Below are 72089 nucleotides of genomic sequence, written 5' to 3' on the forward strand. Positions count from 1 at the left end.
TCTTTTCTAATCCTAATCTCTTCTATCTTTTCTTCTTTTTCTTTCTTCCTTACTTTATTTCTTTCACTTTTCATTATTTTTCACCTTCATTTTATTTTACTTAATTTATTTGCATATTTCATTTATTGCATTTTAATTTTGTGCATATTTTTCTTTTCTTTTCTAAATCAATTATTTTTCCTTTGGTGTTAAAATTTTCCTATTCAATTGTTGCATCTTCTCTTGAATTATCCTAGTGCTTCATGACTTGTTTTATTCTGATTGGGTAATATTATTTAAATCAATGCTACTTTTTATAATACTAATATTCCTTTTGCATTGACATGAACTTACATTGTCTTTCATTACCCACTCTCTTCCCCATTGTTGCAAATTTTATACCACTGGTATGCCATGGCTTCTATTGTTTTCTCACATACATGTTGAAGCTTCCATGTAAATGAGACCCTTATCATTTGGCATTAACATCCATATTTTATTTATCTTCTATCTTTTGGGTTACTTTTCTTTTTTTCTCTTCTTTCAGGCTGGCCACCGAAGACGGAAAAAGAGAGAAACCTCTAAAAGGGGAGACAAACAAGTCCATCTGCATAATCCTTGAAGAAAAGCATCAGTTGGAACAACCCGTCCACCTGCACATCTCAGCATGCACCGAGGACGGTGCAATCTTTAAGTGTGGGGAGGTCGATATCGATCTCCATGGGTTAGTATTTTCTTATCAACACCAATATTTTAATTTCTTTGTTAATTGTTGCATTTGCATATTTAATTGCATATTTGTTTGATTTTATGCATTTAGTCACTACTTGGTTAAAGTAATAATTTTCTTTTTAAGATCCTATTTTTGAAAAAATTTTACTAATTTAAAATCAAAATTTTTTTGTGTAAAATTTGTTTGAAGTTGTATTTGGAACATGGTTTTTGAGCTAAAGAACACACAACTTGTGAGATTTGAGCTTATTTATATGGTTACATTATTTAACCATAAATATTTTATTCTTGTGTGTTTACTTCTCTATAATTGTGATCTTTACTTTGTTTTAGTCTATATGTCCAATATTTTGTGTATTTACATGTTTGCATATGATTGAGGCCATTATTTGATTTTAGCTCACTTATCCCAAATAAGCCTACCCTTTACATCACCTTTGTTTGCCACCTTGAGCCTTTTTAATCCTATTTATTCTATATTTTACCACATCACTAAGCCTTAAGCAGAAAAACAAATTAAATACCCTAATTGAATCTTTGGTTAGCTTAAGATAGAGATTGTGCATCAACTAAGTGTGGAAAAATTGTGGGAACATGGGTTAATAAGGGAATGTATTATGTTTCTAATATTAGGGAATTTGGGAACCTACTCATGAATAACCAAAATAGAAAAATAATGAAAAATCCATGTGCAATGATAAGTTATGTTTATTTCTCTACAAAGAAAAAAAGAAGAGAAAAATCCAAAAAAGAAATATTCAATAAATAAGTAAATAAATAAGGGGACAAAATCACCCCAATACTAAGTTAATGAAAAGATCAATGCACATGTGATAAAAGTAAAGAAATATAAAAAATGTGGTACATAAGTATGGAAATCATACAAAAGTGGGAATTATGGGTAGCTAGGCATGAATTTAACAGTATGTAGAGTATATGTATATTAGGTGAGAGCTTAGGTTAATTAAAGATTCATATTATAGCTCACTTGGCCATACATATATCCTCACCCTTACCTTAGCCCCATTACAACCCTGAAAAGACCTCATGATGTTTGCATTGGTATACTAAATATTTGTTGATTGGTTAGATGAAGAACAAAGTTTAGAAAGCATGACTAGGGACGAGTAGAGTGATTGACCCTAGACACTTGAGAGTTAGAGTGATATACACCACCAGTAAAGGGTTCAATGCTTGACTCTATGTTCCCTGCTTTCATGAGCTAACTTCTTACAAGTTTACTTGTCTTTTATTATATAATTTGAATTAGTGGAATCTGATTCATATTTGTCTTGAAGAACTTATTTACTTTTAACCAAGTAGGTAGAAACATCTTAGCATATAGTTGCATTAGATAGGTTGCATTTCATACATTCTATCATTCCTCTTCAGCTTTATAGCTTCTCTTGAGCTTAGCATGAGGACATGCTAATGTTTAAGTGTGGGGAGGTTGATAAACCACTATTTTATGGTTTATCTTATGCTTAATTGAGTGGTTTTTATCAACTCTTTACCCATTTATTCATACTAATTGCATGCTTTATGTTTTCCTTCCTGATTTTGTGCTATGATTGAAAACATGCTTCTTTGGCCTTTATATTGCTAATATTAATCCTCTCTTATCACCATTAGTTGCCTTGATATGTGTGTTAAGTGTTTTCAGAGATTACAGGGCAGGAATGGCCTAGAGGATGGAAAGGAAGCATGCAAAAATGGAAGGAATACAAGAAGTTGAAGGAACTGCAAAGCTGTTAGCCTGACCCTCTCGCACTAAAACGGTCATAACTTGAGCTACAAAGGTCCAAACGACGCAGTTCCAGTTGCGTTAGAGAGCTAACGTCTGGGGCTTTGATTTGATATATAATATGCCATAGTTCCTCTGATGCTAGACAACGCGGTCGCGTGATCCACGCAGACGCGTTGCAGTGGCAAAAAACCAGCGTGGCAGATTTCTTCTCCAGCGATTTCTGGGCTGTTTTCGACCTAGTTTGTGGCCCAGAAAACACATATTAGAGGCTATAAAGTAGGAGAATGCATCCATACATGATCAAGCTCATAATTCATATTTTTTAGTTTTAGATGTAGTTTTTAGAGAGAGAGAGGTTGTCTCCTCTCTCTTAGGATTAGGATTTAGGATTTCTTTGCTTTCAAGATTGTTTCTTTTTATCAGATTCAATTTTCTTTTTATTTATTTTTCCAATTTAATTTATGAATATCCATGTTAGATTTGATTTTCTTTATTAATGCAATTTGAGGTATTTTCAGATTTAATTTTGCTTTGCTTTATTTATATTTATGCTGTTAATTTAATTTAGATATTTTCTTTCGTTTCACTTTGTTTAAGTAATTGGTGACGCTTGAGTTATCAAACTCATTGTTGATTGAAAATTGAAATTCTTCAAGAATTAATTTGAATTCCAATAACTCTAGCCTTTCCCAAGGAAAGACTTGGACCCGAGGAATCAAAATTAATTCATCCACTTAACTTACCTTTATAGTTAGAGGTTAACAAAGTGGGAGAAAAATTCAATTCTCATCACAATTGATAAGGATAACTAGGATAGGACTTCCAGTTCTTATACCTTGCCAAGAGTTTTATTTTATAATTATTTATTTATTTTACTTGTCATACTTCTTTCTTACTTTCAAAACCCCCAGTTTACAAGACTCATAACCAATAATAAGAACACCTCCCTGCAATTCCTTGAGAAGACGACCCGAGGTTTAAATACTCGGTTATCAATTTTAAAGGGGTTTGTTACTTGTGACAACCAAAACTTTTGTAAGAAAGGTTGATTGTTTGGTTCAGTAACTATACTTGCAACGAGAGTTTACTATAACCTCTAAACCATCAATCTTCAGTTCTTTCAAAATTATTTTGAAGAACTGAAGATTGATCGTTTAGAAGTTATAGTAAACTCTCGTTGCAAGTATAGTTACTAAACCAAGCAATCAACCTTTCTTACAAACGTTTTGGTTGTCACAAGTAACAAACCCCTAAATAAATTGATAACCGAAGTATTTAAACCTCGGGTCGTCTTCTCAAGGAATTGCAGGGAGGTGTTCTTATTATTGGTTATGAGTTTGTAAATTGGGGATTTTTAATGTATAAGATAAAAAGCGAGAATAGTAAATGACAAGAAAGTAAATTGTATTAAATTAAATAGATAATAAAATTCTTGGCAAGGTATGAAAACTGGAAGTCCTATCCTGGTTATCCTTATCAATTGTAATGAGTATTAGATTTTTCTCCCACTTTGTTAACCTCTAACTATGAAGGTAAGTTAAGTGGATGAATTAATTTTTATTCCTCAAGTCCCAGTCTTTCCTTGGGAAAAGTTAGAGTTATTGGAACTCGAATTAATTCTTGAAGAATTCCAATTTTTAATCAACAATGAGTTTGATAACTCAAGAGTCACCAATTATTTAACCAAAGTCAAAAGGAAAAATATCTAAATTAAATTAAAAGAATTCATATAAATAAAGCAAAGCAAAATTAAATCTGAAAATACCTCGAATTGCATTCACAAAAGAAATCAAATCTAACATGGATATTCATAAATTAAATTGGAAAAATAAATAAAAGAAACATTGAACTTGTGATCGCAAAAGATGAAATAATCATAAAGTGAAAAGAATCCTAAGTCTAAATCCTAAGAGAGAGGAGAGAACCTCTCTCTCTAAAAACTACATCTACTCCTAAAATTGTGAATGTGAAAGCTTGATTATGAATGTATGCATTCCCCCACTTTATAGCCTCTAATCTATGTGTTCTGGGCTGAAAACTGGGTCAAATGCAGCCCAGAAATCGCCCCCTACGATTTCTGTTACGTTCAGGTCGCGGGAAAGTGACGCGGAGGCGTCGTCCACGCGTCCCCGCGGATTGAAGTTCGCAGATGCGACGCGGGCGCGTCATTCACGCGTTTGCATCACCTAACTTTGAGGCATCTATAAAAAATTATATATCAAATCGAAGCTCCGAACGTCAGCTTTCTAATGCAACTGGAACCGCATCATTTGGACCTCTGTAGCTCAAGTTATGACCGTTTGAGTGCAGAGAGGTTAGGCTGGACAGCTTTAGCAGTTCCTTCAGTTTCTTGTATTCCTTCCACTTTTGCATGGTTCCTTTCCATCCTCTAAGCCATTCCTGCCTTGTAATCTCTGAAAACACTTAACACACATATCAAGGCATCTAATGGTGATAAGAGAGGATTAATATTAGCAATATAAAGGCCAAAGAAGCATGTTTTCAATCATAGCACAAAATCAGGAAAGGAAAACATAAAGCATGTGACTAGTATGAATAAATGGGTAAAGAGTTGATAAAAACCACTCAATTAAGCATAAGATAAACCATAAAATAGTGGTTTATCATTCATCCCATAAGTAGTACTTTGCATCAGAAATCAGCTTTATAATTTGCAATGTCTGCAAACCATGGTGCTTCCTGAATGGCAAAGAGTTGCTCATCCGGAAAGGTTTCAGGGATCTCAGTTGAAGAGAGGGACTCCCCAGCTACTGGTTCTATCCGGGACAGGTGATCAGCTACCTGGTTTTCTGTCCCTTTTCTGTCTCTTATTTCTATATCAAACTCTTACAGAAGCAACACCCATCTTATGAGCCTGGGTTTTGAATCCTGCTTTGTGAGTAGATATTTAAGAGTAGCATGGTCAGTGTACACAATCACTTTTGATCCTACTAAATAGGATCTAAATTTGTCAATGGCATACACCACTGCAAGCAGTTCTTTTTCTGTGGTTGTGTAATTCTTCTGTGCGTCATTTAGAACACGACTGGCATAGTAAATGACGTGCAGAAGCTTGTTATGCCTTTGTCCCAACACTGCACCAATGTCATGGTCACTGGCATCACACATTAGTTCGAATGGTAATCTCCAGTCTGGTACAGAGATGACTGGTGCTGTGACCAGCTTAGCTTTCAGGGTGTCAAACGCCTACAGACACTCTGTGTCAAACACAAATGGCGTGTCAGCAGCTAGCAGGTTGCTCAGAGGTTTTGCAATTTTTGAAAAATCCTTTATGAACCTCCTATAGAATCCTGCATGCCCTAGAAAGCTTCTGATTGCCTTAACATTGGCAGGTGGTGGTAATTTTTCAATTACTTCTACCTTGGCTTGATCCACCTCTATTCCCTTGCTTGAAATTTTGTGCCCAAGGACAATTCCTTCAGTCACCATAAAGTTACATTTTTCCTAGTTTAAGACCAGGTTAGTCTCTTGGCACCTTTTCAGGACAAGTGCTAGATGATCAAGACAGGAGCTGAATGAGTCTCCAAATACTGAGAAGTCATCCATGAAGACTTCCAGGAACTTCTCTACCATATCAGAGAAAATAGAGAGCATGCACCTCTAAAAGGTTGCAGGTGCATTGCACAGACCAAAAGGCATTCTTCTGTAGGCAAATACTCCAGATGGACATGTGAATGCTGTTTTCTCTTGGTCCAGAGGATCTACTGCAATTTGGTTGTAACCTGAATAGCCATCCAAAAGCCAGTAATAGTCATGACCTGCTAGTCTCTCTAGCATTTGGTCTATAAATGGTAAAGGAAAATGATCCTTTCTGGTGGCTGTATTGAGCCTTCTGTAATCAATACACATGCGCCACCCTGTAACTGTCCTTGTGGGAACCAGTTCATTTTTTTTATTATGAACCACTGTCATGCCTCCCTTCTTGGGGACAACTTGGACAGGGCTCACCCAGGGGCTATCAGAAATAGGATAAATAATCCCCGCCTCTAGTAACTTAGTGACCTCTTTCTGCACCACCTCCTTCATGGCTGGATTTAGCTGCCTCTGTGGTTGAACCACTGGCTTAGCATCATCCTCCAATAGGATTTTGTGCATGCATCTTGCTGGGCTAATGCCCTTAAGATCACTTATGGACCTCCCAAGAGCTGTCTTATGTGTCCTTAGCACTTGAATTAGTGCTTTCTCTTCCTTGGATCTAAAGCAAAGCTTATGATCACTGGAAAAGTGTCACCCTCTCCCAGAAATGCATATTTCAGGGATGGTGGTAGTGATTTGAGCTCGGGTGTAGGAGGTTTCTCCTCTTCCTGAGGAATTTTTAGAGGTTCTTTTATTTCCTCTGGTTCCTCCAGATCAGGCTGAACATCTTTAAAGATGTCCTCTAGCTCTGATTCAAGACTCTCAGTCACATTGATCTCTCCCACCAAGGAGTCGATAATATCAGTGCTCATGCAGTCATTTGATGTGTCTGGATGCTGCATAGCTTTGACAGCATTTAACTTGAACTCATCCTCATTGACTCTCAGGGTCACTTCCCCTTTTTGTACATCAATAAGAGTTCGTCCAGTTGCTAGCTAGGAAAGGTCTTCCTAGAATAAGAGAGGCACTCTTGTGCTCCTCCATTTCCAGCACTACAAAGTCAGTGGGAAAGGCAAATGGCCCAACCTTGATAATCATATCCTCAATTATGCCTGATGGATATTTAATGGAGCATCAGCAAGTTGAAGATATATCCAGGTTGGTTTGACTACTTCAGTCAACCCAAGCTTTCTGATAGTGGATGCAGGTATTAGGTTGATACTTACTCCAAGGTCACATAGAGCTGTCTTGGTACAAGCACCCTCTAATATGCATGGTATCATAAAGCTTCCTAGATCTTGAAGCTTTTCTGGTAAGCTTTTCAGAATGACTACACTGCATTCTTCAGTGAGAAACATGATAAACCACTATTTTATGGTTTATCTTGTGCTCAATTGAGTGGTTTTTATTAACTCTTTACCCACTTATTCATACTATTTGCATGGTTTTACATTTGCCTTCCTAATTATGTGCTTTGATTGAAAACATGCTTCTTTGGCCTTAAGTTCCCTATGTTTAAATCCTCTCTTATTACCATTAGATGCCTTGACATGTGTGTTAAGTGATTTCAGAGATTACAGGACAGGAATGGCTTAGAGGATGGAAAGGAAGCATGCAAAAGTGGAAGGAATACAAGAAGTTGGAGAAATTGCTAAGCTGTCCAGCCTGACTTCTTCGCACTCAAACGGCTATAACTTTAGCTACAGAGGTCCAAACAATGCAGTTCTAGTTGTGTTGGAAAGCTAACATCCAGGGCTTCAATTTGATATATAATATGCCATAGTTGCTCTAACGCTAGGTGACGCGAACGCGTGCTCCACGCGGACGCATCGCAGTGGCAAAAATCAACGTGGCAGATTTCTTCTCCAGCGATTTCTGGGCTGTTTTTGACCCAGTTTGTGACCCAGAAAACACAGATTAGAGGCAATAAAGTGGGAGGATTCATTCATTCATAAAAATAAGCTCACAATTCACAATTTTAGTTTTAGATGTAGTTTTTAGAGAGAGAGGTTCTCTCCTCTCTCTTAGGATTAGGATTAGGATTTCATTTTCTGCAATCACAGGTTCAATGTTCTTTTTATTGATTTTTTCAATTTAATTTATGAATATCCATGTTAGATTTGATTTCTTTTATTAATACAATTCGAGGTATTTTTAGATTTAATTTTGCTTTGCTTTATTTACATGAATGCTTTTAATTTAATTTAGATTTTCCCCTTTTGGCTTTGGTTGAGTCATTGGAGACACTTGAGTTATCAAACTCATTGTTGATTGAAAATTGGAATTCTTCAAGAATTAATTCGGGTTCCAATAACTCTAACTTTTCCCAAGGAAAGACTAGGACTTGAGGAATCAGAATTAATTCATCCACTTAACTTACCTTCATAGTTAGAGGTTAACAAAGTGGGAGAAAAATCCAATTCTCATTACAATTGATAAGGATAACCAAGATAGGACTTCCAGTTTTCATACCTTGCCAAGAGTCTATTTTATAGTTATTTATTTTATTCTTATTATCATTCAACATACTGCTCCCTTACTTTCAAAACCCCCAATTTACAAGACTCATAACCAATAATAAGAACATACTTCCCTGCAATTCCTTGAGAAGACGACCCGAGGTTTAAATACTCGGTTATCAATTTTAAAGGGGTTTGTTACTTGTGATAACCAAAATGTTTGTAAGAAAGGTTGATTGCTTGGTTTAGTAACTATACTTGCAACGAGAGTTTACTATAACTTCTAAACCATTAATCTTCAGTTCTTTCAAAATGGCGCTGTTGCCAGGGAATTGCAAACGTGTGCCTTATTATTGGTTATTGTAAATATTTATTTTTTACTTGTTTATTTGTTTTTATTTTTGTTTTTATTTTTGCTTTTTCATAAATTAAGAGGTTATTAGTTTTTATTTAGTTATTAAAAAATTTTTCAAAAATTTGTTCTTCGTGTTCATCTTGACCTTCAAGTTGTTCTTAGTTGTTTTCTTCGTTTTGATCTAAAAATTTTAAGTTTGGTGTCATTTTATTATTTTTCTCTTTCCTCATTTAATTCAAAAATATCTTTTCTCTTTATTTTTATTGAATTTTCGAATTTTCCATAAAAAAAATTTCAGATTTTTATTTTAAAATTTTTATCTTATCTTATCTTATTTCAAAATTTCAAATTTCAAATTTCAAAATCTAATTTTCAAATTTTAAAATTTAATTTTCAAATTCAAAAATTTAAATTTCAATAACCTTTTAATTTAAAATTTGTTTTTATTTTCGTTTTAAATTTTTATTTGCTATTATGAATTCTCACCCCATCGCTTTGAGTTTGGTTCCAATGCTGTTGTAAGGAATGGAAATTATGACAGGAACATGCATTAAGGTCAAAACAATCAGAGATGGAAGGAGTCAAGAGGATCTGATCAACCCTTTAGGCAACAACACCTTCCAGGATACCATAGACAAAGACCATTCTACAATGCATACCAAGCTGATAGATATGGTGGACCTCCTTGTAACTACCAGCAAGCCCCACCCTATGCTAATAGACCATCCTCTCAACATAGCTTCGAACCACCATACTCACAAGCCCCTTACCACCAAACACCCTCATAAGACCCTAACCCTTATCCACCAGACCAACCACCTTATGAGCCATATGAACCATATCTAGAACCACCCCAATTCCAACCCAATTACTCCTAAGAACCACCACCTCCCTATGCATCATGTCCATATCCATCACCCCAAGAATCAACAAAGAAACTCAAGGAAACATTTGAAAAATTTAATGCCACACTTCATCAATTGAATCAAGCAATAAATCAATTAGCTTCCCGACGTTCGGATACTCAAGGAACCCCCATGGCTTCATGTGGACAATCTAATGAAGGACGTAGCATGAAGGAGACATTAGAAACTCCGGTGGACAGTAAGGAGCATGAATTTGTACTGGAACAAGTGGAGGAAGCCAGAATTATTGAAGAAGAAGAAGTAGTTGCAGACTTAGGAGGTGCAGAACCTCCTTGGGAAAGTCCAGCCATAGAACTTTCTTCAAAGAGGTTTGAAATTGATGTTGAGGAGCGTGTACAACCTCCAAGGCATATCATGGCTAAAGACTTTGAAGAGGTTGATCAAGAGATGGAAATTAAAGAAGAAAAATCACTACCTCCCTTGCCCTTGGTAAGTAATGAAGAAGAGATGGAATTGGAAGAAAGCTACCAAGAGGAAGAGGTTGAAATTAAAGAAGTTTGCAAAGAGGTGGAAGTGGTCAAAGAAGAGCACAAGGGAGTGGAGCTTGCAATTTCATTAGAAATACCTCCCCCTAAGTTGCCATCATCCTTCACAACATTCAAGTGGGTAAAATTCATATCCCCTCGCTTTCTAATTCCACTTGAATATGGGCTACTGGAGACGGATGGTCAACTTAGAGCTCTTTGTGGCATTAAGAGTAAGAGGAAGATGGTTAGTGGTTGGAGTTGTCAAACAAGGTTCAACATGGTTGCATACTCAAAGTTTAAATACAAAGGTTGGTGTAAAGCTCAACTGAATGGGTCTAGGAAGTTGGTTGGCCGCTTTAGTGAGAATTCAGATTGCTTGCCACCCGGATGGAATCATGATGATCAACAAGAAGACGGGTGCAATAGCAAGGTTTGGGATCCTAGAATCTGTTCTGACATCCAGCACCCCGGGAGCCTAAGAATCTGTTTGAAGCTGCTCAAAGGCTTTACGTGCCTAGTTTGGGATCCCGGAGGCCATTGGAATTATAAACATTGGTAGAGATTTCTGGATGAATTCAAGCACAAGCCACCATAACAGGAAGCTCACCAAATGTCCAACTTAAGGACTTTAACTAAAAGTGCTAGGTGGGAGACAACCCACCATGGTATGATCATTCCTTTTTCATTTTTTTATTTAGTTTTATTTTATTTTATTGTATTGAACCTGGAGTTTTGCATAACATTCATATTAGCATTGCATTCTGCATACTGCATTATTAAAAAAAAAATAAACACGCACGGGACGCGGTAGCGTCGCTGACGCGTCCGCGTCACCAGTGCGTTTGGAAGAAAAGGAAAGTGAATAGAGAGTCACGCGAAAGCGTGGTTGGAGGTGTGCCTTTGGCACAAATTAATCCACGTGACCGCGTGGATGATGCGTTCGCGTCATTAGCGAAATAGCCTCCCTACGCGTCCGCGTCACCCACGCGAATGCGTGGCTCTGTAAAATCGACGTAAAGGGGTGCATGGCAGAGAGTTACGATGGAGCGGGGCTGGAATGGTGCTAGCAGCACAAGCCCCACGACTCGAACGCGTCACCCACGCGTCCGCGTCATATTGGAAATAAGGCCACCCGCGCGATCGCGTCAACCACGCGACCGCGTCATCCAAAAATTTGGCGAAAAGAGTTTCTAACAGAGAGTTGTGCGAACGCGAGGCTGCACTCGCGCTAATCGCACAAATCAGGCCACGCGATCGCGTGACCCACGCGTCCGCGTCACCTGACCTTATCGCGCACCACGCGACCGCGTCATCCACGCGTCCGCGTCGCCTGCGCCGCACAACTTATCCTGATCAGCGCCAAATATCATATCTTTTCTTCCCCCAAATCCTAATTTTTCTTTTCCATTCTTATTTCTTTCTTCTTTTCTTCTTCCTTCTTTACTTTCATTCTCTTTTACTTAATTGCATACTTTCATTCGTTGCATTTTAATTTTGTGCATATTTTTATTTTCTTTTCTAAATTTATTATTTTTTTTCCATTGGTGTTACAATTTTCTTATTCAACTATTGCATCTTTTCTTGAATTTATTTTTGATGCTCAGTGACTTGTTTTACACTGTTGGGCAATATTATTTAAGTCAATACTAATCTTTTATGATATTTGTATTAATTTTGCATTGACATTAATTTATATAGTCTTGCACTCTCTTCCCCATTGTTACAAATTTTGTACCACTGGTATGACATGGCTTCTATTGTTTTCTCACGTACATGTTGAAACTTCCATGTAAATGAGACCCTTTTCATTTGTCATTAACCCACCCATACTTCATTTATTTTCTTATCTTTATTTCTGGGTTATTTTTTTTCCCTTTTTCTTTCAGGATGGCCACCCAGAAGGGAATCGGATGACGTTTACATGAGGAGACAAACAAGTCCATCTGCACAATCCTTGAAGAAAAACATCAGTTAGAACAACCCGTCCACCTGCACATCTCAGCATGCACCGAGGACGGTGCAATCTTTAAGTGTGGGGAGGTCGATACCGATCTCCATGGATTAGTATTTTCTTCTCAACACCAATATTTTATTTTCTTTGTTAATTGCTGCATTTGCATATTTAATTGCATGTTTGTTTGATTTTATACATTTAGTTACCACTTGGTTGAAGTAATATTTTCTTTTTCAAGAAATTTTTATAGTATTTCACTAATTTAAATTAAAAACTTTTTTTATTAAAACTTGTTTGAAGTTGTATTTGGACCATAGTTTAAAAAGCTAAGAACACACAACCTGTGAGATTTTGAGCTTATTTATATGGTTACATTATTTAACCATAAATTTTTATTCTTGTGTGTTTTCTTCTCTATAATTGCAATCTTTGCTTTTTTCCATTCTATATGTGCATTATTTAGTGTAATTACATGCTTGCATATGATTGATGCCATTATTTGATTCTAGCTCACTTATCCCAAATTAGCCTACCTTTTAGATCACCCTTGTTAGCCCCCTTGAGCCTTTAAAATCCCTCCTGTTCTATAAACGATATTACTAGCCTTAAGCAGAAAAATAAAATAAAAAATCTCAAGTTGAATCATTGGTTAGCTTAAGATAAAAATTGTGTAATTGTTTAAGTGTGGGGAACCATATGGTAACATGGATGATAGAAACAAAGGTAGAAACTTAAAAAGAATAAAAATATTTCAAAATAAAAATTTTGGGAAGCATGCTCATGTGAAGTCAAAGCAATTAAATTACCATGTGCATTAAAAAAATTTATATTTTATTTCAGTACCCAAATAAGGGGATACAAAAGAATTTCCCAAATACAAAAAAAAATTAAAAAATTAAAAAAATTAAAAAAAAAATTAAAAAAAAAAAGCAATGCACATGGGATAAAAATTAAAATTAAGGCATGAGCATGTAACATAAAAAGTGGAAAAAATTGGGTAAATAGGTAAAGAAACCTTTGAATTATAAAGTATGTATATGTTAGGTGAGATCTTAGGCTAATCAAGGATTCACTTTATAAAGCTCCCTTGGCCACACATATATCCTTACCTTTAACTCAGCCCCATTACAACCTTGAAAAGACCTCATGATGTTTGCATTGGTACATTAAATTTTTGTTGATTAGTTAGATGAAGAACAAAGTTTAGAAAGTATGATTAGAGAAGAGTAGAGTGAATTACCCTATACACTTGAGAGACTAGAGTGATATACACTACCAGTAAGGGTTCAATGCTTGATTCTATGTTCCCTGCTTTCATGAGCTATCTTCTTACAAGTTTACTTGCTTTTTATTGTATGATTTGAATTAGTGAAATCTGATTTATGTTTGTCTTGAAGAGCTTATTTACTTTTAACCAAGTAGGTAGGAACATTTTGCATGTAGTTGCATTTCATACATTCTATTATTTCTCTTCACTCCTTTATAGCTTCTCTTGAGCTTAGCATGAGGACATGCTAATGTTTAAGTGTGGGGAGGTTGATAAACCACTATTTTATGGTTTATCATGTGCTCAATTGAGTGATTTTTATTAACTCTTTACCCACTTATTCATACTATTTGCACGGTTTTACATTTGCCTTCCTAATTATGTGCTTTGATTGAAAACATGCTTCTTTGGCCTTAAGTTCCCTATGTTTAAATCCTCTCTTATTACCATTAGATGCCTTGATATGTGTGTTAAGTGATTTCAGAGATTACAGGGCAGGAATGGCTTAGAGGATGGAAAGGAAGCATGCAAAAGTGGAAGGAATACAAGAAGTTGGAGAAATTGCTAAGCTGTCCAGCCTGATCTCTTCGCACCCAAACGGCTATAACTTTAGCTACAGAGGTCCAAACGATGCGGTTCCAGTTGCATTGAAAGCTAACGTCCGGGGCTTCAATTTGATATATAATATGCCATAGTTGCTCTGACGCTAGGCGACGCGAACACGTGCTCCACACGGATGCGTCGCAATGGCAAAAATCAGCGTGGTAGATTTCTTCTTCAGCGATTTCTGGGCTGTTTTCGACCCAGTTTGCGGCCCAGAAAACACAGATTAGAGGCTATAAAGTGGGGGAATCCATTCATTCATAACGATAAGCTCACAATTCAAAATTTTAGTTTTAGATGTAGTTTTTAGAGAGAGAGGTTTTCTCCTCTCTCTTAGGATTAGGATTAGGATTTCATTTTCTGCAATCACAGATTCAATGTTCTTTTTATTGATTTTCTCAATTTAATTTATGAATATCCATGTTAGATTTGATTTCTTTTATTAATGCAATTCGAGGTATTTTTAGATTTAATTTTTCTTTGCTTTATTTACATGAATGCTTTTAATTTAATTTAGATTTTCCCCTTTTGGCTTTGGTTGAGTCATTGGAGACACTTGAGTTATCAAACTCATTGTTGATTGAAAATTGGAATTCTTCAAGAATTAATTCGGGTTCCAATAACTCTAACTTTTCCCAAAAAAAGACTTAGACTTGAGGAATCAGAATTAATTCATCCACTTAACTTACCTTCATAGTTAGAGGTTAACAAAGTGGGAGAAAAATCCAATTCTCATTACAATTGATAAGGATAACCAGGATAGGACTTCCAGTTTTTATACCTTGCCAAGAGTCTATTTTATAGTTATTTATTTTATTCTTATTATCATTCAACATACTGCTCCCTTACTTTCAAAACCCCCAATTTACAAGACTCATAACCAATAATAAGAACATACCTCCCTGCAATTCCTTGAGAAGACGACCCGAGGTTTAAATACTCGGTTATCAATTTTAAAGGGGTTTGTTACTTGTGACAACCAAAATATTTGTAAGAAAGGTTGATTGCTTTGTTTAGTAACTATACTTGCAATGAGAGTTTACTATAACTTCTAAACCATCAATCTTCAATTCTTTCAAAACACTTTTTCAGTTTCTCTCCAATCCTTCTTATGACTTAAGATCTCTTTCATGAACTTAGCATAAGAGGGTATTTGCTCAAGTGCCTCTACAAACGGGATCTTTATTTCAAAAGTTCTGAAATAGTCTGCAAAACGGGCAAATTGTTTATCATGTTCCCCTTGGCAGAGTTTATGAGGATAGGGCATCTCGGCTTTGTATTCCTCAACCTTGGTTGCTGCAGGTTTATTTCCTACAGAGGTGGTTGGAGAAGCCTTTTTAGAGGGATTGCCATCAGCACTTGCAGGTGTCTGATCCCTCATTGACGTTTGAATGCCAGGATTGGGTGCATGATGGGTGTTTAACGCCAGCTTCCCACCCTTTTCTGGCGTTTGAACGCCAGAACTGGGCAAGGAATGGGCGTTTAACACCAACTTTTCTCCCTTTTCTGGCGTTTGAATGCCAGAATTATTCCTCTCTGGGCTCTTGCTGTTCTCAGAGGGATTTTGGACAGTGGTTTGATCATCCTCTGTCATTTGTTCCTTGCTTGACTTTTTGCTACCTTGAACTGAATTATTCAATGTCTTCCCGCTCCTTAGTTGGACAGCTTGGCATTCTTCTGTTATCTGTTTAGATAGCTGTTGTCTTGTCTAATTCAATTGTGCTTCTATATTTTTGTTAGCATTTTTAGTGTCTTGGAGTATCTCTTTAAATTCTGCTAATTGTTTTGTCATAAGGAGTAATTGCTGATTAAGTTCAACAATCTGTTCTTGAGGATTATGATCAGTAGTTGCTGTCATAACTTCTTCTTTTATGGAGGGCTCACTGCTTGAGTACAGATGTTGATTTCTAGCAACTTTATCTATGAGTTCTTGAGCTTCTTCAATTGTCTTTCTCTTGTGTATAGATCCACCAGCAGAGTGGTCTAGGGACATTTGAGCTCTTTCTGTAAGCCCATAGTAGAAGATGTCTAACTGTACCCACTCTGAAAATATTTCAGAGGGGCATTTCCTTAGCATCCTCTGTACCTTTCCCAGGCATTATAAAGGGATTCATGATCCTCTTCTTTAAAGCCTTGGATGTCCAGCCTTAGCTGTGTAATCCTTTTTGGAGGGTAAAATTGATTCAGGAACTTGTCTGTCAACTGTCTCCATGTCTTTATGCTTGCTGTGGGTTGGTTATTTAACCACCTCTTAGCTTGATCTTTTATAGCAAATGGAAACAATAATAATCTGTAAACATCCTGATCCACTTCTTTATCACAAACTGTGTCAGCAATTTGTAAGAATTGTGCCAGAAACTTAGTAGGTTCTTCCTGTGGAAGACCGGAATACTGGCAATTTTGCTGCACCATGATAATGAGCTGAGTATTTAGCTCAAAGCTGCTTGCTTTGATGGGAGGTATACAAATGCTACTCCCATATGCAGCTGTAATGGGGTTAGCATATGACCCCAGAGTCCTTCTGGACTGTTCATTTCCACTTATGTCCATGAGGGAGAAAAGGGAATTGATATGAATTGCAAATAAATTATATTTTTATTTTTATTTATTTAATTAAAGTGACCGAAATTAAAATAGAATAAAATAAATGGAAAATAAAATAAAATTTCGAAAAAAAGAAAAGAAAATAAAAGCAAATTGAAAACTAAATTAATTAATTTAATTAAAAAAATTTTGAAATTAGCAATCAAAAAGATATGATTGAAAATTATGTTGAAAAAGATATGATTGAGAAGATATGATTGCAATTTAAAAAAAATAAAGATGTGATTGAAAAGATATGATTGAAGAAATTAAAAAGATTTGATTTTTGAAAAAGATTTGAAAAGATCAATTTTTGAAATTGGAATTTTGACTTGACTAAAAAAGAAAATATATGATTTTGAAAATCTTTGACTACTTTAATGCCAAATTTCGAAAATTATGAGTAAAATAAAGAAAAGATATTTTTTTTATTTTTGAATTTTAATGAGGAAAGAGAAAAACAACAAAATGACACTAAACTTAGAAATTTTAGATCAAAACAAAGGGAACAAACAAGAAAACTTTGAATGTCAAGATGAACACCAAGAACACTTTGAAGATCAAGATGAACACCAAGAACAAATTTTTGAAAAAATTTTTTTAGTAAATAAAAGCACAAAACACACCAAACTTAAAATTTTTAGAAAATCAAACACAACTTTTCGAAAATTTAAAGGAAAACAAAAAGAAGACACCAAACTTAGAATTTTTAAAGATCAAGAAAGAACTAAGGACATGCAATTTTGAAAAATTAAAAGAAAATAAAATTATGCAATTGACACCAAACTTAAAATATAAAACTAAACTCAAATGAAAGACTCTAAACCAACAAAAATAAAATATTCCTAATCTAAGCAACAAGAATAACCGTGAGTTGTCCAAACTCGAACAATCCCCAGCAACGGCGCCAAAAACTTGGTGCACGAAATTACAATCACACTTTTGCAACTCCGCACAACTAACCAGCAAGTGCACTGGGTCGTCCAAGTAATACCTTACGTGAGTCAGGGTCGATCCCACGGAGATTGTCGGCTTGAAGCAAGCTATGGTTATCTTGTAACTCTTAGTTAGGGTATTAACAATTCTCAGATTTAATTGTAAAAAGTAAAAGAACATGAAATAAATACTTGTTATGCAGTAATGAAGAACAGGTTGAGGCTTTAGAGATGCTTTGTCTTCTGAATCTCTGCTTTCCTACTATTGGTGCACGAAATTGTGATCCCTGGTAATGGCTCCAAAAACTTGGTGTTCTGATCTTAATTCATAATTTGTCACAACTTTGATACAACTAACCAGCAAGTGCACTGGGTCGTCCAAGTAATAAAACCTTACGTGAGTAAGGGTCGATCTCACGGAGATTGTTGGTATGAAGCAAGCTATGGTTATCTTGTAAATCTCAGTCAGGCGGATATCGAATGGTTATGGAGTTTTCAAATAATAATAATAAATAAACAGAAAATAAAGATAGAAATACTTATGTAATTCATTGGTGAGAATTTCAGATAAGTGTATAGAGATGCTTTCGTTCCTCTGAACCTCTGCTTTCCTGCTGTCTTCATCCAATCCTTCCTACTCCTTTCCATGGCAAGCTTTATATAGGGCATCACCATTGTCAATGGCTACATCCCCTCCTCTCTGGGAAAAAGGTCCAAATGCTCTGTCACAGCACGGCTAATCATCTGGAGGTTCTCGATCATACTGGAATAGGATTCACCCTCCTTTTGCGTCTGTCACTACGCCCAGCACTCGTGAGTTTGAAGTTCGTCACAGCCATCCCTTCCCAGATCCTACTCGGAATACCACAGGCAAGGTTTAGACTTTCCGGATCTCAGGAATGGCCATCCATGGGTTCTAACTTATACCACGAAAATTCTAATATCTCGGACTCGGTCCCCTATATTAGATATCTAAGAGATACTCATTCTAGCTTGTTTGCATGTAGAACGGAAGTGTTTGTCAGGCACGCGTTCATAAGTGAGAATGATGATGAGCGTCACATAATCATCACATTCATCATGTTCTTGGGTGCGAATGGATATCTTAGAAGCGGAATAAGTTGAATTGAATAGAAAAACAGTGGTACTTTGCATTAAATCATGAGGAACAGCAAAGCTCCACACCTTAATCTATGGAGTGCAGAAACTCTACCGTTGAAAAATACATAAGTGAAAGGTTCAGGCATGGCCAAATGGCCAGCCCCCAAACGTGATCAATAGATCAAAAGATAATCCAAAGATGTCACTCAAAGATGTAAATAAAAAGTTCTATTTATACTAAACTAGCTACTAGGGTTTACAGAAGTAAGTAATTGATACATAAATCCACTTCTGGGGCCCACTTGGTGTGTGCTTAGGCTGAGCTTGAAGTTTACACGTGCAGAGGCTTCTTCTAGAGTTGAACGCCAAGTTGTAACGTGTTTTTGGCGTTCAACTCTGGTTCGTGACGTGTTTCTGGCGTTTAACTCCAGACTGCAGCGTAGAACTGGCGTTCAACACCCTTTTGCGTCCTCTAAACTCGGCCAAAGTATGGATTATTAGATATTTCTGGAAAGCCCTGGATGTCTAATTTCCAACGCAATTAGAAGCGCGCCATTTTGAGTTCTGTAGCTCCAGAAAATCCACTTTGATTGCAGGGAGGTCAGAATCCAACAGCATCAGCAGTCCTTCTTCAACCTCTGAATCTGATTTTTGCTCAAGTCCCTCAATTTCAGCCAGAAAATACCTGAAATCACAGAAAAACACACAAACTCATTTTAAAGTCCAAAAATGTGAATTTAACATAAAAACTAATAAAAACATCCCTAAAAGTAACTAGATCCTACTAAAAACAAACTAAAAACAATGCCAAAAAGCGTATAAATTATCCGCTCATCACAACACCAAACTTAAATTGTTGCTTGTCCCCAAGCAACTGAAAATCAAATAGGATAAAAAGAAGAGAATATACTATAAATTCCAAACTATCAATGAAACATAGCTCCAATCAGATGAGCGGGACTTGCAGCATTTTGCCTCTTGAATAGTTTTGGCATCTCACTTTATCCATTGAAGTTCTGAATGAATGGCATCTATAGGAACTTAGAGTTCAGATAGTGTTATTGATTCTCCTAGTTCAGTATGTTGATTCTTGAACACAGCTACTTTATGAGTCTTGGCCGTGGCCCTAAGCACTTTGTTTTCCAGTATTACCACCGGATACATAAATGCCACAGACACATAACTGGGTGAACCTTTTCAGATTGTGACTCAGCTTTGCTAAAGTCTCCAATTAGAGGTGTCCAGGGTTCTTAAGCACACTCTTTTTTTTTGCTTTGGACCTTGACTTTAACCACTCAGTCTCAAGTTTTCACTTGACACCTTCACGCCACAAGCACATGGTTAGGGACAGCTTGGTTTAGCCGCTTAGGCCAGGATTTTATTCCTTTAGGCCCTCCTATCCACTGATGCTCAAAGCCTTGGATCCTTTTTATTTACCCTTGCCTTTTGGTTTTAAGGGTTATTGGCTTTTTGCTCTTGCCTTTTGGTTTTAAGAGCTTTTGGATTTTTCTGCTTGCTTTTTCTTTTTCTATTTTTTTTCCGCTTTTTTTTTCTGCAAGCTTCGTATTCACTGCTTTTTCTTGCTTCAAGAATCATTTTTATGATTTTTCAGATTATCAAATAACATGTCTCCTTGTCATCATTCTTTCAAGAGCCAACATATTTAACATTCATAAACAACAACTTCAAAAAACATATGCACTGTTCAAGCATTCATTCAGAAAACAAAAAGTATTGTCACCACATCAATATAATTAAACTAAGTTCAAGGATAAATTTGAAGCTCATGTACTTCTTGTTCTTTTGAATTAAAAACATTTTTCATTTAAGAGAGGTGATGGATTCATAGGACATTCATAACTTTAAGACAAAGTTACTAAATACTAATGATCATGTAATAAGACACTAACATAGATAAGCACTTAACATAAAGAAAACGAAAAATAGAAAATTTGAGAACAAGGAATGAGTCCACCTTAGTGATGGTGGCATTTTCTTCTTGAGGAACCAATGATGTCCTTGAGCTCTTCTATGTCTCTTCCTTGTCTTTGTTGCTCCTCCCTCATAGCTCTTTGATCTTCTCTAATTTCATGGAGGATGATTGAGTGCCCTTGATGTTCCACCCTTAGTTGTCCCATGTTGGAACTCAGTTCTCCTAGGGAGGTGTTGATTTGCTCCCAAAAGTTCTGTGGAGGAAAGTGCATCCCTTGAGGCATCTCAGGGATTTCTTGGTAATGAGCTTCTTCATGCATCTCTTGAGATCCATGAATAGGCTCTCTTGTTTGATCCATCCTTTTCTTAGTGATGGGCTTGTCCTCATCAATGAGGATATCTCCCTCTATGTCAATCCCAGCCGAATTGCATAGATGGCAAATGAGGTGAGGGAAGGCTAACCTTGCCATAGTGGAGGACTTGTCAGCCACCTTGTAGAGTTCTTGAGGTATAATCTCATGAACCTCCACCTCTTCTCCAATCATGATGCTATGGATCATGATGGCCCGGTCTATAGTAACTTCAGACCGGTTGCTAGTGGGAATGATTGAGCGTTGAATGAACTCCAACCATCCTCTAGCTACAGGCTTAAGGTCCAGTCTTCTCAGTTGAACCGGTTTGCCTTTTGAGTCAATCTTCCATTGAGCTCCTTCCACATATATGTCCATGAGGACTTGGTCCAACCTTTGATCAAAGTTGACTCTCCTTGTGTAGGGGCGTGCGTTCTCTTCCATCATTGGCAAGTTGAACGCCAACCTCACATTTTCCAGACTAAAATCTAAGTATTTCCCCCGAACGATGGTGAGATAATTCTTTGGGTTTGGGTTCTTACTTTGATCATGGTTCCTAGTGATCCATGCATTAGCATAGAACTCTTGAACCATTAGAATTCTGACTTGTTGGATGGGGTTTGTTAGAACTTCCCAACCTCTTCTATGGATCTCATGTCGGATCTCCGGATACTCATTTTTCTTGAGTTTGAAAGGGACCTCGGGGATCACCTTCTTCTTGGCCACAACATCATAGAAGTGGTCTTGATGGGCTTTGGAGATGAATCTTTCCATCTCCCATGACTCGGAGGTGGAAGCTTTTGTCTTCCCTTTCCCTTTTCTAGAGGATTCTCCAGTCTTAGATGCCATCAGTGGTAATGGAAAAACAAAAAGCTTTATGCTTTTACCACACCAAACTTAAAATATTGCTCACCCTCGAGCAAGAGAAGAAAGAAGAGATGAAGATGAAGAAGAAATGGAGGAGAGGGAGAGAGGTTAAGTTCGGCCATTTAGGGTGGGTTTGGATGGGAAAGTGATTTTGAATTTTGAAGGTAGGTGGGGTTTATGAGGTAGGTTTATGGGGAAGAGTGGATGGATGTGAGTGGTGAATGGGTAATAGGGAAGAGAGAGATTGAGGTGATTGGTGAAGGGTTTTGGGGAAAGGTGTTTATTGGGAAGAGAGGATGAATGAAAAGAGGGAAGAGTATGAGTGGAGGTAGGTGGGGATCCTGTGGGGTCCACAGATGCTGAGATGATCCTGTGGAGTCAACAGATTCTGAGGTGTCAAGGAATTGCATCCCTGTACCAATTAGGCATGTAAAATGCCTTTGCATGTAATTCTGGCGTTTAAACGCCGAATTGGTTCTTGTTCTGGGCGTTCAGCGCCCAGATGCAGCATGTTTCTGGCGTTCAGCACCAGCTTTCCTCAGTGTGCATTCCTGGCGTCTAAACACCAGGATGCTGCTTGTTTTGGGCGTTCAACGCCAGATCCATGCTCTATTCTGGCGTTGAACGCTAGCCAGATGCTCCTTACTGGCGTTTAAACGCCAGTAAGTCCTTCCTCCAGGGTGTGATTTTTCTTCTGCTATTTTTGATTCTGTTTTTGATTTTTCTATTTATTTTGTGACTCCACATGATCATGAACCTAATAAAACATGAAAGAACAATAAAATAAAAATAAAATTAGATAAATAAAAATTGGGTTGCCTCCCAACAAGCGCTTCTTTAATGTCAATAGCTTGACAGTGGGCTCTCATGGCTCCACACAGGTGATCAGGTCAATTTTATAGACTCCCAACACCAAACTTAGAGTTTGGCTGAGGCCTCTCAACACCAAACTTAGAGTTTGACTGTGGGGGCTTTAGTTGACTCTGTACTTAGAGAAGCTTACTGTGCTTCTTTTCCATGTTTACAGAAGGATGACCTTGAGTTTTAAACACAAAGGAGTCCTCATTCAATTGAAGGACTAGTTCACCTCTGTCTACATCAATCACAGCTCTTGCTGTGGCTAGGAAGGGTCTTCCGAGAATGATAGATTCATCCTCATCCTTCCCAGTATCCAGGATTATGAAATCAGCAGGGATGTAAAGGCCTTCAACCTTTACTAACACGTCCTCTACTTGTTCATAAGCCTCTTTTCTTGAGTTGTCTGCCATCTCTAATGAGATTTTAGCAACTTGCACCTCAAAGATTCACAATTTCTCCATTACAGAGAGTGGCATGAAGTTTATTCCTGACCCAAGGTCACATAGAGCCTTCTCAAAGGTTATGGTGCCTATGGTACAAGGTATTAAGAACTTTCCAGGATCCTGTTCCTTCTTAGGCAATCTCAGTTGATCCAATGCATTTAGTTCATTGGTGAATAGGGGAGGTTCATCTCCCCAAGTTTCATTACCAAATAAATTGGCATTCAGCTTCATGATTGCACCAAGGAACTTGGCAACTTGCTCTTCAGTAACATCCTCATTCTCTTCAGAAGAAGAATACTCATCAGAGCTCATGAAGGGCGTAAGGAGGTTTAATGGAATCTCTATGGTCTCTAGATGAGCCTCAGAGTCCTTTGGTTCCTCAAAGGGAAACTCATTGTTGACCACTGGACGTCCCAGGAGGTCTTCCTCCTTGGGATTCACGGCCTCCCCTTCCTTCTTGGATTCGGCCATGATGGTTATATCAATGGCCTTGCACTCTCCTTTTGGATTTTCTTCTGTATTGCTTGGGAGAGCACTAGGAGGAGTTTCAGTGATCTTCTTACTCAGCTGGCCCACTTGTGCCTCCAAATTTCTAATGGAGGACCTTGTTTCATTCATGAAACTCAGAGTGGCCTTAGATAGATCAGAGACTAGGTTTGCTAAATTAGAGGTATTTTGTTCAGAGTTCTCTGTCTGTTGCTGAGTGGATGATGGAAAAGGCTTGCTATTGCTAAACCTGTTTCTTCCACCATTATTAAAGCCTTGTTGAGGCTTTTGTTGATCCTTCCATGAGAGATTTGGGTGATTTCTCCATGAGGGATTATAGGTGTTTCCATAGGGTTCACCCATGTAATTCACCTCTGCAATTGCAGGGTTCTCAGGATCATAAGCTTCTTCTTCAGAAGATGCCTCTTGAGTACTGTTGGATGCAGCTTGCATTCTGTAAGACCCGGTTAATTAATGGCTAATTAACCCATAAATGAGAATTTATTCTAGAAAGCCAAAAATGTTATTTTTATGGCTAAATGTGATAGAGGAAATTGAGACGAGAATTTCGGTACCAATTTTATAGAAATCGGACCAAGATTGGACCGAACGGGCCAAACCGGACCAACCGGACCCAAAGTGGGCCCTTGGCCCAACATAACTAAACCAAAACCCTAGTTTTCAGCACTCTCTCTCCTCACACAACACCAAAACACGCTGAAAATTGAGATGGAAGGGGGAAGAACACTCTCTCAACTTCCTTCTCTCACTTGATCTTCAAACCACCATAACTTTTGATCTAGAGCTCCGATTGCCGCTCCGTTTGCGGCCACGCGTTCACCGCGGAGAGCTCTACAAAACCCATACAATCAATCTTGAGGACCCAACTCTCTTGAAGGAGAAGGTTAATCTTGTCTCCTTGGACCTTGGGTGTGGTTGTGTATATGTGAATATTGGAGCTTGATTGGTGATTTTGGAAAGCTTGGAAGAGGGTTTTGTGTGATAAAATCTGTTCTTGGAGGTGTTGATACCTTGAGAGCTTGTGGACAAGTGGTTTGGAAGTGCTCCGGTTGAGCTTGGGGAATCGGCTAAGGTATGGTTTTGGTTTCCCGTATCTAATATGTAATGTGGTAGGAAATACTTAGGCTAGAGGCCCTAAGATAGGCATTGAATTGTTGGTGTTGTTGAATGGTTGAAATATATGATGTGTTCATATATGTGATTATGAATATTGATGCCTTGATTGTGTGAAATATGATAAATGCATGTTGTGATATATGCTTGATGGATGATTGATGTTGAATTGATGGGTGGTATCATGTTGATGGTGAGTATGATGTTGATTATGTATAATGATGGTTAATTGAGAATGGTATTATTGGAAATTGGGATGAGGAAGGATGTATGACATGATGTTGTGTTTGTCCTTTAGCCATTTGATTGAGAAGTGTTAAAATGGTTGGATGTGGTTTTGGAAACCTTGGTAAAGTGTCAATGTGTGAGTTGAGGATGGCTTGTTGTTGATTTTGGTACATTTTGAATGATTTCAAAGAGAAGGGTTGAAATTGGCATGTTTGATTGATTTTGAAAAGAGTTGAAAGTGGCTTGTTTTGAAAATGGCACCTTGTGGTTTTGTATGAAAACATGGTTTTTGGGCATACTTTGACGAGACATAACTTGGACTACGGATCTCTGATTTGTGCCAAATCTGTTTAGAAATGAAATTGGATCCGGGATGTCCATGCCGTTCGAAGAACGGGTGAAAAACGATTTAAAATGAGGAAGTTATGTCCGTCGGAAGATTGGGGTTTGAATCTGTAAATTCTGCAGCTTTTAACTTAGAAAATTTTTAGCAGAATGACCCCTCGCGCGTAGGCGCACTTGGTGCGTACGCGCCGTTCTTCGAGAAAGCGCCATCCACGCGTGCGCGTGGAGTGCGCGTACGCGTGGACCTATTTTCATCCCAAAGTTGATTTTTGAGTTTTAAAAGCCAAATTTCATACTTCTAAGCCTCCGATCTCACCACTTATGTCTTAAATCATTATGATATGCCTAGCATGAGAAAAAGGGCTAGTGAATGTGGTAACTTGCGAGTGAAGCAAGGGAAAAATGAATGATCATTGAGGATCAAAGATGATTATGTGAGATGCGGAGAATGGCGGTGGAAGTGCTTGTTGTGCCATGGGCCGAAGGGCCGTAATTGTTAATGAATTGGCTGGTTATGGATTTAACCGTGAGCCGGATGGCTAGATTATTGCCGTGTTACGGCGGAGCCATGTTTATGGCCAAGTATAAATGCATATATGATGTTGATTGAATTGTGAAGGTTTGCACTTCCACCATTGGAGATGAGGGTTTCCCTGGGTAGTAGCAATGGCTAGCCACCATGTGCTCCAGGTTGAGACTCGAAGCTCTTTTGACCCTATGTCGTAAGTGTGGCCGGGCACTGTGAAAGGCCCGGATGAGCTCGCCCCCATAAATATTCACCAGTGATGGTGATGGATAAATATTCACCAGTGAGGGTGATGGATATGGATCATGATTATGATCAAGTTTATGATGAGTATAACTCGAGTTGGCGATGCACGACAGAGGGACAGTCCAATGGCTAGCTACCAGGACTTGTCGGGTTGGCTCTATAACCGACAGATGATATCATCAGCCACTAGGGACAGGCATGCATCATAAGCATACTACATGAATTGTTTGAGATTGCCTATTTGACTGCATATTACTTGCTAATTGCCTAAATGCCTTATTTGTTCCTATTTGTAAATCTCTTGTCTGATATAACTGTGTTTGCTATATTATACTCCTGCTGGTTGTTGGGAGGTCTGAAGGAAGTAGAAAGGGAAGTATTAGTTAGACTGAAGGATCTTTAGTTAGTTGCCACTTACGGTTTAGCTTGTTTATAAGCTTTGATATTTTCTGGAGGAAGTTCTAGGATTGCCTTCGGCTTTCCTCTATTATTATGTATTATATATGTGGAAGCTGTTACCGTACTGGGGACCTCTGGTTCTCACCCATGCGGATTTTGTGGTTTTCAGATGCAGGACGCGAGGCTTCTCGTTGAGACATGTTGGGGACTTCTGGATTAGCGAAGATTCTTGTTCTCGGAACTCTATCTTGATTTATATATCTTGTTTAGATACTTTTATCTCCATTAAATAATACAAACTGTGATGACTCCTTCTAGAGGGGATTTTGGAGATTAGGTTTTCGGTATTTATGTCCCTTTGGGTTTTCCTTGGGGTTTTCCTTATTTTATTATATGTATATATTGCTATGCTCGAACCGGTTACCTTCGCAGCCGAATTTTGAGTCTTGATATTCCTGTTTTTGATACTCTTTATATATGATCTTGCGTTAGCTTATCCTTTGCTCGTTGTGTTAGTGATCGGAGTGTTGCGCTTTCGAGTTGCGGTTTTTGTTTATCCTTTTTTTCTACAAGGCTTCTAGTTATAATCAATCATTCATACTACTATACGTACTAAATTTTTGTTTTAGAGGTCGTAATACCTTGCCATCTCTGAATTATGACTTAAGCATAAGTCTCTGTATGGTAGGGTGTTACATTATGGTATCAGAGCAGTTCGTTCCTGTAGAGCCTGAGGAATGGACTGACTATGCTTCTGTGCATTCTCTGTATGTGTGTTATGTGCTGTTAGTATATCTACTTGATATAGTTGGCATAAACGTTCATGAGCATGCATTTGGGACTTTAAAGTACTAAACTTCCGATATTGAGACTGATCAACTTAATATCGATTGTTTGGTGCGTATAGGAACCAGATGGCGCCTCGTGGACGCGGTAGAGGCCGTGGGAGAGGTCTTACTAATGCTCGTGCGCCGGAGACTAACCCTAATGACCCGTTGAACTTTATGACTGCGTTGGAGAATATGGCTGCTGCTATGCAAGCCACTGCTGAGGCTCTTGGTCAACAGATGAACAACCATGGTAATGACGGAGGTGGAGTTCAGGGCCCGATGACCCTGGCGAACTTTTTGAAGGTTAATCCACCTAAGTTCAAGGGAACTACTAGCCCGACTGAGGCCGATACATGGTTTCAGGCTATAGAGCGAGCACTGCAAGCACAAGTGGTACCTGAAGGACAGCGTGTCGAGTTCGCTACCTATATGCTCACAGGTGAAGCGTCGCATTGGTGGCAAGGTATCCGTCGTCTTCTGCAGCAGGGTGATGATTATATCACCTGGGATGTCTTCCAAGAAGATTTCTATAAGAAGTACTTTCCGACTTCTGCTAGGACGGCCAAGGAGCTTGAATTGTTGCAGCTGAAGCAGGGTACTATGTCCGTATCTGAGTATACTGATAAGTTTGAGGAGCTGTTCAGATTCTCTCGTATGTGTCAAGGGACTCCGGTGGAATATGAGGAATGGAAGTGTGTTAAGTACGAGGGAGGACTCCAGAGTGATATTTTCGGTTCGGTGGGGCCAATGGAGATTAGGACTTTCTCCGAATTGGTGAACAAGTGTAGGGTTGCTGAAGAGTGTGTGAAGAGGGCAGCCGCTGAGAAAGAAAGTCACAAAGGATCATTTCCACAGAACCGAGGGAAGAGCTTTGCACCTAGAGGTCTGTCTTTTAAGAGGGGAGGTTCTTTTAGGAGGCCCAACAACAACTACTCCCAAGGGAAAAGGTTTGGGAAGCAGCCTCAGAATGATCAAGCTTGTACTAGGTGTGGGAGTCACCATCCGGGAGTACCATGCAAGGCCGGATGGGGTTTGTGCTACAATTGTGGAAAGGCGGGGCATAAAGCCGCAAGTTGTCCAGAGAAGCAAAAGCAAGGTGCTGGGAAAGCACAACAGACTGGTCGGGTGTTCACCACCTCAGCTGTGGGTGCAGAAGGATCTGAGACACTCATTCGAGGTAACTGTGAAATGGCTGGTCAAACTTTAAATGCTTTATTTGATTCGGGAGCATCACATTCATTTATTGCATTTGAGAAAGCCCATGAGTTAGGATTGAAGATCGTAACCTTAGGTTATGACCTAAAGGTACATAATGCTACCCATGAAGCCATGGTAACTAGGCTAGGATGCCCGAAAGTTTCGTTCAGGTTCAAGCAGCGTGATTTTGTCCATAATTTAATCTGCTTACCGATGATCAGTCTTGATCTTATCTTGGGATTGGACTGGTTATCTGAGAACCATATCCTGCTTGATTGTTCTACAAAGTCGGTGTACTTTATGCCGAAAGATACAGAAGGGCCGGTCGTGGTGAATAATTATTACTTGAATTCGATGATGGTGAACTGTTCTGGAATCGAATGTCAGGGTATCCTGTTGTTAACCGCTGGTGTTTCGGGTGATGATCAAAAGTTGGATCAGATTCCGGTAGTGTGTGAGTTTCCGGAAGTGTTTCCCGATGATATTGAGGAATTTCCACCTAACCGAGAGGTCGAGTTTGCTATTGAGTTGGTGCCTGGGGCGGGACCAATCTCAAGTGCTCCTTATAGGATGTCACCGTTAGAGATGGCCGAGCTAAAGTCTCAGTTAGAGGAATTGTTGGGTAAGAACTTTATCCGACCAAGTGTTTCCCCGTGGGGTGCTCCAGTATTACTGGTAAAGAAGAAAGATGGAAGTATGCGGCTCTGTGTGGATTACAGGCAGCTGAACAAGGTCACCATAAAGAATAAATACCCATTGCCGAGGATTGATGATCTCATGGATCAATTACAAGGAGCTGGGGTTTTCTCCAAGATCGATTTGCGATCCGGTTATCACCAGATAAGGGTGAGGGGTGAGGATATCCCTAAGACTACTTTCAGGACTCGTTATGGTCATTACGAGGATACTGTAATGTCTTTTGGGTTGACGAACGCTCCTGCAGTGTTTATGGATTACATGAATAGAGTGTTCCGTCCGTTTCTGGATAAATTCGTTGTTGTCTTCATTGACGACATACTAATTTACTCCAAGACCGAAGAAGAGCATGCGGAACACTTGCGGACCGTGTTGCAAATTTTAAAGGAGAAGAAACTCTATGCGAAATTGTCTAAGTGTGAGTTTTGGAAGGATGAGGTAAAGTTTTTGGGTCACGTGGTGAGTAAGAGGGGAATAGCCGTAGATCCAGCTAAGGTGGAGGCTGTGATGGAATGGAAGCAACCAACCACAGTAACTGAGATAAGGAGTTTTCTGGGTTTAGCTGGCTATTACCGAAGGTTCATCAAAGGCTTTTCGCAATTAGCTTTGCCATTGACAAAGTTAACTCGCAAAGACACTATGTTTGTTTGGACTCCTGAGTGCGAGGAGAGCTTTCAGGCATTGAAGAAAAAGTTGACCACTGCACCTGTGTTAGTGTTACCTGAGCCGAACGAGTCTTTTGAGGTGTACTGTGATGCATCGTTGAAGGGTCTAGGGTGCGTGCTGATGCAGCATCATAATGTGGTGGCGTATGCCTCACGACAGTTGAGACCTCATGAAGTTAGTTACCCTACGCACGATCTGGAACTCGCTGCGGTCGTATTTGCCTTGAAGGTGTGGAGGCATTATCTCTATGGGGTTAAGTTCCAAGTCTTTTCCGATCACAAGAGTTTGAAATACCTCTTTGATCAGAAAGAGCTTAATATGAGGCAAAGGAGGTGGATGGAATTATTGAAGGACTACGACTTTGAGTTGAATTACCATCCGGGAAAAGCGAATATAGTGGCGGATGTGTTAAGTCGGAAGTCGTTATATGCGTCTTGGATGATGCTTCAAGAGGAGAAGTTGCTCAAGGGATTCGAGAGTCTAAAAATTGGTGCTCGAGAAGTATCTGGAAACTTGTGTTTGAGCCGATTAGAAATCTCAAGTGACTTTAAGTCCGAACTCCTAAAGGCTCATGAAAATGATGAAGCATTATGGAAGGTGTTACCGGCTATCGGGCAAGGAAAAAAGTGGAGAGTGTCGGAAGAAAAAGATGGGTTATGGAGATTCAAGGGTAGGATCATTGTGCCGGATGTTGGTACTTTGAGACAAGATATCTTAAGGGAGGCACACAAAAGTGGATTCTCCATTCACCCGGGAAGTACTAAGATGTACCATGATTTAAAGGTGATGTTTTGGTGGCCGGGTATGAAGAATGATGTGGCGGAATATGTTTCAAAGTGCTTAACTTGTCAAAAGGTAAAGATTGAACATCAAAGACCTTCCGGGATGTTGCAACCTTTAGAGGTTCCGCAATGGAAGTGGGAAAGTATTGCAATGGACTTTGTGTCGGGATTGCCAAGGACTAGGACTGGTTTTGATGCTATCTGGGTGATTGTGGACCGACTGACAAAGTCAGCTCACTTTTTGCCCATTCGGATGACTTACACCCTTGAGGAGCTAGCTCGGTTATACATAAAGGAGATTGTGAGACTCCATGGTGTACCTGCTACTATAATCTCTGATAGAGATCCTCGTTTCACTTCGAGGTTCTGGGGTGCATTTCAGAAAGCTTTTGGAACCCGATTAAGCTTGAGTACAGCTTACTATCCTCAAACAGATGGTCAATCTGAGAGGACGATCCAAACACTAGAGGATATGTTGAGAGCTTGTGTTTTGGACCAACCGATGAGTTGGGATCGATATATGCCGTTAGTGGAGTTTGCATACAATAATAGTTACCATGCGAGCATCGGAATGGCTCCGTATGAGGCATTGTATGGGAGGAAATGTCAATCTCCACTATGTTGGTATGAAGCTGGAGAGAAAGGCTTGTTGGGGCCAGAAATGATAGCTGAAACCACTGAACAAGTCAAGAAAATCCGAGACAGGATGCTTACGGCGCAGAGTCGCCAAAAGAGTTACGCCGATCAGAGGCGGAAGCCCTTGTAATTTGAGGAAGGAGATCATGTTTTCCTGAAGGTTACTCCGACCACAGGAGTAGGTAGAGCGATTAAAGCAAAGAAGTTGAATCCTCGATACATTGGTCCATTTCAGATCCTGGAGAGGATTGGGCCGGTGGCGTATCGGGTGGCTCTACCACCTCATCTTTCGAACCTGCACGATGTGTTTCACGTGTCACAGCTTCGGAAGTACACTCCTGATGCTAGCCATGTGTTAGAACCTGAATCAGTTCAGTTAAGAGAAGATTTGACGCTTCCAGTGGCTCCAGTTAGAATTGACGATACTAGTATCAAACGATTGCGTGGAAAAGAGGTTTCATTAGTTAAAGTGGCTTGGAGTCGAGGCGGTGTTGAAGAACACACTTGGGAACTTGAGTCGGAGATACGAACGGATTATCCGCACTTATTCTCAGGTAATTGAATTTGAATTTTGTGGGCAAAATTCCCAATTAGTTGGGTAGAATGTAAGACCCGGTTAATTAATGGCTAATTAACCCATAAATGAGAATTTATTCTAGAAAGCCAAAAATGTTATTTTTATGGCTAAATGTGATAGAGGAAATTGAGACGAGAATTTCGGTACCAATTTTATAGAAATCGGACCAAGATTGGACCGAACGGGCCAAACCGGACCAACCGGACCCAAAGTGGGCCCTTGGCCCAACATAACTAAACCAAAACCCTAGTTTTCAGCACTCTCTCTCCTCACACAACACCAAAACACGCTGAAAATTGAGATGGAAGGGGGAAGAACACTCTCTCAACTTCCTTCTCTCACTTGATCTTCAAACCACCATAACTTTTGATCTAGAGCTCCGATTGCCGCTCCGTTTGCGGCCACGCGTTCACCGCGGAGAGCTCTACAAAACCCATACAATCAATCTTGAGGACCCAACTCTCTTGAAGGAGAAGGTTAATCTTGTCTCCTTGGACCTTGGGTGTGGTTGTGTATATGTGAATATTGGAGCTTGATTGGTGATTTTGGAAAGCTTGGAAGAGGGTTTTGTGTGATAAAATCTGTTCTTGGAGGTGTTGATACCTTGAGAGCTTGTGGACAAGTGGTTTGGAAGTGCTCCGGTTGAGCTTGGGGAATCGGCTAAGGTATGGTTTTGGTTTCCCGTATCTAATATGTAATGTGGTAGGAAATACTTAGGCTAGAGGCCCTAAGATAGGCATTGAATTGTTGGTGTTGTTGAATGGTTGAAATATATGATGTGTTCATATATGTGATTATGAATATTGATGCCTTGATTGTGTGAAATATGATAAATGCATGTTGTGATATATGCTTGATGGATGATTGATGTTGAATTGATGGGTGGTATCATGTTGATGGTGAGTATGATGTTGATTATGTATAATGATGGTTAATTGAGAATGGTATTATTGGAAATTGGGATGAGGAAGGATGTATGACATGATGTTGTGTTTGTCCTTTAGCCATTTGATTGAGAAGTGTTAAAATGGTTGGATGTGGTTTTGGAAACCTTGGTAAAGTGTCAATGTGTGAGTTGAGGATGGCTTGTTGTTGATTTTGGTACATTTTGAATGATTTCAAAGAGAAGGGTTGAAATTGGCATGTTTGATTGATTTTGAAAAGAGTTGAAAGTGGCTTGTTTTGAAAATGGCACCTTGTGGTTTTGTATGAAAACATGGTTTTTGGGCATACTTTGACGAGACATAACTTGGACTACGGATCTCTGATTTGTGCCAAATCTGTTTAGAAATGAAATTGGATCCGGGATGTCCATGCCGTTCGAAGAACGGGTGAAAAACGATTTAAAATGAGGAAGTTATGTCCGTCGGAAGATTGGGGTTTGAATCTGTAAATTCTGCAGCTTTTAACTTAGAAAATTTTTAGCAGAATGACCCCTCGCGCGTAGGCGCACTTGGTGCGTACGCGCCGTTCTTCGAGAAAGCGCCATCCACGCGTGCGCGTGGAGTGCGCGTACGCGTGGACCTATTTTCATCCCAAAGTTGATTTTTGAGTTTTAAAAGCCAAATTTCATACTTCTAAGCCTCCGATCTCACCACTTATGTCTTAAATCATTATGATATGCCTAGCATGAGAAAAAGGGCTAGTGAATGTGGTAACTTGCGAGTGAAGCAAGGGAAAAATGAATGATCATTGAGGATCAAAGATGATTATGTGAGATGCGGAGAATGGCGGTGGAAGTGCTTGTTGTGCCATGGGCCGAAGGGCCGTAATTGTTAATGAATTGGCTGGTTATGGATTTAACCGTGAGCCGGATGGCTAGATTATTGCCGTGTTACGGCGGAGCCATGTTTATGGCCAAGTATAAATGCATATATGATGTTGATTGAATTGTGAAGGTTTGCACTTCCACCATTGGAGATGAGGGTTTCCCTGGGTAGTAGCAATGGCTAGCCACCATGTGCTCCAGGTTGAGACTCGAAGCTCTTTTGACCCTATGTCGTAAGTGTGGCCGGGCACTGTGAAAGGCCCGGATGAGCTCGCCCCCATAAATATTCACCAGTGATGGTGATGGATAAATATTCACCAGTGAGGGTGATGGATATGGATCATGATTATGATCAAGTTTATGATGAGTATAACTCGAGTTGGGGATGCACGACAGAGGGACAGTCCAATGGCTAGCTACCAGGACTTGTCGGGTTGGCTCTATAACCGACAGATGATATCATCAGCCACTAGGGACAGGCATGCATCATAAGCATACTACATGAATTGTTTGAGATTGCCTATTTGACTGCATATTACTTGCTAATTGCCTAAATGCCTTATTTGTTCCTATTTGTAAATCTCTTGTCTGATATAACTGTGTTTGCTATATTATACTCCTGCTGGTTGTTGGGAGGTCTAAAGGAAGTAGAAAGGGAAGTATTAGTTAGACTGAAGGATCTTTAGTTAGTTGCCACTTACGGTTTAGCTTGTTTATAAGCTTTGATATTTTCTGGAGGAAGTTCTAGGATTGCCTTCGGCTTTCCTCTATTATTATGTATTATATATGTGGAAGCTGTTACCGTACTGGGGACCTCTGGTTCTCACCCATGCGGATTTTGTGGTTTTCAGATGCAGGACGCGAGGCTTCTCGTTGAGACATGTTGGGGACTTCTGGATTAGCGAAGATTCTTGTTCTCGGAACTCTATCTTGATTTATATATCTTGTTTAGATACTTTTATCTCCATTAAATAATACAAACTGTGATGACTCCTTCTAGAGGGGATTTTGGAGATTAGGTTTTCGGTATTTATGTCCCTTTGGGTTTTCCTTGGGGTTTTCCTTATTTTATTATATGTATATATTGCTATGCTCGAACCGGTTACCTTCGCAGCCGAATTTTGAGTCTTGATATTCCTGTTTTTGATACTCTTTATATATGATCTTGCGTTAGCTTATCCTTTGCTCGTTGTGTTAGTGATCGGAGTGTTGCGCTTTCGAGTTGCGGTTTTTGTTTATCCTTTTTTTCTACAAGGCTTCTAGTTATAATCAATCATTCATACTACTATACGTACTAAATTTTTGTTTTAGAGGTCGTAATACCTTGCCATCTCTGAATTATGACTTAAGCATAAGTCTCTGTATGGTAGGGTGTTACACATTCCATTCAGACTCTGAGAAATCATATTGACTTGCTGAGTCAATATTTTATTCTGAGCCAATATGGCATTCAGAGTATCAATTTCAAGAACTCCCTTCTTCTGAGGCGTCCCATTACTCATAGGATTCCTCTCAGAAGTGTACATGAACTGGTTATTAGCAACCATGTCAATGAGTTCTTGAGCTTCTGCAGGTGTTTTCTTTAGGTGAATGGATCCACCTGCAGAAGTATCCAATGACATCTTAGCTAATTCAGATAGACCATCATAGAATATATCCAGGATGGTACATTCTGAAAGCATGTCAGAAGGATACTTTTTGGTCAGTTCCTTGTATCTCTCCCAAGCTTCATAGAGGGATTCACCTTCTTTCTGTCTGAAGCTTTGATCATCCACTCTAAGCTTACTCAGCTTTTGAGGAGGAAAGAACTTGGCTAAGAAAGCCTTGACCAGCTTATCCCAAGAGTTCAGGCTATCCTTAGGTTGAGAGTCCAACCATATTCTAGCTCTGTCTTTTACAGTAAACGGGAAAAGCATGAGCCTGTAGACTTCAGGATCTACTCCATTAGTCTTAACAGTGTCACATATCTGCAAGAATTCAGTTAAGAACTGAAAGGGATCTTCAGATAGAAGTCCATGAAACTTGCAGTTTTGTTGCATCAGAGAAACTAATTGAGGTTTAAGCTCAAAATTGTTTGCTCCAATGGTAGGGATAGAGATGTTTCTACCATGTAAATTGGAATTAGGTGCAGTAAAGTCACCAAGCATCCTCCTTGCATTATTATTATTTTTGGCTGCCATCTCCTCTTCCTGTTCAAAAATTCCTGTAAGGTTGTCTCTGGATTGTTGTATTTTAGCTTCTCTTAGTTTCCTCTTCAGAGTCCTCTCAGGTTCAGGATCTGCTTCAACAAGAATGTTCTTGTCCTTGCTCCTGCTCATATGACAAAGAAGGGAATAACAAAGAAAATATGGAATCCTCTATGTCACAGTTTAGAGATTCCTTTGTGTGAGTAAAAGAAGAAAAGAATTTAATGTAAGGAAAGAGAAGGGAGGAGAATCCAAACACAAGGGTGAGGGGAGCAGAGATATGAGATGAACAGAAGTGTTAGTAAGTAATAAATAAATAGAAGGAGATGGGAGAGAGGGAATTTCGAAAAATTAAAATTAAAATTTAAAGTTAAATTTTGAAAATAGTTTTTGAAAAAGGTTAGTAGTTTTCGAAAATTAGGAATGAAATAAAATTAAAATCAAAAATTGAAATAATTAGTTAATTAAAAAAATTTTGAAAAAGAGGGAAGGGATTTTCGAAAATTAAAGGTAAAAAGTTAGTTGAGCAGTTTTACTAAAGATAAGAATCAAATAAAAAGTTAAGTGGTTAGTTGAAAAAGATTTGAAATTTAATTTTTAAAAGATAAGAAGATAAGAAGTTAGAAAAGGTATTTGAAAAAGATAATATAAAAAGATATTTTTGAAAAGATATGATTGAAATTAGTTTTGAAAAAGATTTGATTTTTAAAATCACAATTAATGACTTGATTCACAAGAAATCACAAGATATGATTCTAGAACTTAAAGTTTGAATCTTTCTTAACAAGTAAGTAACAAACTTGAAATTTTTGAACCAAAACATTAATTGTTGATGATATTTTCGAAAATATGATATAAAATTAAGAAAAAGATTTTTTGAAAAATATTTTTAAAATTTTCAAAAATAAATAAGAAAAAGGAAAAAGATTTGATTTTTGAAAAATATTTTGAAAAAGATAAGATTTTCAAATTGAAAATTTGATTTGACTCATAAGAAACAATTGAATTTTAAAAATTTTTGAAAAAGTCAATCCAAATTTTCGAAATTTTAAGAGAGAAAAAGGGAAGGATATTTTTTTGATTTTTTTGAATTTTTAATGATGAGAGAGAAAAACATGAAAAATGATGCAATGCATGAAAATTTTGGATCTAAACATGTGATGCATGCAAGAACACTATGAATGTCAAGATGAACACCAAGAACACTATGAATGTCAAGATGAATATCAAGAACTTATTTTTGAAAAATTTTCAAGAAAAGTAAACATGCAAGACACCAAACTTAGAAATTTTTCATGCATAGACACTATGAATGCAAGAATGCATATGAAAAACAAGAAAAGACACAAAACACGAAAATATGAAGATCAAACAAGAAGACTGGCCAAGAACAACTTGAAGATCATGAAGAACACTATGAATGCATGAATTTTCGAAAAATGCATAAATTTTTCTTTGAAAAAACTACAATTGACACCAAACTTAAAAATTGACTCAAGACTCAAACAAGAAATACAAAATATTTTTGATTTTTTTATTTTATTAATTTTTTTGGATTTTTGTATATTTTTATTTTTTTGAAAATTATTTGAAGAAGAAAAATAAAGATTTCAAAATTTTTAATATGAATTCCAGGAATCTTGTGCTCTTTAGTCTAAAGCTCCAATCTGAGGGTTAGACATGGCTTAATAGCCAGCCAAGCTTTAGTATGCTATTACATGCATTGAAGTGATTAGTTGAATCCTCAGTCCAAAGGAATTTAGACATGGCTTTACAGCCAGCCAGTATTCAACAAATCATGATGAAAAACTAGAATTCATTCTTAAAAATTCTGAAATAATTTTCGAAAACAAAAGGAAATTTTTTTTTTCGAATATTAATTGGGAAAAACGAAAAAGAAAAAAATATTTTTGAAAAATTTTTAAAAATAAAATAAGAAGAAAATTACCCAATCTGAGCAACACGATGAACCGTCAGTTGTCCAAACTCGAACAATCCCCGGCAACGGCGCCAAAAACTTGGTGCACGAAATTGTGATCCCTGGTAATGGCTCCAAAAACTTGGTGCTCTGATCTTAATTCATAATTTGTCACAACTTCGATACAACTAACCAGCAAGTGCACTGGGTCGTCCAAGTAATAAAACTTTACATGAGTAAGGGTCGATCCCACGGAGATTGTTGGTATGAAGCAAGCTATGGTTATCTTGTAAATCTCAGTCAGGCGGATATCAAATGGTTATGGAGTTTTCGAATAATAATAATAAATAAATAGAAAATAAAGATAGAAATATTTATGTAATTCATTGTTGAGAATTTCAGATAAGTGTATAGAGATGCTTTCATTCCTCTGAACCTCTACTTTCCTACTGTCTTCATCCAATCCTTCCTACTCCTTTCCATGGCAAGCTTTATATAGGGCATCACCATTGTCAATTGCTACATCCCCTCCTCTCTGTGAAAAAGGTCCAAATGCTCTGTCACGGCACAGCTAATCATCTGGAGGTTCTCGATCATACTAGAATAGGATTCACCCTCCTTTTGCGTCTGTCACTACGCCCAGCACTCGCGAGTTCGAACTTATACCACGAAGATTCTAATATCTCGGACTCGGTCCCCTGTATTAGATATCTAAGAGATACTCATTCTAGCTTGTTTGCATGTAGAACGGAAGTGTTTGTCAGGCACGCGTTCATAAGTGAGAATGATGATGAGCGTCACATAATCATCACATTCATCATGTTCTTGGATGCGAATGGATATCTTAGAAGCGAAATAAGTTTAATTAAATAGAAAAACAGTAGTACTTTGCATTAAATCATGAGGAACAGCAGAGCTCCACACCTTAATCTATGGAGTGCAGAAACTCTACCGTTGAAAAATACATAAGTGAAAGGTTCAGGCATGGCCGAATGGCCAGCCCCCAAACGTGATCAATAGATCAAAAGATAATCCAAAGATGTCACTCAAAGATGTAAATAAAAAGTTCTATTTATACTAAACTAGCTATTAGGGTTTACAGAAGTAAGTAATTGATGCATAAATCCACTTTCGGGGCCCACTTGGTGTGTGCTTGGGCTGAGCTTGAAGTTTACACGTGCAGAGGCTTCTTCTGGAGTTGAACGCCAAGTTGTAATGTGTTTTTGGCGTCCAACTCTGGTTCGTGACGTGTTTCTGGCGTTTAACTCCAGACTACAGCGTAGAACTGGCGTTCAACGCCCTTTTGCGTCATCTAAACTCGGCCAAAGTATGGACTATTATATATTGCTGGAAAGCCCTGGATGTCTAATTTCTAACGCAATTAGAAGCGCGCCATTTTCAGTTCTGTAGCTCCAGAAAATCCACTTTGAGTGCTGGGAGGTCAGAATCCAACAGCATCAGTAGTCCTTCTTCAACCTCTGAATCTGATTTTTGCTCAAGTCCCTTAATTTCAGCCAGAAAATATCTGAAATCACAGAAAAACACACAAACTCATAGTAAAGTCCAGAAATATGAATTTGACATAAAAACTAATAAAAACATCCCTAAAAGTAACTAGATCCTACTAAAAATATACTAAAAACAATGCCAAAAAGCGTATAAATTATCCACTCATCAACTATCTTCTTCTTCATGCACGCAAGGCTCCTTCCATGGCAAGCTTTAAGTTGGGCATCACCGTTGTCAATGGCTACTTCCCGTCCTCTCAGTGAAAATGTTCCAAATGCACTGTCACCGCACGGCTAATCATCTGTCGGTTCTCGATCATGTCGGAATAGGATCCATTGATCCTTTTGCGTCTGTCATTATGCCCAACACTCACGAGTTTGAAGCTCGTCACAGTCATCCCTTCCCAGATCCTACTCAGAATACCACAGACAAGGTTTAGACGTTCTGGATCTCAGGAATGGCCGCTAATAATTCTAGCTTATACCACGAAGACTCTGATCTGAATCATGAGGCTAAGAGATATGCATTCTTTCTAAGGTAGAACGGAGGTGGTTGTCAGGCACGCGTTCATAGGTGAGAATGATGATGAGTGTCACAGATCATCACATTCATCAGGTTGAAGTGCGAATGAATATCTTAGAATAGAAGCAAGCGTGATAGAATGGAAAACAGTAGTAATTACATTAATTCAGTAAGAACAGCAGAGCTCCTCACCCCCAACAATGGGGTTTAGAGACTCATGTCGTAGAAAATACAATATAAAACGTGTAAAGTGTCATGAGGTACAAGATGAATCACTAAAAGTAGTTTTTATAGAAAACTAGTGACCTAGGGTTACAGAAAATGAGTAAGCTAGGGTGTTTAGTGTAAAAAACCCACTTCCGGGGCCCACTTGGTGTGTGCTTAGGCTGAGCATTGAAGCTTTCATGTGTAGAGACTTTTCTTGGAGATAAACGCCAGCTTTTGTGCCAGTTTGGGCATTTAACTCCAGTTTTTATGCCAGTTCTGGCGTTAAACGCCAGAATTCTCAAGCTGACTTGGAACGCCAGTTTGAGCCATCAAATCTTAGGCAAAGTATGGACTAGTATATATTGCTGGAAAGCCCAGGATGTCTACTTTCCAACACAATTGAGAGCGCACCAATTAGACTTCTGTAGCTCCAGAAAATCCACTTCGAGTGCAGGGAGGTCAGAATCCAACAGCATCTGCAGTCCTTTTTCAGCCTCTGAATCAGATTTTTGCTCAGGTCCCTCAATTTCAGCCAGAAAATACCTGAAATCACAGAAAAACACACAAACTCATTGTAAAGTCCAGAAAAGTAAATTTTAAATAAAAACTAATAAAAATATAATAAAAACTAACTAAAATATACTAAAAACATACTAAAAACAGTGCCAAAAAGCGTATAAATTATCCGCTCATCACCGCTTAGGCCAGGATTTTATTCCTGTGGGCCCTCCTAGTCACTGATACTCAAAGCCTTGGATCCTTTTTATTTTACCCTTGCCTTTTGGTTTAAAGGGCTATTGGCTTTTTCTGCTTGCTTTTTCTTTCTCTTTCTCTTTCTCTCTTTTTTTTTTCACTGCTTTTTCTTGCTTCAAGAATCATTTTTATGACTTTTCAGATCATCAATAACATTTTTCCTTTTCCATCATTCTTTCAAGAGCCAATAATTTTAACATTCATAAACAACAAATTCAAAAATATGCACTGTTCAAGCATTCATTCAGAAGAACAAAAAGTATTGCCACCACATCAAAATAATTAAACTATTTTAAAATTCAAAATTCATGTACTTCTTTTTCTTTTTGCAATTTAAAAACATTTTTCATTTAAGAAAGGTGATGGATTCATAGGACATTCATAACTTTAAGACATAGACTCTAAGACACTAATGATCATGTAATAAAGACACACACATAGATAAACATAAAGCATAAAAATTTTAAAAACAGAAAAATAAGGAACAAGGAAATTAAAGAACGGGTCCACCTTAGTGATGGCGACTAGTTCTTCCTCTTGAAGATCTTATGGAGTGCTTGAGCTCCTCAATGTCTCTTCCTTGCCTTTGTTGCTCCTCTTTCATGACTCTTTGATCTTCTCTAATTTCATGAAGGAGGTTGGAATGCTCTTGGTGCTCCACCCTTAGTTGTCCCATATTGGAACTTAATTCTCCTAGGGAGGTGTTAATTTGCTCCCAATAGTTTTGTGGAGGAAAATGCATCCCTTGAGGCATCTCAGGGATTTCATGATGAGGAATTTCCTCATGCTCTTGTCCATGAGTGGAATCTCTTGTTTGCTCCATCATTTTCTTAGTAATGGGCTTGTCCTCATCAATGAGGATGTCTTCCTCTATGTCAATTCCAGTTGAATTGCAAAGGTGACAAATGAGATGAGGGAAGCCTTACCTTGCCAAAGTAGAGGACTTGTCCGCCACCTTGTAAAGTTCTAGGGATATAACCTCATGAACTTTTACTCCCTCTCCAATCATGATGCTATGGATTATGATAGCCTGGTCTATAGTAACTTCAGACCGGTTGCTAGTGGGAATGATTGAGCGTTGGATGAACTCCAACCATCCCCTAGCCACAGGCTTGAGGTCATGCCTTCTTAGTTGGACCGGCTTCCCTCTTGAATCTCTCTTCCATTGAGCGCCCTCTTCACAAATGTCTTTGAGGACTTGGTCTAACCTTTGATCAAAGTTGACCCTTCTAGTGTAGGGGTGTGCATCTCCTTGCATCATTGGCAAGTTGAATGCCAGCCTTACATTTTCCGGACTGAAATCTAAGTATTTCCCCCGAACCATTGTAAGCCAATTCTTTGGGTCTTGGTTCACACTTTGATCATGGTTCTTGGTGATCCATGCATTGGCATAGAACTCTTGAACCATTAAGATTCTGACTTGTTTAATGGGGTTGGTGAGGACTTCCCAACCTCTTCTTCGAATCTCATGTCGGATCTCTGGATATTCACTCTTTTTGAGCTTGAAAGGGACCTCGGGGATCACTTTCTTCTTGGCCACAACTTCATAGACGTGGTGTTGATGCACCCTTGAGATGAATCTCTCCATCTCCCATGACTCGGAGGTGGAAGCTTTTTCCTTTCCTTTCCTCTTTCAAGAGGTTTCTCCGGCCTTTGGTGCCATAAATGGTTATGGAGAAACAAAAAGCAACGCTTTTACCACACCAAACTTAGAAGGTTTGCTCATCCTCGAGCAAAAGAAGGAAAGAAGAGAGTAGAGGAGGAAGAAATAGAGGAGATGGAGGGGGTAGTGTTTCGGCCAAGGGGGGTGACATTAGGATTTTTGCCAGTAAAGAATGTCATAAAAACAGTCGTGTTGTGGATATAGTCTCTAAACCGACAGAAATCCCTTCGTACAAACGTTTTTGGTTGTCACTAGTAACAAACCCCTTTTTAAATTGATAACCGAGTATTAAACCTTGGGTCGTCTTCTCAAGGAATTGCAGGGAAGTATGTTCTTATTATTGGTTATGCAAAGGTATGTTTTGGGGTTTTTGGATCAAGGTAAAAAGTTAGAAAAGCAATGGCAAAGGGAATAAAATAATAACAATAAACATAAACTCTTGGCAAGGTATTAGAAATTGGAAGTCCAGATCAAGTTATCCTTATCAATGATAATGAAAATTGAATCTTAATTTCACTTAGTTAACCTTTGCTGTAACAAGGGAAGGTCAAGTGACTAATTAGTTAGATCTTTGAATCCTAGTTAATTCCTAAGAAAAAGTTGGGATTATTGAAGATCAATTCAATTGGCAAGATAACAATTAACAATTATGCTATTGAGTTGGATAATTCCTGAGTTACTGATTTCTTAACCAAAGCCAAAAGGAAAAGAATAAATCTACTGGAATAAAGATGTCTTCAGATGGGAAGCAGTAATCATGTAAATAAAAGAAAGCAGTCATGAATTGAAATACCTCAAATAACATTAATTAAGAAAATTACATGTAACATGGAAGAGTTCATAAATTATATAAAAATAAAGAACCTGGGATTGAGAGTCAATCCTAAAACTAAGAGAAGTCCTAAATCCTAATCCTAAGAGAGAGGAGAGAACCTCTCTCTCTAAAAACTACATCTACTCCTAAAATTGTGAATGTGAGAGCCTCCTGATGAATGGATGCATTCCCCCACTTTATAGCCTCTAATCTATGTTTTCTGGACCGCAAACTGGGTCAAAAATAGTCCAGAAATCGCCCCCAGCGTATTCTGGTACGTTCAGGTCGCGGGCAAGTGACGCAGAGGCATCGCCCACGCGGCCGTGCGGATTGAAGTTCGCAGATGCAACACGTCCGCGTAGATCACGCATTCGCGTCGCCTAGCGTCAGGGAAACTATAGCATATTATATATCAAATCGAAGCCCCAGACGTTAGCTTTCCAACGCAATTGGAACCGCATCATTTGGTCCTCTGTAGCTAAAGTTATTGCCGTTTGAGTGCGAAGAGGTCAGGCTGGATAGCTTAGCAATTTCTCCAACTTCTTGTATTCCTTCCACTTTTGCATGCTTCCTTTCTATCCTCTGAGCCATTCCTGCCATGTAATCTTTGAAATCACTTAACACACATATCAAGGAAGCTAATGGTAATAAGAGAGGATTAATAATAAGCAAATATAAGATCAAAGAAGCATATTTTCAATCAAAACACATAATTAGGAAGGAAATATAAAACCATGCAAATAGTATGAATAAGTGGGTAAAGAGTTAATAAAAACCACTCAATTGAGTACAAGATAAACCATAAAATAGTGGTTTATCAACCTCCCCACACTTAAACACTAGCATGTCCTCATGCTAAGCTCAAGAGAAGCTATAAAGATGAAGAGAAATGGTATGAAATGCAACCTATGAATGCAACTACATGCTAAATGCTTTTACTTACTTGGTTAAGAGTAAATAAGTTCTCCAAGACAAATACAAACCAATTTCCACTAATTCAAAACAGACAATAAAAAGCAAGTGAACTTGTAAGAAGACAGCTCATGAAAGTAGGGAACATAGAATTTAAGCGTTGAACCCTCACTGGAAGTGTATATCACTCTAATCTCTCAAGTGTATAGGGTTATTCACTCTACTCTTCTCTAGTCATGCTTTCTAAACCTTGTTCTTCATCTAACCAATCAACAAAAATTTAATGTACCAATACAAACATCATGAGGTCTTTTCAAGGTTGTAATGGGGCTAAGGTAAGGGTGAGGGTATATATATATAAGGCTAAGTGAGCTAACAAAGTGAATCCTTGATTAGTCTAAGATCTCACCTAACATATACATACTTTATATAATTTAAAAATACTTTACCTAGCTACCCAAAATTTTCCCACTTTTGTATCACATGCTCATATATTAAACTTATTTTTTGAATTTTGTCCCATGTGCATTGATTTTTTTTTTTTTTGCATTTGGGGTATTTTTTTTTCATTTTTCTTCTTTTTTTTGTATCCCCTTATTTAATTACTTAATATATTTTTCTTCAATGCACATGGTAATTTAATTAGTTTGATTTCACATGAGCATGCTTCCCAAATTTTTAAATAACTTATTCAATTTAATTCCCTACTTTTTCATATCATCCCATGTTCCCATAAAATTTCCCACACTTAAATTTTACACAATATCTATCTTAAGCTAACCAAGGATTCAACTTGGGATTCTTATTTTATTTTTTTGCTTAAGGCTAGTAATGTGGTTATAAAACAGAAGGGATTTAAAAGCTCAAGGGGGCTAACAAGGGTGATGTAAAAGGTAGGCTAATTTTAGGATAAGTGAGCTAAAATCAAACAATGGCCTCAATCATATGCAAGCATGTAAATACACTAAATATTGGACATATAGAATGGAACAAAAAAATAGATTACAATCATAGAGAAGGAAACACACAGGAATAAAATATTTATGGTTAAATAATGTAACCATATAAATAAGCTCAAATCTCACAAGTTGTGTGTTCTTTGGCTCAAAAATCATGTTCCAAATACAACTTCAAACAAGTTCTAACATAAATTTTTTTTTAAATTAGTGAAATGCTATAAAATTTCTTGAAAAAGAAAATATTACTTCAACCAAGTAGTAACTAAATGCATAAAATCAAATAAACATGCAATTAAATATGCAAATGCAACAACTAACAAGGAAAAATAAAACATTGGTGTTTGAGATAGGAAGGTACTAACCCACGGAGATCGGTATCGACCTCCCCACACTTAAAGATTGCTCTGTCCTTGGTGCATGCTGAGATGTGCAGGTGGACGGGTTGTTCCAACTGATGCTTTTCTTCAAGGACTGTGCAGATGGACTTGTCTGTCTCCCCATGTAAAATGTCTTCCGTTTCCCTTCCGGGTGGCCATCCTGAAAGAAAAAGGGAAGAAGAGTAACCTAGAAATAGAGATAAGAAAATAAAAGAAGTATGGGTTAATGCCAAATGATAAGGGTCTCAATTACATGGTAGCTACAACATGCAAGTGAGAAAACAATAGAAGCCATGGCATGCCAGTGGTATAAAATTTGTAACATAGGGGAGGAGTGTGGGTAATGGAAGTATCAATACAAGCTCATGTCAATGCAAATGGAGTGCAAGTATCATAAAAGATTGGCATTGGCAGATAATTAATATCATCCCACAGTGTAAAACAAGTTACCAAAATAAATTTAAGAAAAGATGCAACAGTTGAATAAAAAAAAAATTTTTTTAACACCAATAGAAAAATAAAAATTCAGAAAAGAAAATAAAAATATGCACAAATTTAAAATGCAATGAATGAAAATATGTAAATAAATTAAATAAAATAGAATGGAGGTAAAAGAAAATAAGAAAGGAAGAAGAAAGAAATAAGAAAAGATAAGAAAAATAAGGATTAGAGAGGAAAAGATAAGAAAATTGGCTAATCTGGATATGTTGTGCGGCGCAGGCGACACGGTCGCATGGGTGACGCGGTCGCGTGGTGCGCGATAAGGTTGGGTGACGTAGACGCGTGGGGCACGCGATTGCGTGACTCGATTTGTACTAGTGGCGCGAGTGCAGCCTCGCGGTCGCACAACTCTCTGTTCAAAACTTAGTATTGCCAAAATCCAGGGTGACGCGGTCGCGTGGGGCATGCGATCGCGTGGATGGCCTTTTTTGAAAACAACGCGAACGCGTAGGGCACGCGGTCGCGTCGTAGGGCTCGTGCGTCTAGCACCATTCCAGCCCCATTCCAGCATAACTCTCTGCCATGCACCCTTTACGTCGATTTTACAGGTCACGCGGCCGCGTGGGTGACGCGGTTGCGTGGGAGGCAATTATTCCCATATGATGCGGACGCGTCAGCGACGCGGTCGGGTGGGGTGATTTGTGCCATTGGCACGCCTCCAGCGCTGCTCCTGCGAAACTCTCTGTTCATATTAATATTGTCTCCCATCTCCTTGCGACGCGGACGCGTTGCTGATGCGGTCGCGTCACGTGCTCGCTTTTTTTTTTTTTTAATATGAAAAGATGCAGAATGCAATGTTAATATGAATGTGATGCAAAACTCTAGGTTCAATAAAATAAAATAAAATAAAACTCGAAAACAAATAAAACTAAATAAAAATGAAAAAGAACGATCATACCATGGTGGGTTGTCTCCCACCTAGCACTTTTAGTTAAAGTCCTTAAGTTGGACATTTGGTGAGCTCCCTTTTATGGTGGCTTGTGCTTGTACTCATCTAGGAATCTCCACCAGTGTTTATGATTCCAGTAACCTCCGGGGTCCCAAACTAGGCATGTAAAACCCTTGAGCAGCTTCAAAAAGATTCTTAGGCTCCCGGGGTGTTGGATGTCAGAACAGATTCCAGGATCCCAAACCTGGCTTTTACACCCGTCTTTGTGTTGATTATCATGATTCCATCCGGGTAGCAAGCAATCTGAATTCTTACTAAAGCGGCCAAACAACTTCTTAGACCTATTCAGTTGAGCTTTACACCATCCTTTGCGTTTAAACTTAAAGCTTCCAACCATGATGAACCTTGCAGGACAATTCTTACCACTGGCCACCTTCCTCTTACTCTTAATGCCACAAAGAGCTCTAAGTTGACCATCCGTCTCCAGTAGCCCATATTCAAGTGGGATTAGAAAGCTAAGGGATATAAATTTTACCCACTTGAATGTTGTGAAGGATGATGGCAACTTAGGGGGAGGGGTTTCCAACAACTTTGGCAAGGTAATTTCAAGCTCCACTCCCTTGTGCTCTTCTTTGACATCTTCTACCTCTTGATCAACCTCTACAAAATCTTCAACCATGATCTGCCTTGGAGGTTGTACGCTCTTCTCAACATCAACATCAAATACCGTGGAAGGAGGCTCTATGACTGGACTTTCCAATGGAGGTACAGCATCTCTTAAATCTGCAACCACTTCTTCCTTTTTAATAATTGCTGCTTTGTCCAGTTGTTTAAGTATAAAATCGTACTCATCCTCGATGTTTTTCTTTCTATGACAACTCCTTTCAACTATTCTTTCATCTTCAAGGGTCTCTCCTACCCTTACCCGTAGGGCCTCCTCTAGCTCTTTATGAAGTATAGATTCGCGAAGATGATTCCTTCTTTCCTGTTCCATATCAATAGCATAATTGGGATCATCTTACTCTTGGATTGATGGATGTGGGTGCTCTTCCATGGATGGTGGTGATGGGATGGAGAGATTATTCTGTGGTTGACAAGGAAGTGCACTAGATCTTGAGGGTTGATTGTTGAAGGTATTTGGTGGTCTGATTTGGGTGAAGAGAGCTTGTATAGTAGAGTTTAGATCGGCAAGTGCTTTCTCCATGGAGGTTTGGGGTAGATAGGAGGGTTCATTTGGTTCATAAGGTGGTTGGTATGGTGGATGAGCGTTATGGTCATATGGAGGTGAGTGGTGGAAAAGGGCTTGTGAGTATGGTGGTCCCAAGTTGTGTTGAGGAGGTTCATAGGCATATGATGGTGGTTGTTGATAGTCCATTGGAGGTGGTTGTTGCCATGAGGGTTGATTAAATCCTTGTGGCTCCTCCCATCTTTGATTGTTCCAACCTTGATGCCTGTTCTCATTGTAATTTCTTCTTCCTGCAACATAATTGTAACCAGACTCATAGCCAAAGGGGTGAGAGTTCATAGTAGTAAATAAAAATTAAAAATGAAAATAAAAATAAATTTAAATTAAAAGGTTATTTAAATTTTGAATTTAAAAATTAAATTTTGAAATTTGATTTTTGAAATAAGATAAGATAAGATAAAAATTTTAAAAATAAAAATCTGAAATTTTTTTCGAATAAATTAATTAAAAATATTTTTGAATTTAATGAGGAAAGAGAAAAACAATAAAATGACACCAAATTTCAAATTTTTAGATCAAAACGAAGAAAACAACTAAGAACAGCTTGAAGGTCAAGATGAACGTGAAGAACAACTTGAAGATCAAGATGAACACTAAGAGCAAATTTTTGAAAAATTTTTTTAATAATTAAATAAAAACAAATAACCTCTTAATTTATGAAAAAGCAAAAATAAAAACAAAAATAAAAACAAATAAACAAGTAAAAATCAAAAAAATATTTACAATAACTAATAATAAGGCACACGTTTGCAATTCCCCGGCAACGGCGCCATTTTAACGTTAGGATTTTCGCCAGTAAAGAATGTCATAAAAACAGTCGCATTGTAGATATAGTCTCTAAACCGACAGAAATCCCTTCGTACAAACATTTTTGGTTGTCACTAGTAACAAACCCCTTTTTAAATTGATAACCGAGTATTAAACCTCGGGTCGTCTTCTAAAGGAATTGCAGGGAAGTATGTTCTTATTATTGGTTATGCAAAGGTATGTTTTGGGCTTTTTGGATCAAGGTAAAAAGTTAGAAAAGCAATGGCAGAGGGAATAAAATAATAAAAATAAACATAAACTCTTGGCAAGGTATTAGAAATTGGAAGTCCATATCAAGTTATCCTTATCAATGATAATGAAAATTGAATCTTAATTTCACTTAGTTAACCTTTGCTGTAACAAGGGAAGGTCAAATGACTAATTAGTTAGATCTTTGAATCCTAGTTAATTCCTAAGAAAAAGTTGGGATTATTGAAGATCAATTCAATTGGCAAGATAACAATTAACAATTATGCTATTGAGTTGGATAATTCCTGAGTTACTGATTTCTTAACCAAAGCCAAAAGGAAAAGAATAAATCTACTGGAATAAAGATGTCTTCAGATGGGAAGCAGTAATCATGTAAATAAAAGAAAGCAGTCATGAATTGAAATACTTCAAATAACATTAATTAAGAAAATTACATGTAACATGGAAGAGTTCATAAATTATATAAAAATAAAGAACCTGGGATTGAGAGTCAATCCTAAAACTAAGAGAAGTCCTAAATCCTAATCCTAAGAGAGAGGAGAGAACCTCTCTCTCTAAAAACTACATCTACTTCTAAAATTGTGAATGTGAGAGCCTCCTGATGAATGGATGCATTCCCCCACTTTATAGCCTCTAATCTGTGTTTTCTGGGCCGCTGATGACAAGTCATCTTAGCCTAGTTTCACTAGTCTTTTTCCTTTGTTTTCATTTGGTTTTAGGCACTTTCTTAAGCCATAAGTAAGCCAATTGGGTTGAATTTCATGTTTCCTTTGATTCAATCAACCATGGATAAATTGATGCATTTTCATGAGTTTTTGTGCTATAATTGCTCATGTGACAAGAAGAAGAACAACTCTCATGATTATGGCATAGCTTTGATACAATTGTTGATTGATGATAGGTAGAATAAAGCTTGGAAGAAGGTTGCAAGAATGGGCTTGAAAAGAGGGATTCACGTTTGAGCTAACGTTTGCCTCAAACGTTAACTCAAACGTGAGAAGCAGATGAAGAACACCCTCGAGAAGAGCCAACGTTTGCGCCAACATTTGCCTCAAACGTTGAGGCAAACGTTGGCTGAAGAAGAAGCAAGGGAAGACAACGTCTGCGCCAACGTTTGCCTCAAACGTGAGGTCAAACATTGGCGCTAAAAAGAAGAGAAAAAGAACCCCTGGAGCAAACCAACGTTTTCGCCAACGTTTGCCTCAAACGTGATGTCAAACGTTGGCGCCAATTTAGCATAAAGAAGAGTCCCTGATTGATGAGTTAATTGAGCCACGTTTGCGCCAACGTTTGCCTCAAACGTTGGGCCAAACGTTGGCCAAGAGAGATGCAATGGAGGAGCCACGTTTGAGCTCACGTTTGACTTCAAACGTTGAGCCAAACATGGAAGACAGCAACTTGGCCGAGCTGCATTATGTCACACAAGGGACGTTTGAGTCAACGTTTGCCTCAAACGTTGACTCAAACGTGAATGGTTCATGGCCCAGTTCACAAATGGATTTCTTCCCAACACCAAGAGCAATCAACGGAGGCTACTATCAACCCAATTCCATCAAGACTAAAGGCCCAATTCAAGGCTTAATGATCATTTGAAGAAAGTGTATAAATAGCTTAGGATTTGAAGTTTTAGAGGAGCTTTTCCTTTTTAGTTTTGCTAAGTAGTTTTTGGAGAGCTTTTGGGTTTTGAGCTATTTGGAGATTTGAGTCTTGGGTGTTGAAGAATTGAGGAAATTCTGTCTCAATCTCACCTTGAGATCTCTCTGTTTTCTTTACTGCACTTTTTGAGAAATCAATATTTGAATTCCTTTCTTCTACTGCTTGATGTTTACTTTTCTTGCAATTGAATTCTAAATTTGGATCTAGGAAGGCATTGAGATCTAGACTTGGTTATCTAGTCTCTTGGGTCCTGAGATCTACATCTTTCAATTTCAATTTCCTTGTTTCGTTGCTACACCAAGCTTATTGCTATTGTCATTTGAGATTCGGTTTAATTGAATCCATCTTTTATATTTCTGTTCGTTGAATTTTACTTTTCCTTGTTTAATTTCTGCAATCCCAATTCCCAACTCCTTTTATAATTCAAGAAATTTACATTTCTTGCACTTTAAGATTCTGCAATTTACATTTCTTGCGTTCTAAGTTTCTGCCATTTAATTTCTTGTTCTTTAAGATTCAGCTCTTTTTCTTTTTTGTCCCCTTTAATTTCCTGCACCAACTCCCCTTTACATTCTATGCAATTTAATTCCTGTCAACACAATTTCACACAATCAACACTTGTTTGCTTGACTAATTCAACCACTAAACTAAAGTTGCTCAATCCTTCAATCCTTGTGGGATCGACCTCACTCCCGTGAGTTTTATTACTTGATGCGACCCGGTACACTTGCCGGTGAGTTTTGTGTCGGATCGTTTTCTGCACATCAAGTTTTTGGCACCGTTGCCGGGGATTGAATAGATTGACAATGATTAGGTGAGGTGGCAGTTTAGATCAAGCACTTTTTCTTTAATTTTTGACTAACCCACTAACTGTTTGAAGTTTTGTCTCAACTGACTACACTCAATTTTCAAGAGTACCACTGTGTGTTTCGTTTGTTGATTTATATGTCACAGGAAAGAAGAGAGGCCAGAGGGAAGGATATCATTGAAGAAGGAGTTTCTGAGAAAGAAGAACACCACAACATGAAGCCGCAACTCATTACACTAATCAAGAACAATTGTTCCTATGGTGGAAATCCATTGGAGGATCCTAAACAGCACCTATCCATTTTTCTGAGGACTTGTGGTGCTGTCAATCTCGATAGTGTAAATCATGATACCTATAAGCTCTTGTTATTTCCTTTCTCACTGAAGGATGAAGCGGCACAATGGCTTGAAACCTTTCCCCAAGGAAGTATCACTAGTTGGGATGATTTGGTTGCCAAGTTTTTAGCCAAATTCTTCTCATCCCAACAAAACATCAAGATGAAAGAGGGAATACATCCATTCATACAAGGAGAGGAAGAACCATTGTTCAAAGCATGGGAAAGATACAAGAAAGCAAGTGACAATGTGGGTTTCCAAGTGTTCTATGAAGGATTAACCTCAGAAACAAGAAGAGTAGTGGATTACTTCTCAGATGGCCTACTCAAAGCAACAGCAACCGGCCAAGGAACTGCAGAGTTCAATGACAAAAGAGCCAATAACCAACACTCATTTGAGACACCACAGAATGCAATTTCAGAAAAGGAAGTAATGAATCTTGAAGGAGTGAAGGCAGTCATGAATCAAAACAAACAGCTACACCAGCAAACTCAGCAACAATTGGAGTCAATAGCTAGACAAATTGATTTTCTACATTCTACTACAGTGAATGCACAATTTCCACCATGGAAGCCACATTCTTATCTAAGAATGAAGGAATCTCAAAATCAGGAACAAAGGGACTTCAACTACAACAACCCCAATTTCCTAAACCTGCAAAAACACCACCATACCAACAACAATCACTACATACCACCACACTACCCACCCTTCCAACCCCCAACACCCCACAACCAACCAATCTCACAAGAATCTCAGAGGATCACCAATCTGGAGATCTTAATAGAGAGAATGATGAAACACCAAGAGGCAACAATGAAGAACCAGGAAGCCTCAGTCAGAAGAATTGAGAAGCAAATGCAACAACTGGATAAGAACCTCGTAGAAATGGGTGAGAAGAGGGCTAAAGGAAAAGAATCACTCATCCAGGATAAGCATCACAGAGCAAAGCCTCACTTAGGAGGACAATGGGACAAAGAGAAGGAAGCTCAGAATCTGAGCTGAGCAAGCATAGAGGATGTCAAGCTAATGACAATAAATAAGCGCTTGTTGGGAGGCAACCCAACCTGAGGTAGTTCTCTTTTCATAGCTATTTTAATAAAAAGGTTAATTAACTTCATCTATATTGCAAGAAGCTAAGTTTGGTGTTACACACCAAAACAATATAAAGGAGAATGAAGGATTTTAAATTTGGTGTTCCACCAAAATTCCATCATAAAACACATTCTCACTTTCTGCATAATGCTAGCTTCAAGCATCTAGACGAACTCGTTAACTATTCTGCTGTTTCCTAGTTTTTTACTTCTATTGCTTTTGAAAAAGAAAGAGTTTCACACATGGTTAATCTGATGCATGAGAACCATTGGCAAGGTGCTAAGTTTGGTGTTCCCACACCAAAGTAAGTTCAAAGGCCCACAAATAAATTATGCATGCTAACCATTTTTCAAGTGCTTGGGGAACAAGCAACTTTCAATATCATTGCAGAGCACCATACAAACTTTTGGAAGATTTAGCATCATCAATCAAAGAGGTGAAAGAGGAATGTGAAGACCAGCAATGATGATGAGGAAGAGAACATCAAGTAAACTCCAAAAGGTTGTATTGTTCATTATCAGATATTGCTATGATTGAAAGTGATATTATACCCCTATCTGTCCTTCTATCTAGTATAGTTTTTCTGCAATTCAATAATCAAGATGCTTGATCATTTACAACACTATACTCTCCAAACTTGTTTGCACTTAATATTTCAAAAATGCATCACATGAAAGTTCTTTGAAAAGAAGGATTGAGGAATTAAACAATTTTGAGGCAAGCAAAAGATTAGGAAAAGTGGTGGTTCTAGTTGTATGATTATGTATTGAGGTTGCATGCTTATGAAAACTTGCATGGGAGCTCATAGGCGGGACATAGAGTTCAAAGAAGTGTTGTGGAGATTCTCAAACATTTATTTATCCAAAAAGCAGCAAACAAAACAAAAGAAAATAAAGAAAATACAAAAACAAAAAGAACATGGCCCAAGGCTCTGAGCATCAATTACTAGGCAGAAAAGAAGAAAGAAACAAGAACTCAAAGAGTTGTTATCCTAATAAATGCTTGTGGTCGAACTGTGTCAAAGAGAGAGGCTTGAGCAAGTAAATCCTAAGGGGTGCTTCAACACCTAATACCTTAAAACCAACTGGTTTAGGAGTATTGATTGAAAGCTTATCTAAAGAGCCGCTTTGAGACATGACACTTAGAGTCAAGGCCAAAGCACAGAAACGATAAGCTGCTTCAAGGTGATTACCTATAGAGAGATCTCCATGATATTATTTGGATGAAAGTTCTAAGACCTAAGACTCCCAAGATGTAGGGACTAGTAAGCACTGAAGCCCTTGCATGAGCACATAATTTAGAGTTCACCCCACTGTCACTTAATCACTTCACTCACAGGATAGTACATGTAATTCTTCAAATCCATTCTAATTGAAAGGACCTTTGAGCATAATTCTTTTCTTGCTTGGGGACAAGCAAGTTTTAAGTTTGGTGTTGTGATGACAAGTCATCTTAGCCTAGTTTCACTAGTCTTTTTCCTTTGTTTTCATTTGGTTTTAGGCACTTTCTTAAGCCATAAGTAAGCCAATTGGGTTGAATTTCATGTTTCCTTTGATTCAATCAACCATGGATAAATTGATGCATTTTCATGAGTTTTTGTGCTATAATTGCTCATGTGACAAGAAGAAGAACAACTCTCATGATTATGGCATAGCTTTGATACAATTGTTGATTGATGATAGGTAGAATAAAGCTTGGAAGAAGGTTGCAAGAATGGGCTTGAAAAAAGGGATTCACGTTTGAGCTAACGTTTGCCTCAAACGTTAACTCAAACGTGAGAAGCAGATGAAGAACACCCTGGAGAAGAGCCAACGTTTGCGCCAACGTTTGCCTCAAACATTGAGGCAAACGTTGGCTGAAGAAGAAGCAAGGGAAGACAACGTCTGCGCCAACGTTTGCCTCAAACGTGAGGTCAAATGTTGGCGCCAAAAAGAAGAGAAAAAGCACCCCTGGAGCAAACCAATGTTTTCGCCAACGTTTGCCTCAAACGTGAGGTCAAACGTTGGCGCCAATTTAGCATAAAGAAGAGTCCCTGATTGATGAGTTAATTGAGCCACGTTTGCGCCAACGTTTGCCTCAAACGTTGGGCCAAACGTTGGCCAAGAGAGATGCAATGGAGGAGCCACGTTTGAGCTCACGTTTGACCTCAAACGTTGAGCCAAACGTGGAAGACAGCAAGTTGGCCGAGCTGCATAATGTCACACAAGGGATGTTTGAGTCAACGTTTGCCTCAAACGTTGTGTCAAACGTGAATGGTTCATGGCCCAGTTCACAAATGGATTTCTTCCCAACACCAAGAGCAATCAATGGAGGCTACTATCAACCCAATTCCATCAAGACTAAAGGCCCAATTCAAGGCTTAATGATCATTTGAAGAAAATGTATAAATAGCTTAGGATTTGAAGTTTTAGAGGAGCTTTTCCTTTTTAGTTTTGCTGAGTAGTTTTTGGAGAGCTTTTGGGTTTTGAGCTATTTGGAGATTTTGAGTCTTGGGTGTTGAAGAATTGAGGAAATTCTGTCTCAATCTCACCTTGAGATCTCTCTGTTTTCTTTACTGCACTTTTTGAGAAATCAATATTTGAATTCCTTTCTTCTACTGCTTGATCTTTACTTTTCTTGCAATTGAATTCTAAATTTGGATCTAGGAAGGCATTGAGATCTAGACTTGGTTATCTAGTCTCTTGGGTCCTGAGATCTACATCTTTCAATTTCAATTTCCTTGTTTCGTTGCTACACCAAGCTTATTGCTATTGTCATTTGAGATCCGGTTTAATTGAATCCATCTTTTATATATCTGTTCGTTGAATTTTACTTTTCCTTGTTTAATTTCTGCAATCCCAATTCCCAACTCCTTTTATAATTCAAGCAATTTACATTTCTTGCACTTTAAGATTCTGCAATTTACATTTCTTGCGTTCTAAGTTTCTGCCATTTAATTTCTTGTTCTTTAAGATTCAGCTCTTTTTCTTTTTTGTTCCCTTTAATTTCCTGCAAATCACCCACTCCCCTTTACATTCTATGCAATTTAATTCCTGTCAACACAATTTCACACAATCAACACTTGTTTGCTTGACTAATTCAACCACTAAACTAAAGTTGCTCAATCCTTCAATCCTTGTGGGATCGACCTCACTCCCGTGAGTTTTATTACTTGACGCGACCCGGTACACTTGCCGGTGAGTTTTGTGTCGGATCGTTTTCCGCACATTAGTCGCAAACTGAGTCAAAAACAGTCCAAAAATCCCCCCCAGCGTATTCTGGTACGTTCAGGTCGCGGGCAAGTGACGCGGAGGCGTCGCCCACGCGGCCGCGCGGATTGAAGTTCGCAGATGCGATGCGTCCGCGTGGATCACGCGTTCGCGTTGCCTAGCGTCAGGGAAACTATGGTATATTATATATCAAATCGAAGCCCCGGACGTTAGCTTTCTAATGCAACTGGAACCGCATCGTTTGGACCTCTGTAGCTAAAGTTATAGCCGTTTGAGTGCGAAGAGGTCAGGCTAGACAGCTTAGCAATTTCTCCAACTTCTTGTATTCCTTCCATTTTTGCATGCTTCCTTTCTATCCTCTGAGCTATTCCTGCCCTGTAATCTCTGAAATCACTTAACACACATATCAAGGAAGCTAATGGTAATAAGAGAGGATTAATAATAAGCAAATATAAGATCAAAGAAGCATGTTTTCAGTCAAAACACATAATCAGGAAGGAAATATAAAACCATGTAAATAGTATGAATAAGTGGGTAAAGAGTTAATAAAAACCACTCAATTGGGTACAAGATAAACCATAAAATAGTGGTTTATCAGGGGGTAAAGTAGTGTTTAAGATGTGTGAAAATGAAGGAGTGAAGATGGGTTTACATAGGAGTGGAGAGAGGGTATGGTTCGGCCATGTATGGGTGGGTTTAGGAGGGAAAGTGGTTTATGGAGAAGAGTATTATGAAAAGGTGTGAAGAAGAGAGAGAGTGAGTTGAGGTTGGTGGGGATCCTGTGGGTTCCACAGATCCTGAGGTGTCAAGGATTTCTCATCCATGCACCAATTAGGCTTGCAAAATGCCCTTTGCTGCCAATCCTGGCGTTAAACGCCAGGTTGCTGCCCATTTCTGGCATTTAACGCCAGCTTCTTGCCCTTTTCTGGCGTTAAACGTCAGTCTGGTGCCCATTTCTGGCATTAAACGCCCAGAATGGTGCCAGACTGGGCGTTAAACGCCCATTCTGCTGCCCTTACTGGCGTTTAAACGCCAGTAGGCTTCTCTTCCAGGGTGTGCTATTTTTCATTCTGTTTTTCAGTTGGTTTTTGCTTTTTCAATTGTTTTAGTGACTTCACATGATCATCAACCTATAGAAAACATAAAATAACAATGGAAAATAGAAATTTAACATAGATGAGTAAAATTGGGTTGCCTCCCAACAAGCGCTACTTTAATGTCAATAGCTTGACAGTGGGCTCTCATGGAGCCTCACAGATACTCAGAGCATGATGATGGCCTCTCAACACCAAACTTACAGTTTGGTTGTGGCCTCCCAACACCAAACTTAGAGTTTGAATGTGGGGGTTTTGTTTGACTCTGCATTGAGAGAAGCTTTTCATGCTTCCTCTCCGTGGTTACATAGGGAGATCCTTGAGCTTTAAACACAAGGGAGTCCTCATTCACTTGAAGGACCAATTCTCCTCTGTCAACAACAATCACAGCTTTTGCTGTGGCTAGGAAGGGTCTGCCAAGGATGATGGATTCATCTATTCACTTTCCAGTGTCTAGGATTATGAAATCAGCAGGAATGTAGTGGCCTTCAACCTTTACCAAGACATCCTCTACAAGTCCATAAGCCTATTTTCTTGAATTATCTGTCATCTCTTGTCAGATTCTTGTAGCGTGTACCTCAAGGATTCCTAACTTCTCCATTACAGAGAGAGGCATGAGGTTTATGCTTGACCCTAGGTCACACAGAGCCTTCTCAAAGGTCATGGTGCCTATGGTACAAGGTATTGAGAACTTTCCAGGATCCTGTCTCTTTTGAGGTAATCTCTGCCTAGTCAAGTCATCCAGTTCTTTGGTGAGCAAGGGGGTTTATCCTCCCAAGTCTCATTACCAAATAGCTTGGAGTTTAGCTTCATGAATGCTCCAAGGTACTTAGCAACTTGTTCTTCAGTAACATCTTCATCCTCTTCAGAGGAAGAATACTCATCAGAGCTCATCAATGGCAAAAGTAAATTCAATGGAATCTCTATGGTCTCAGTATGAGCCTCAGATTCCCATGGTTCCTTATTAGGAAACTCCTTGGAGGCCAGTGGACGTCCATTGAGGTCTTCTTTAGTGGAGATCGCTGCCTTTTCCTCCTCTCCAGGTTCGGCCGTGTGGGTCATGTTGATGGCCTTGCACTCTCCTTTTGGATTTTCTTCTGTATTGTTTGGAAGAGTACTAGGAGGGAGTTCAGTAACTTTCTTGCTCAGCTGACCCACTTGTGCCTCCAAATTTCTAATGGAGGACCTTGTTTCAGTCATGAAACTTTGAGTGGTTTTAATTAAATCAGAGAATACAGTTGCTAATTCAGAGTGGCTCTGCTTAGAATTCTCTGTTTGTTGCTGAGAAGATGATGGAAAAGAATTGCGATTGCTAAACCTATTTCTTCCACCATTAATGTTGTTGAAGCCTTGTTGAGGCCTCTGTTGATCCTTCCATGAGAGGTTTGGATGATTTCTCCATGAAGGATTATAGGTGTTTCTATAGGGTTCTCCCATGTAATTCACCTCTTCCATTGCTGGGTTCTCAGGATCATAAGCTTCTTCTTCAGATGAAGCTTCTTTGGTATTGCCTGTTGCTGCTTGCATTCCAGACAGACTCTGAGAAATCATATTGACTTGTTGAGTCAATATTTTGTTCTGAGCCAATATGGCATTCAGAGTATCAATCTCAAGAATTCCTTTCTTCTGATTTGTCCCATTATTCACAGGATTCCTTTCAGAAGTGTACATGAATTGGTTATTTGCAACCATTTCAATGAGTTCCTGAGCTTCTGCAGGCGTCTTCTTCAGATGAAGAGATCCTCCAGCAGAGCTGTCCAATGACATCTTGGACAGTTCAGATAGACCATCATAGAAAATACCTATGATGCTCTATTCTGAAAGCATGTTAGAAGGACACCTTCTGATCAATTGCTTGTATCTTTCCCAAGCTTCATAGAGGGATTCACCTTCCTTCTGTCTGAAGGTTTGAACTTCCACTCTAAGCTTGCTCAATTTCCGAGGTGGAAAGAATTTTGCCAAGAAGGCATTGGCTAGCTTTTCCCAAGAGTTCAGGCTTTCTTTAGGTTTTGAATCCAACCATGTTCTAGCTCTGTCTCTTACAGCAAAAGGAAAAAGCATAAGCTTGTAGACCTTGGGATCAACCCCATTGGTCTTGACAGTGTCATAGATTTACAAGAATTCAGCTAAGAATTGATGAAGATCTTCTAATGGAAGTCCATGAAACTTGCAATTCTGTTGCATTAGAGAAATTAATTGAGGCTTAAGCTCAAAGTTGTTTACTCCAATGGCAGGGATTGAGATGCTTCTCCCATAGAAGTAAGGAGTAGGTGCAGTAAAGTCACCAAGCACCTTCCTTGCATTGTTGGCATTGTTGTTGTTTTCGGCTGCCATGGCTTCTTCTTGTTTGAAGAGTTCTGTTAGGTCCTCTATAGAGAGTTGTACTTTAGCTTCTCTTAGCTTTCTCTTCAATGTCCTTTCAGGTTCAGGATTAGCTTCAACAAGAATGCCTTTGTCCTTGCTCCTGCTCATATGAAAAGAGAGGAGAAGAAAATATGGAATCCTCTATATCACAGTATAGAGATTCCTTGAGGTGTCAGAGGTAAAGAAGAATAGAAGGAGAAGGTAGAGAAGAAAGAATTCGAAGTTATCAAGAGGGATAGAGTTCGAATTGTACATTGAGGAGGAGTGTTAGTCCATAAATAGAAGGATATGGGAAGAGGGGAAGAATGTTCGAAAATAAAGTAAAAAGATTTTGAAATAATTAAGAGAAATTTTGAAAATTTGGTAAATAATTTTCAAAAACTAAGATTGGGAAAGAAATTAAGTGATTTTTGAAAAATATTTTGAAATTAGAAATCAAAAAGATATGATTGAAACTTAATTTTGAAAAAGATGTGATTGAAAAGACATGATTGAGAAGATATGATTGAGAATCAAGTTTAAAAGAAGAAAGTTTTTAAAATTAAAGATGATTACTTGACCAACAAGAAATTAAAAGATATGATTCTAGAATTAAAACTTTAGATCCTTTCTTAATAGGCAAGTAACAACTTGAAAATTTTGAATTAAATCACTAATTGTAGCAAGGATTTTCGAAAATAGTAATAAATAAAAAAATTGAAAAGAAATTGATTTTGAAAAGATATGATTGAAAAGTTATGATTTGAAAAAAATTTGATTTTGAAAAATTATGAAAATTTGAAAAAGATTTGAATTAAAAACAAAATATTCCCTCTAGTGTCCTCCTGGCGTTAAACGCCCAGAATGGCATCCATTATCGCATTTAACGCCCAAAATGCTACCTTTTTGGGCGTTTAACGCCCAGCCACGTACCCTGGCTGGCAGTTAAACGCCAGTTTTCCTTCTTCACTGGGCGTTTTGAACGCCCAGCTTTTTCTGTGTAATTCCTCTGCTGAATGTTCTGAATCTTCAATTCTCTGTGTTATTGACTTGAAGAGACACAATTTTAAAATTTTTTTTAAAATTTTTAATGATGAGAAACAATAAAAAATGCAACTGAGATCAAATAAACAATGCATGCAAGACACCAAACTTAGGAGTTTGTATACTAAGGACTATAACAATTTGAAAATGCATATGAGAAACAACAAAAGACACAAAACAAGAGAAATTAAAGATCAGAGCAATGAAATCATCAAGAATAACTTGAAGATCAATGAAGAACATAATGCATATATTCGAAAAATGCAAGAAGAATAAAGACATGCAATTGACACCAAACTTAAAAATTGACACTTGACTCAAACAAGAAACACAAAATATTTTTGGTTTTTATGATTTTATAAATTGTTTTTGTAATTTTTTCGAAAATTAAGTGGAATTACACAGAATTCTTAATGAGAATTCCATGAATCATGCAATGTTAGTCTAAAACTCCGGTCGAGGAATTAGACATCGCTTACTAGCCTGCCAAGCTTTCAGTGAAAGCTTCAGTCCAAAACACTAGACATGGCCAATGGCCAGCCAAGCTTTAGTAAATCATTACGTTCAACAGCAAGATTGATAGAAATCAACAAGACCTTGTGATGATAAGTTGAAATCTCGGTCCAAAAGATTAGACATGGCTTCTCAGCCAGCCAGACTTCAACAAATCATCATGAAACTCTAGAATTCATTCTTAAAAATTCTGAAGAACAAAATATAAATACATTTTTTTTTGAAATTTTTCGAAAATAAAAAGGTAAAAAGCTTAAACATAAAATAAAATTACATAATCTGAGCAACAAGATGAACCGTCAGTTGTCCAAACTCGAACAATCCCCGGCAACGGCGCCAAAAACTTGGTGCGCGGGGATTGTTTGTTCTCCGGCAACGGCACCAAAAAACTTGGTGCACGAAATTGTGATCATCAATGGCGCCAACAACTTGGTACGCACAATTGTAATCTCAACTCTTTGTCACAACTCTACACAACTAACCAGCAAGTGCACTGGGTCGTCCAAGTAATAAACCTTACGTGAGTAAGGGTCGATCCCACGGAGATTGTCGGCTTGAAGCAAGCTATGGTCATCTTGTTAATCTCAGTCAGGAAAATTCAAATGGTTATGGAGAATTGATAATTAAAAGATAAATAAAACATAAAATAGGATAGAGATACTTATGTAATTCATTGGTGAAAATTTCAGATAAGCGTATGAAGATGCTTTGCTCCTTCTGAACCTTTGTTTTCCTATTGCCTTCTTCCAATCATTCATACTCATTTCCATGGCAAGCTTTATGTTGGGCATCACCGTTGTCAATGGCTACTTCCCATCCTCTCAGTGAAAATGTTCCAAATGCGCTGTCACCGCACGACTAATCATCTATCGGTTCTCGATCATGTTGGAATAGGATCCATTGATCCTTTTGCGTCTGTCACTACGCCCAACACTCGCGAGTTTGAAGCTCGTCACAGTCATCCCTTCCCAGATCCTACTCGGAATACCACAGACAAGGTTTAGACTTTCCGGATCTTGGGAATGGCCGCCAATAATTCTAGCCTATACCACGAAGGTTCTAATTTTAGATTAGAAACCCAAGAGATACACATTTAAGCTTGTTTGCATGTAGAACGGAAGTGGTTGTCAGGCACGCGTTCATAGGTGAGAATGGTGATGAGTGTCACGGATCATCACATCCTTAAGGTTGAAGAACGAGTGTATATCTTAGAGAAGAAGTAGGCTTGAATTGAATAGAAAAACAATAGTACTTTGCATTAATTCATGAGGAACAGCAGAGCTCCACACCTTAATCTATGGTGTGTAGAAACTCTACCGTTGAAAATACATAAGAACAAAAGGTCTAGGCATGGCCGAATGGCCAGCCTCCCAAAGCGTGAACATACAAGTTCCAAGATGAAAAGTATGATCAAGTGTGTAAAATACAATAGCAAAAGGTCCTATTTGTAGAAAACTAGTAACCTAGGGTTTACAGAAATGAGTAAATGATGCAGAATCCACTTCCGGGCCCACTTGGTGTGTGCTTGGGCTGAGTATTAAAGCTTTCACGTGTAGAAACTTTTCTTGGAGTTAAACGCCAGCTTTTGTGCCAGTTTAGGTGTTTAACTCCAGCTTTTATGCCAGTTCTGGCGTTTTGACGCCAGAATTTCTATGCTTACATGGAACGCCGGTTTGGGCCATCAAATCTCGGACAAAGTATTATATATTGCTGGAAAGCCCAGGATATCTACTTTTCAACGCAATTGAGAGCGCGCCAATTGGACTTCTGTAGCTCCATAAAATCCCCTTTGAGTGTAGGGAGGTCAGAATCCAACAGCATCTGCAGTCCTTTTTCAGCCTCTGAATCAGATTTTTGCTCAGGTCCCTCAATTTCAACCAGAAAATACCTGAAATCATAGAAAAACACACAAACTCATAGTAAAGTCCAGAAGTGTGATTTTTATTTAAAAACTAATAAAAACATAATTGAAAGTAACTAAAATATACTAAAAACATACTAAAAACAATGCAAAAAAGCCGTATAAATTATCCGCTCATCATGTACGCGTCATACACGCGTACGCGTGGTTCTTCAGAATTCCTTGCCCGACGCGTGCGCGTCGTGACATTTTCGCGCCAAGAGCCTTTTCTTTGTTTAAATCATGGGCCACGCTTTTAGAAGCGTGGCTTAAGGCTCCAAAGTGTGCCCAAGTTCCAAAATGTGCCCCATAATTCCTCTTTTCTCCTTTTTAGCTTATTTTGTGCTTTTTTTGCTTCTTTTTCCACTTATTTCCTACAAAGTTTGTAAAATCAAAAGATATAAGCCATATACTATTTAAGCACAAATTACTCAATAATTAAGCATTAATCATCACTTTCTTGTATGAAAAAGCATAGAAAAATATGACATGATGACATGTCATCAGGCATGGCACGACAGAGAAGGAACCAAGCACATACAAGGGGCGTGCCACGCTAGTTCAACTCTCCAGAGAAGGAACCAAGCACACATGATGGGCGTGCCACGCTAGTTCAACTTTTCAGAGAGGAGAAGAAGAAGAAAAAGGCCTGGGCGTGCCACTTGGGCTCGAAGTGGTGGCATGCCAGGCTAAGCAAGGTTTAAAAAGAACCTGGGCGTGCTACTTGGGCTCGAAGGCGTGGCACGCCAGGCTAACCAAGGTTTAAAAAGAACCTGGGCGTTCCACTTGGGTTCGAAGGCGTGGCACGCCAAGGAGTTTAATGCATGGAGCGTGTGATGAGCGGATAATTTATAGGCTTTTTGGCATTGTTTTTAGGTAGTTTTTAGTATGTTTTAGTTATTTTTTATTATATTTTTATTAGTTTTTATGAAAAAATCACATTTCTGGACTTTACTATGAGTTTGTGTGTTTTTCTATAATTTCAGGTATTTTCTGGCTGAAATTGAGGGACCTGAGCAAAAATCTGATTCAGAGGCTGAGAAAGGACTGCATATGCTGTTGGATTCTGACCTCCCTGCACTCAAACGTGTTTTTCTGGATATACAGAAGTCTAATTCGCGCGTTCTCAATTGGGCTGGAAAGCTAACATCTTGGGCTTTCCAGAAACATATAATAGTCCATACTTTGCCCGAGATTTGATGGCCCAAACTGGCGTTAAACGCCAGCCAGAGACCCTTTTCTGGTGTAAAACACCGGAACTGACACCAAAACTGGAGTTGAACGCTCAAACTGGCACCCAAGCTGGCGTTTAACTCCAAGAATGGCCTATGCACGTGAAAGCTTCAAAGCTCAGCCCAAACACTCACCAAGTGTACCCCAGAAATGGATTTCTGCACTATCTGCACTTAGTTACTCATTTTATGTAAACCTAAGTTACTAGTTTAGTATAAAAACTACTTTTTCAGATTCATTTTGGGATGGATGACATTTTACATCTCATATTGTATCTTCTACGGCATGAGTCTCTAAACCCCATAGGTGGGGGTGAGGAGCTCTATTGTGTCTCAATGGATTAATGTAATTACTATTGTTTTCTATTCGATCACGCTTGATTCTGTTCTAAGATACTCACTCGTACTTCAATATAAAGAATATGAGGATCCGTGCTTGACAAATTTATGAATGCGTGCTTGACAACCACTCCCGTTCTATCTGAGCTCAACATAGTCATTCGGTGACAGCTTGAGTCCGTATCTCTTGGGTTTCTATTCCACGAATTTGAATTGCATCTCCTGACAACAGAGCATTCAAACCCATGAGATCAGAACCTTCGTGGTAGAGGCTAGAACCAATTGGCAGCATTCCTGAGATCCGAAAAGTTTAAACCTTGTATGTGGTATTCTGAGTAGGATCTGGGACGGGATGACTGTGACGAGCTTCAAACTCACGAATGTTGGGCGCAGTGACAGTGTGCAAAAGGATAGAGAGATCCTATTCTAACACAAGTGAGAACCGACAAATGATTAGCCGTGTGGTAGCTGTGCCTAGTATTTTTCATCCTAGACGAGAGATCCGACAGTTGATTAGCCGTACAGAAACCGTACTTGGACCATATTCACTGAAAGGACGGATGGTAGCCATTGACAACATTGATCCTCCAACATACAGCTTGCCATGGAAGGAAGCCATGCGTGTTTGGAGAAGAAGACAGTAGGAAAGCAGAGATTCAGACGACAGAGCATCTCCGGAACCTCAACCTGTTCCTCATTACTGAATCACAAGTATCATTCATTTCATGTTATTTACTTTTCATAAACAAAATCATTCATATCATTTGAATTTCCTGACTAAGATTTACAGGATAACCATAGCTTGCTTCAAGCCGGCAATCTCCGTGGGATCGACCCTTACTCACGTAAGGTATTACTTGGACGACCCAGTGCACTTGCTGGTTAGTTGTACCGGAGTTGTGAAAAGTTTGATCACAATTATGTGCACCAAGTTTTTGGCGCCATTGCCGGGGATTGTTCGAGTTTGGACAACTGACGGTTCATCTTGTTGCTTAGATTAGGAAAAATTTATCTTTTTTGGTTTAGAGTCACTAAATTTGAGTCTTTTATTTTCTTTTCAAAAATCTTATTTTTCTTTATTAATCTTTAATTTTCCTTTGAGTCTTTTATTATTGTTTTTGTTAGAATTTTAAAATTCTTGTTTTCTTTTTCTAGATTTTTTTCGAAAATTTTTAATAAATAGATAAAAACCAATAAACTAATAATTGAGTCTTCTGTTTGAGTTTAGTTTCATGTTTTAAGTTTGGTGTCAATTGCATGTTTTTATTTTCCTTCAATTTTTCGAATTGCATGTTTTTTTTCTTCATATTTTTAATTACATGTTCTTAGTTCTTTCTTGATCTTCAAATTGTTCTTGATAATTTTCCTTATTTGATCTTTAAATTTTCTTGTTTGGTGTCTTTTGTTGTTTATCTTATACATTTTCGAATTATTATTGTCCAAAGTATAAAATTTTTTAAGTTTGGTATTTTTTGTGTCCTTGTTTCCTTAAAAATTTTCAAAATTTGTTCTTGGTGTTCATCTTGATCTTCAAAGTATTCTTGGTGTTCATCTTGACATTCAAAGTTTTCTTGTTTGTTTTCCTTGTTTTGATCTAAAAATTATAAGTTTGGTGTCATTTTATTATTTTTCTCTTTCCTTATTAAATTCAAAAAATATCTTTTCCTTTATTTACTCATCATTTCGAATTCCTTAGGTTGACTTAGTCAAAATTTTTAAAATTTGGTAGTTTCTTGTTAGTCAAGTCAAAATTTCAATTTTAAAAATTTGTCTTTCTAAATCTTTTTCTTTTTTTATAATTTTTGAATTGCTTGTCCTATTTTATTATTTTGATTGAAAAATTTTAAGTTGGGTGTTTTCTTGTTAAGAAAGTTTCAATCTTTAAAATTTTAAAATCATATCTTTTTCAAATCTTTTCTTTTATTTATTTTCTTACAAGTATTAATTTTCAAGTATCTTTAATTTTAAGACATATCTTTTTCAAAACTTCCTAACCACTTTCTCTCTCCTCATTTTTTTTTCGAAAATCCACACCAAAAATTTTCAAATCTTTTTAATTAATTAATTAAGTTAGTTTTCTAATTTCTTTTATTTCTTTTTCTTTTCTTATTTTTTGAAACTTGCATCAAATTTTTTATTTACTTTATATTAATTTCTTTAATTTCAAAAAAAAAGAGAAAATTTTTTTTATTTACAATCCACATCATCTCCCTTTCTCCATCATGGACCTAAGTGGAAATGAACAGTCCAAAAGGACTCTTGGGTCATATGATAACCCCACTACTTCTTCATATGGGAGTAGTATCTGTATACCCCCATCAGAGCCAGCAATTTTGAGTTAAATCCTCAACTCATTATCATGGTGCAGCAAAATTTCCAGAATTCCGGTCTTCTACAGGAAGAACCTACTGAGTTTCTGGCACAGTTCTTACAGATTGCTGACATAGTACGTGATAAGGAAGTGGATCAAGATGTCTACAGATTATTGCTGTTTCCATTTGCTGTAAAAGACCAAGCTAAGAGGTGGTTAAATAACCAACCCAAAGCCAGCATAAGAACATGGAAACAGTTGTCAGACAAATTCCTGAATCAATATTTCCCTCCAAAAAGGATGACACAGCTAAGGCTGGACATCCAAGGCTTTAAACAAGAGGATAATGAATCTCTTTATAATGCCTGGGGGAGGTACAGAGAGATGCTAAGGAAATGTCCCTCTGAAATATTTTCAGAATGGGTGCAGAGAGACATCTTTTACTATGGGCTTACAGAAAAGGCCCAGATGTCTCTAGACCACTCTGCTAGTTGATCTATACATATGAGAAAGACAATTGAAGAGGCTCAAGAGCTCATTGATATAGTTGCCAGTAATTAGCACCTGTACTCAAGTGGTGAGACCTCCATGAAAGAAGAAGCTGAGGCAGCATCCACTGAACTTAGTCTTCAAGAACAAATTGCTGAACTCAATCAGCAATTATTTTCTGTAACAAAACAGTTCGCAGAATTCAAAGAGATGCTACAAGAAACCAAAGATGCTAACAAGAATATGGAGGAACAATTGAATCAGACAAGGCAGCAGTTATCTAAACAGATAATAGAAGAATGCCAAGTTGTTCATTTGAGGAGCAGGAAGACATTGAATGTCTCAACTCAAAGCAGCAGAAAGCCAAGAAAGGAATAACTGACAGAGAATGACCAGAGAGGAATGATTCTAGCGTTCAAACGCCAGAAAAGGGTGAGAAGTTGGCATCGAATGCCCAGTGGATGGCCAATTCTGGCGTTCAAACGCCAGAAAAGGGTGGCAATCTGGCGTTGAACGCCCATACAGCACCCAATTCTGGCGTTCAAATACCAATGAGGGATCAGACACCTGCAAGTGCTGATAACAACCCCCTTAAGCAGGCTTCTCCAACCACTTCTGTAGGAAATAAACCTGCAGCAACTAAGGTTGAAGAATATAAAGCCAAGATGCCTTATCCTCAGAAACTCCGCCAAGCGGAACATGATAAACAATTTGCCCGCTTCGCAGACTATCTCATGACTCTTAAAATAAAGATTCCGTTTGTAGAGGAACTTGAGCAAATACCCTCTTATGCTAAGTTCATGAAAGAGATCTTAAGTCATAAGAAGGATTGGAGGGAGACTGAAAAAGTTTTTCTCACTGAAAAATGCAGTGCAGTCATTTCAAAAAGCTTACCAGAGAAGCTTAAAGATCCCATAAGATTTATGATACCATGCACATTAGAAGATGCTTGTACCAAGACAGCTCTATGTGATCTTGGGGCAAGTATCAACCTGATACCTGCATCCACTATCAAAAAGCTTGGTTTGATTGATGAAGTTAAACCAACCCGGATATGCCTTCAACTTGCTGATGGCTCCATTAAAATTCCATCAGACATAATTAAGGATATGATTGTCAAGGTTGGGCCATTTGCCTTTCCCACTGACTTTGTGGTGCTGGAAATGGACGAGCACAAGAGTGCAACTCTTATTCTAGGAAGACCTTTCCTAGCGACTGGACGAACCCTCATTGATATCCAAAAAGGGGAGGCGACCCTGAGAGTCAATGAGGATGAGTTTAAGTTGAATTCTGTCAAAGCTATGCAGCATCCAGACACATCAAAAGACTGCATGAGCGTTGATATTATTGACTCCCTGGTGGAAGAGGTCAATATGACTGAAAGTCTTGAATCAGAGCTAGAGGACATTTTTAAAGATGTTCAGCCTGATCTGGAGGAACAAGAGAAACAGAAGAACCTCTGAAGACTCCTCAAGAAGAGGAGAAGCCTCCTAGACCCGAGCTCAAACCACTACCACCATCCCTAAAATATGTATTTCTGGGAGAAGATGACACTTTCCCGGTAATCATAAGCTTTACTTTAGAGCCACAGGAAGAGAAAGCACTAATTCAGGTGCTAAGGACACACAAGACAGTACTTGGGTGGTCCATAAGTGATCTTAAGGGCATTAGCCCAGACAAATGCATGCACAAGATCCTATTGGAGGATGATGCTAAGCCAGTGGTTCAACCACAGAGGCGGCTGAATCCAGCCATGAAGGAGGTAGTGCAGAAAAAGGTCACTAAGTTACTAGAGGCTGGGATTATTTATCCTATTTCTGATAGCCCCTGGGTGAGCCCTGTCTAAGTTGTCCCCAAGAAGGGAGACATGACAGTAGTTCATAATAAAAAGAATAAACTGGTTCCTACAAGAACAGTAACATGGTGGCGTACGTGTATTGACTACAGAAGGCTCAATACAGCCACCAGAAAGGATCATTTTCCTTTACCATTCATAGACCAGATGCTAGAGAGACTAGCAGGTCATGAATACTACTACTTTTTGGATGGCTATTCAGGTTACAACCAAATTGCAGTAGATCCTCAGAACCAAGAGAAGATAGCATTCACATGTCCATCTGGGGTATTTGCCTACAGAAGGATGCCATTTGGTCTGTGCAATGCACCTGCAACCTTTCAGAGGTGCTTACTCTCTATCTTCTCTGATATGGTAGAGAAATTTCTGGAAGTCTTCATGGATGACTTCTCAGTATTTGGAGACTCATTCAGCTCCTGTCTTGACCATCTAGCACTTGTTCTGAAAAAGTGCAAAGAGACTAACCTGGTTTTAAACTGGGAGAAATGTCACTTTATGGTGATTGAAGGAATTGTCCTTGGGCACAAAATCTCGAACAAGGGAATAGAGGTGGATCAAGCTAAGGTAGAGGTAATTGAAAAATTACCATCACCTGCCAATGTTAAGGCAATTAGAAGCTTTCTAGGGCATGCAAGATTCTATAGGAGGTTTTGCAATTTTTGAAAAATCCTTTATAAACCTCCTATAGAATCCTATAGGAGCCATCAGCAAGTTGGAGACACATTCGGGTTGGTTTGACTTCTTCAGTCAAACCAAGCTTTTTGATAGTGGATGCAGATATTAGGTTGATACTTGCCCCAAGATCACATAGAGCTGTCTTGGTACTAGCATCCTCTAATGTGCATGGTATCATAAAGCTTCCGGGATCTTTAAGCTTCTCTGGTAAGCTTCCTAGAATGACTGCACTGTATTCTTCAGTGAGGAAAACTTTTTCAGTTTCTCTCCAATCCTTCTTATGACTTAAGATCTCTTTCATGAACTTAGCATAAGAGGGTATTTGCTCAAGTGCCTCTGCAAATGGAATCTTTATTTCAAGAGTCCTGAGATAGTCTGCAAAGTGGGCAAATTGTTTATCCTATTCCTCTTGGCAGAGTTTCTGAGGTAAGGCATCTTGGCTTTATATTCTTCAACCTTAGTTGCTGTAGGTTTATTTCCTATAGAAGTGGTTGGAGAAGCCTGCATAAGGGGGTTGTTATCAGCACTTGCAGGTGTCTGATCCCCCATTGGCGTTTGAACACCAGATTGCCACCCTTTTCTGGCGTTTGGACGCCAGAATTGGCCATCCACTGGGCGTTTAACGCCAATTTTTCTCCCTTTTCTGGCGTTTGAACGCCAGAATCATTCCTCTCTGGGCTCTTACTGTCCTCAGAGGGATTTTGGGTAGTGGCTTGGTCATCCTCTGTCAGTTGTTCTTTTCTTGGCTTTCTGCTGCCTTGAGTTGAGACATTCAATGTCTTCCCACTCCTTAAATGAACAGCTTGTTACTCTTCTGTTATCTGTTTAGATAACTGCTGTTTTGTCTGATTTAAGTGTTTTTCCATATTCTGCTTAGCATCTTTAGTTTCTTGTAGCATCTCTTTAAATTCTGCTAACAATTTTGTTATAGAAAATAGTTACTGATTGAGCTCGGCAATTTGTTTTGGAGGACTAAGTTCAGTAGATACTGCCTCAGACTCTTCTTTCATGGAGGTCTCACCTCTTAAGTACAGGTGCTGATTTCTGGAAACTGTATCAATGAGCTCTTGAGCCTCGTCAATTTTCTTCCTCATATGTATAGATCCACCAGCTGAGTGGTCTAGAGATATCTCGGCCTTTTTTGTAAGCCCATAGTAAAAGATGTCTAACTGCACCCATTCTGAAAATATTTTAGAGGGGCATTTACTTAGCATCTCTATGTACCTCCCCCAGGCATTATAAAGAGATTTGTTATCCTCTTGTTTAAAGCTTTGGATGTCCAGCCTTAGTTGTGTCATCCTTTTTGGAGGAAAATATTGATTCAGGAATTTGTCTGATAACTGTTTCCATGTTCTTATGCTTGCTGTGGGTTAGTTATTTAACCATTGATAAACCCATATTTCATGATATATTTTGTGCTATATTTAAGTGATTTATTCAACCCTTCTCCTACTTATTCATGTGAAATTGCATGGTTTTACTTTCCCTTCCTTATTATGTGATATATGTGAAAAACATGTTTCCTATGCTTTAAAAATAATTATTTTAATTACCTTTTATTACCATTCGATGTCGTGATTTGTATGTTGAGTATTTTCAGATCCCCTAAGGCAGGAATGATTTAAAGGATGGAAAGGAAACATACAAAAATGGAAGGAAAGCACAAAATGGAGTTTTTGAAGGAACTGGCAGCGACGCGAACGCATGGACGACGCGGCCGCATGCCCAGCGCAAAAAGGCAGCGACACGAACGCGTGACTGACGCGGACGTGCGCCTTGAGCAGAATGCAGATGACGCGTACGCGTGACTGAAGCGAATGCATGACAAGGAAAACTCCCAGATGACGCGACCGCGTGACTCACGCGGACGCGTGACAGACGCCACGCACCAGAAACTGCAGAAAATGCTCTCAGTGATTTCTGAAAGCCTTTTTGGCCCAGATCCAAGTACAGAAAGCACAGATTAGAGGTTATTGATGAGATATTTTGGAGGAAAAATAAATCTCTCCCAAAACACACAAATCTAACCGGCAAGTGTACCGGGTCG

General features: G+C 38.5%; 2 non-coding genes across 2 annotated transcripts; both read left to right on the forward strand.

The window, feature by feature from the left end:
• Positions 1-35347: 35347 nt before the first annotated feature.
• Positions 35348-35455, forward strand: LOC112738509 (small nucleolar RNA R71). The gene has a single exon (XR_003169466.1). It is a non-coding gene; the product is annotated as a small nucleolar RNA R71 (small nucleolar RNA).
• Positions 35456-59162: 23707 nt separating this feature from the next.
• On the forward strand, positions 59163-59270 carry LOC112738955 (small nucleolar RNA R71). The gene has a single exon (XR_003169901.1). It is a non-coding gene; the product is annotated as a small nucleolar RNA R71 (small nucleolar RNA).
• Positions 59271-72089: the final 12819 nt, after the last annotated feature.

The sequence above is a fragment of the Arachis hypogaea genome, chromosome 13 (assembly GCF_003086295.3).
Source record: "Arachis hypogaea cultivar Tifrunner chromosome 13, arahy.Tifrunner.gnm2.J5K5, whole genome shotgun sequence".
Taxonomy (NCBI): domain Eukaryota; kingdom Viridiplantae; phylum Streptophyta; class Magnoliopsida; order Fabales; family Fabaceae; genus Arachis; species Arachis hypogaea.